The following is a 72089-nucleotide window of genomic DNA, read 5'->3' as shown; positions in this document are numbered from 1 at the left end:
CTTCCCTGTCCATCACCAACTCCCAGAACTTGCTCAAACTCATGTCCATCGAGTTGGTGATGCCATCCAACCATCTCATCCTCTGTTGTCCCCTTCTCCTCTCGCCTTCACTCTTTCCCAGCATCAGGGTCTTTTCAAATGTGTCAGTTCTTTGCATCAGGTGGCCAAAGTATTGGTGTTTCCGTTTCAGCATCAGTCCTTGTAATGAATATTCAGGACTGATCTCCTTTAGAATGGACTGGTTGGATTTCCTTGCAGTCCCAGGGACTTCTCCAAGAGTCTTCTCCAACATCACAGTTGAAAATTGTCAATTCTTCAGCCCTCAGCTTTCTTTGTGGTCTAACTCTCACATTCACACCTGACTACTGGAAAAACCAGAGCTTTGACTAGACGGACCTAGATAACATTTTTATGGGAAACGACTTTACTTTCTTAAAAAGTAAGAAGAGGGTTGTTGTATGTTCACAAATCTGTCTGATGTCTGGCTTAAAAGAAAAGGCAACTGACTTCTCCTGTGCTTCTGCAGTGCAGTGTCGTGACCTGTTTAGGCTGAGGTCCATGAAGTCAGCCTCGCTCAGATATGCAGGTGGGAAAGGGAGGCGTGCTATCACAGCCTTGTAAGTTAATCGTAAACTTTCTTGTTGGATCCGACACCAACACTCCGCAAGCGGGCATTTCTTAAAGGTTAGCGGCTGTGTGTAATCTCAGGGACTATCAGTGAAATCTCATATTCTTTACACTTGTGAGAGAGGCTGCTACCGCTGCTAAGTCGCCCCAGTTGTGTCCGACTCTGTGCAACCCCATGGACTGCAGCCTGCCAGGCTCCTCCATCCATGGGATTTGCCAGGCAAGAGTACTGGAGTGGGTTGCCAGTGCCTTCTCCGGAGAGAGTGAGAGGAGAAGGGAAAGTAAGATCTTAGTATTATGGGAATAGTTTTGCCCTTGGACAGCACCCCACCATTACCACCCCCTACCACTGACACCCCTCCGCCACACACACTGAAAGCACCTGGGAGACTCCCTAAGACTTTCCAAACTGCGGATACAGGGAATCAAACATCCTCTGACATTGAGCTGTGAAAGAAAATCATGGAGCCAGAGAGGCTGATCACAACTCAGAGAGCAACCATGCCTGTGTCCTCACTGTGCAAATGAAAGTCCCACCCGAGAGACACCAGAATTCATTCAGGACATCTGCAGAGCCAAATCCCGAGTCCTCTGCCTTTGCCCTGCTGGGTGAAAAAAGAGGAAGAATGCAGAGAAAAGAAAGAGGAAGACGCTGGTACAGCCGCAGCTCAGTGATCTAAGACAGCCAACTGCGACCCTTCTGTACTATTTCCCATGCTGATTTTCCAATGGTTTTCGCTAGGCCCTCTTCTTCCTCAGATATCCCTTGTTAATGCTGCATCGGATTTGTTCTCTTGCTCCAAACAGTCTCACCATCAGGAGACACGAGAAAGCCAGGTAACCACACTCAAATCAACAGAACTGTACTTCTCCTTTCCAGAGGAGGCGTGGAAGAATTAAAAGCTTGACAATAATAATAGTCAGCATTTATTAAGCACTTATCATGAACTTGTTCATTCAATTTTCTTTCTGCCATCCCCACTTCCCTTCCCTTCTTTGTCTCCATCTCTCCATCTTTCTATCTTTCAGTATTTACAAGCAACTATTACATGCCATGCATGGAACCACAGACATGACAGTTAAGGAAATAGTCTAATGCATCCATCATTCACCTCTCACTCCGTCCACTCCACAGTATAGATACTGTGATAACCCCATTTTCATGATGAAGTAACCAAGGCATAAGAGGCTCGCCAAGGTCACGGAGCTCGAGAAGGAACGTGTGTCTTACTCTGGCGCAGTCTCCTGTCCCCACAGCAGTGCATGAGCCTACAAATGGCTTTGAGCCACTTGCAGTTCATGTATCTGAATTTACACCCTGCCCCCGAAGACTAGCGTGGAAAATTGAGTCATTATTGCCCCACTCCTTTTGACCCTCTCACCTTCTCTCGGCGAGCATCTAACCCACACTTTGCAACCTTAGATTCAGGAGTATGACTTTACTGCTGCCACGTGACAGGAAGTGAAGTTTAAGAGACGCTGTGCACTGCCCCACGCTGGGTCTCCTTGGGACGGTGGTGATGTGCTGAAGACAGTGGGAGGTACCTGAAACCTCTGACCATCTCTAAGAGGTCCTGAGATAGTTGTAAGAAATCAAGGACATTTACTTCCCCTCTCTCTCTTTTTCTCTTTTTTGGACAGGAAAGTAGGATTCATTGGTGGGCGTGAATAAGAGGGGACAGCGCCAAGCCTCTCATGAGTCCAGGACTGGTCATTTGTCCAGGGGGTCACCACTGGGGTTGTATTTGACCTGACTGCCATCAAGGATGAGCCGCTTTTCGCCACCCTGTTTTCAAATTCATCCTCATTCGACCTTGTAAACCCCTATTTCTTGGAGATGTGGATCTTCTGGCGGCCAGGGAACTTGAACGTGGCCATGCAGGGGGCCTCAGTCACACGTTCTTTGTTCTACAGCCTGGTGTGGATGGACATTAGGACTTGGCCAGTGTGGACCCTGGCCTCTGCCCTGGGGCTTTTCAGAGGCACCACGCACACCTGAATGGAGCCTGGACTGGGGACAGCATGCCAGTCATGGATGTCCACTGGGCAGGGCTGTCTCCAGGTCCCTTAGGGCCAGCCGTGCAGGCAACAGGCTACATGCACTGCCAAGGAGCCTGCTCTCTTAGGTTTAAACTGGAGAATAAAACACTGGTCTTCAAGGGGGGCCTTAATTTAAGAAGGTCAGATCCATGTCACTGAAACTTCCTTCTCTACAAGTGTCTACAGGGTTGGGTTTCTCTCTAGGATAACAGTGGTCTGGAGGAGAAGGAGAGGGATCAGGGGGAAAGAAGGTTACTTTTCTGGAGAAAGAGCCTGTCTGGCCTGTCTCCAGATCAGCAGCCCTCTGCTTGGAGCCAAACCCGAAAGGGTCTCATGTAAATGGATCAGTGCTTGACCTTCCACCTCCTCAGAGGTCACAGGGCTTTGTTTCCTGACCCAAGAACCCCTGCTGCAGACCCTCCACCCAACTTCAGTCCCACCCAAATTCCCAGGGGGTTCTTTCCACCCCAGAACACCTCTTTCTGAAACTCCCTTGTTATGTAAACAGCTCTGGACTAGGAGTTAGATGGTCTCAGTGTTAATGGATCCTTTGTTACTTCAGACCACGGAGCCTGGGACAGGCCACTTACAGGCTCCAAGCCTCAGTTTTCCTCATCTACAAAAGGGGTATAAGAAACCGTCTCTGCTTGCTTCATAGAATTTTATGAGGACAAGTGCTGATCTAAAAGTACTTTATTTTTATCCCCTGAACAATGTCACAGTCCAGTTAACGGCCTGGGTTACGTAATCCCCTGTTCTTGCAATTCAACAAGCTGAGGACTGGAGGCCATTTTCAAAATGCCAGTAGCCTCATGCCAGTCATTCCCCATGCTGACATCCCCATCCAATTCAGTTGCGTGGAACACACATCTATTTAAATACACAGGAAATGAGAATTTATCATCAGATAAAAGGTTTTTTTAAAGGTAGGTTTTTAAAATATGTATTTATATATATTTACTTATTCGGCAGCGCCAGGCCTTAGTTCTGGCATGCAGCATCTCTAGTTGAGCCCTGTGACCTTCCATCTGTGGCATGTGGGATCCAGTTCCACAACCAGTGATCACACCCAGGCCCCCTGCCGTGGGAGCTCAGTCTTAGCCACTGGACCACCAAGGAAGTCCTCAAAATAATAAAATAACTCGTAATCTCACAGTCTGAATAGAACCACTACTGTGACAGAAAGGTTGGATCAAAAGAGGTTTGTCCACCCTAGCTTTGCAGCCAGACAGACCTGGATTCTACCCTGAGCAGCTGCGGGAGCCTGGCCTCCTGCTCGCTGCTCTCAGTCCCTAAATCCCCTCCACTGTGAGACAAGACACACGTGCTGGCTTCAGGCTTGGTGATAGGTCTGAGGGGAAAACACACGCGTGGAGCCTGCCCCACAGCCAGCACTCCAGAAATGGTAGCTGGCGTCGCCATTTAAGTGACTATCCACAGACCTCTAAACGTGCATGTGCAACACATATGAACACACACATGGCTCCAGAAATAGGACTCACAGTGCTTTACAACCTGCTCTTGTCTACATGTGCAGGCGTGTACGCCAAGTCACTTATGTCGCGTTCGACTCTTTGCAACCTCATGGACTGCAGCCTGCCAGGCTCCTCTGCCTGTGGGCGTCTCCAGGCAAGAATACTGGAGTGGGTTGCCATGCCCTCCTCCAGGGGATTTTCCCAACCAAGGGATTGAACCCGTGTCTCTTATGTCTCCTGCATTGGCAGGTGGGTTCTTTACCACCAGCGCCACCTGGGAAGCCTCTCTTGTTAAATATTTTTCATATGAAATATTATTTAATATTAATATATTTAGATGTAAGAAAAATACACATCTGCTCATCTTTTATTGGTTACAGAGTAAGGGTTCCTAAGAAAGTTTGCTATTTCACTTAAACTACCCCCTACTGCTGACCACTTAGTTGTTTCCTAAAATATTTTGTTAATTTATTTTTAAATTTTTAAAATGTATTTTTTTCTTTTAAAATTAATTAATTTTTTAATTGAAGGATAATTGCTTTACAAAATTTTGTTGTTTTCTGTCAAACCTCTACATGAATCAGCCATAAATACACATATATCTCCTCCCTTTAGAACCTCCCTCCCATCTTCCGCCCCATCCAACCCCTCTAGGTTGATACAGAGCCCTTGTTTGAGTTTCCTGAGCCATACAACAAATTCCCTAGTTTTTAAAATAGCTATCTATTTTCCATATGGTAATGTAAGTTTCCATGTTACTCTCTGTACATCCCACCCTCTCCTCCCCTCTCCCCATGTCCATAAGTCTATTCTCTATGTCTGTTTGTCCATTGCTGCTCTGTAAAGAAATTATTCAGAACCATTTTTCTAGATTCCATATATATGCATTAGAATACAATACTCCTAAGATCAGGAACAAGACAAGGGTGTCCACTTTCACCACTATTATTCAACATAGTTCTGCAAGTCTTAGTTATAGCAATCAGAGAAGAAAAAGAAATAAAAGGAATCCAGATGGGAAAATAAGAAGTAAAGCTCTCACTGTTTTTAGATGACATGATACTGTACATAGAAAGTCCTAAAGATAGTTTCAGAAAATTGCTAGAGCTAATCAGTGAATTTAGCAAAGTTGCAGGATACAAAATCAATACACAGAAATCACTTGCATTTCTATATACTAACAATGAAAAATCAGAAAGGGAAATTAAGGAATCAATCCCATTCACCATTGCAACAAAAATAATTAAATATCTAGGAGTAAACTTAACTAAGGAGACAAAAGAACTGTACACAGAAAATTATAAGACACTAGTGAAATAAATCAAAGATGATATAAACAGATGGAGAGATAGTCCATGATCCTGGGTAGGAAGAATCAATATTGTGAAAATGACTATACTACCAAATGCAATCTACAGATTCAATGCAATCCCTATCAAATTACCAATGACATTTTTCATAGAACTAGAACAAAAAAATTCACAATTCATATGGAAACACACAAAATCCCAAATAGCCAAAGCAGTCTTGAAGAAGAAGAATGGACCCTGGAAGAGTCAACCTTCCTGACTTCAGATTATACTACAAAGCTACAATCATCAAGACAGTATGGTACTGGCACAAAAAAACAGAAATACAGACCAATGGAACAAGATAGAAAGCCCAGAAGTAAACCCATGCACCTATGGGTACCTTTTTGACAAAGGAGGCAGGAATATACAATGGGGCAAAGACAGCCTCTTCAATAAATGGTGCTGGGAAAACTGGACAGCTACATGTAAAAGAATGAAATTAGAACATGTCCTAACACCATACACAAAGATCAACCCAAAATGGATTAAAGACCTAAATGTAAGACCAGAAACTATAAAACTCTTAGAGGAAAACATAGGCAGAACGCTCAATGACATAAATCAAAGCAAGATCCTCTATGACCCACCACCTAGAGTAACAGAAATAAAAACAAAAGTAAACAGTGTGGACAAGTGGGACCTGATTAAACTTACAGGCTTTTGCATGGCAAAGGAAACTATAAGCAAGGTGAAAAGACAACCCTCAGAATGGGAGAAAATAATAGCAAATGAAACAACTGACCAAGGATTAAATCCCAAAATATACAAGCAGCTCATACAACTCAATACCAGAAAAACAAACAACCCAATCAAAAAGTGGGGAAAAGACCTAAATAGACATTTCTCCAAAGAAGACATACAGATAGCTAACAAACATATGAAACGATGCTCAACATCGCTTATTATTAGAGAAATGCAAATCAAAACTACAGTGAGATTTCACCTCACACCAGTCAGAATGGCCATCATCAAAAAGTCTACAAGCAATAAATGCTGGAGAGGGTGTGAAGAAAAGGGAACACTCTCAGACTGTTGGTGGGAATGTAAACTGATACAGCCACTATGAAAGATGGTACACAGATTCCTTAAAAAACTAGGAATAAAGCCACCATATGACCCAGCAATCCCACTCCTAGGCATATGCCTGAAGAAACCAAAATTGAAATAGACACATGTATCCCATTGCTCACTGCAGCACTGTTTACAATAGCTAGAACACAGAAGCCACCTAGATGTCCACTGACAGATGAATGGATAAAGAAGTTGTGGTACATGTAACAATGGAATATTACTCAGCCATGAAAAGGAACACATTTGAGTCAGTTCTGATGAGGTGGATGAACCTAGAACCTATTATACAGAGTGAGGTGAGTCAGAAAGAGAAAGATAAATAAAATGTATTTGCTTTTGGCTGCACTGGGTCTTCATTGCTGCGTGTGGGCTTTCTCTAGGTGTGCTGAGGGGGGACTACTTTTTGTTGTGGACCTTGGCTTCTCATTGTTGCGGAGAAGAAGCCAATTCTGACTCCATGTTGGAACTGTTTGTTTGACTTGCTTTTCGCTGCTTTTGTTATTATAATTGTACAGAATGGCCTGCCTCAGAGAATCCTGCCCCTCTGCCTGACTGTTAAACTAAAGTATCTTTGTTCAGAACCCTGTGATGTAGATGGCAGGAAGGAAGAGATTAACACATCCTCTGCCTGAGGCTGGGCGTCCTTTGAGATGTTTGCAAGATTCGTGGCCTTTTAACTTTGCTTCCTCACCTCCCCTCATCTCTGATATCAAGAACCTGGCATCCAGACCCCATAAGGTGGTTATTCTGAGGCACTAGCTGCTGTCTTTTCCATCAGCCAGCTCCCCGATTAAAGTCTGCTCCTTGCCTCAACCCCTCGCCTCTCAGAGTCATTGGCCCGCCATGCAGTGAGCAGAGCAGGCTTGGACTCGGTAACAATTGCGGTGGCCTCTCTTGTTGCCCAGCACAGGCTCTAGAGCACTCGGGCTTCAGTAGTTTTGGTGCATAAGCTCAGTTGCCCCTGGACATGTGGGATTTTCCCAGATCAGCGATCAAACCCATGTCCCCTAAATTGGCAAGTGGATTCTTCACCCCTAGACAACCAGGGAAGTCCTGTTTTGCCAGTTTAAACAATGTGACAGTTAATATCTTTGTGTTCTTGTATGCGATTATTCCCTTATCATCTTTCCCAGACATTTTTCTAGGCTAGCTGGATCTGGGGCTTTGATGAGCATTGTCAATTTTCCTCCAGAAAACGGGTGAACTGTTTTCAGGCACCCCATTGGCAATGGGGACTAACTATTCTTTCACTTTTAGAAAAGTGAAGTTCTTGAGGTAGCCTTATCACCCCATACCATTTATGAAGCTGCAAGCCAGTCCTGCAAGTCGTGGTCTGGCCTGGGGGCCTGAGGTGGACAGCCAGACCCACCACACCGATGGGACTCCACCCAGGGTGGAGGCTCCACCCTGCCTGAAGGCTTTTAAGAACCATCTTTATTTGGGGAGCAACGCTGAATCCCCACCGTGATCCCAGTCCTTACTGCTCCTCTGCACATATTATAAGGTAAGGGCAGGACCACCGGTTTGGGCAGTTACACATCCTGGCTTAGCAGAGATTTATTTATCTAATTATCTCAAGTACTTGAGGGGCTGTAAATCAAACTCTGCATTTATGGCAAATGCACACCTTTGTGTTCAAACTACCACACAATTGCACTCATCTCACAAGCTAGCAAAGTAATGATCAAAATACTCCAAGCCAGGCTTCAACAGTATGTGAACCTTGAACTTCCAGATGTTCAAATTGGATTTAGGAAAACACAGAGATCAAACTGCCAACATCCATTGGATCATTGAAAAAGCACAAGAGTTCCAGAAAAACATCTACTTCTGCTTTATGACCATGCCAAAGCCTTTGACTGTGTGGATCACAACAAACTGGAAAATTCTTAAAGAGATGGGAATACCAGACCACCCAACCTGCCTCCTGAGAAATATGTATGCAGATTTCTGTACGCAGGTCAGAAAGCAACAGTGAGAACTGGACATGAAACAACAGACTGGTTCCAAACAGGGAAAGGAGTACATCAAGGGTGTATATTGTCACCCTGTTTATTTAACTTACATGCAGAGTACATCATGCAAAATGACAGGCTGGATGAAGCACAAGCTGGAATCAAGATTGCCGGGAGAAATATCAATAACCTCAGATATGCATATGACACCACCCTTACGGCAGAAATAAAAGAAGAACTAAAGAGCCTCTTGATGAAAGTGAAGGAGAAGAGTGAAAAAGTTGGCTTAAAGCTCAACATTCAGAAAACGAAGATCATGGCATCCAGTTCCATCACTTCATGGAAAATAGATGGGAAAATAATGAAAACAGTGAGAGACTTTATTTTGGGGAGCTCCAAAATCACTGCAGATGGTGACTGCGGGCATGAAATTAAAAGACACTTGCTCCTTGGAAGAAAAGCTATGACCAACTTAGACAGCATATTAAAAAGCAGAGACATTACTTTGCCAACAAAAGTCCGTCTAGTTAAAGCTATGGTTTTTCCAGTAGTCAGGTATGGATGTGAGGGTTGGATTATAAAGAAAGCTGAGCGCCGAAGAATATGCTTTTGACCTGTGGTGTTGGAGAAGACTCTTGAGAGTCCCTTGGACTGCAAGGAGATCCAACCAGTCCATCCTAAAGGAAATCAGTCCTGAATGTTCATTGGAAGGACTGATGCTGAAGCTGACTCTCCAATACTTTGGCCAACTGATGCGAAGAACTGACTCATTTGCAAAGACCCTGATGCTGGGAAAGACTGAAGGCAGGAAGAGAAGGTGACGACAGAGGATGAGATGGTTGGATGGCATCATCAACACAATGGACATGAGTTTCAGTAAACTCCAGGAGTTGGTGATGGACAGGGAGGCCTGGCGTGCTGCAGTCCATGGGGTCACAAAGAGTTGGACATGACTGAGCAATTGAAGTGAGTGAGTGAGTGCACCTTTGTAAACAGCCTCCAGAGTCACGGGAAGTTCCTCCCTATAACAGCCAAGGTAATAATATGCATTTGTAGAGCAGTTTGCAGACAGATCAGCATACACTGTGATGTGTGATCCTCGGGACAATACCAGAGTCTTTATTATTGTGAAAAATGATGATTACTATTTGTTTTACAAATCAGGGAATGGAAACACGGAAAATCAAACTGAGTCACTGTGGTCCCACAGCTAATTAGTGATCAAGGCTGGAATCCACTCATCCAACTAATCCCAGACTCACACCACAGGGCTTCCTCGACTTTGTAAAAGGAAATTGGTCCTGTTGTTGGGCTTACCTGGTCACAGGGGCTCCCTGGACACCATTTTAGCATGAACTATATGCTACCAAAGGGCTTCCCTGGTGACTCAGACAGTAAAGAATCTGCTCACAATGTGGGAGACCTGGGTTCAACTGCTGGGTCAGGAAGATCCCTTGGAGAAGGGAATGGCTACCCACTCCAGTATTCTTGCCTGGAGAATTCCATGGACAGAGAAGCCTGGCAAGCTACTGTCCATGGGGTCACAAAGAGTTAGACATGACTGAGCAACTAACACACACACACACACATGGGTATCCAATGGATGGGGTCCTATGTTAGGGGTGACAGGTGGAGGAAAGAGAGAAGGGGCAGGGAAAGAAAGAGAGACATAGAGAATTTCCCTCAATCCCCCCAGTTCTAGGTTTACCCTGGATCCAACAATGATAACATTTCAAGTGTGGAATGTTATGTCTGGAGGTCATTTTCCAACTGGGAGGGCATTTAGACACCTTAATTCTCCAAATTATGCTTCCCGACACAGCACAGTTTGTCTGATTATTTATACCTGGCATTTCCTACATCTCAGCAGCGTTTGGAGAGGAAGTCAGTCATATTGACAAATGCTGACTGTTCAAAATGTAGCTGAATAATCAGTGCATCTAAAGTTTCACATTAGATGATATAAAGGTTTGAAGGCTGATTTTTATTCCTCCCCTAAAAGGCAAATCTCAGGTAATGGCCACTCACACTGGTTCCCTCCACCCCTCGGGCCAGGGATCTGGCCTCTCTGGAAGAGAGCTGGTGTCCACAGTGAAGCCATCTGCGCTCCTCCAAGGATGCTACCCGGAGCCAGATCAATGTCTCTTTTACGGCCGGCAAACCCACCATCTACAAGTCCAGTGTTTCACACATATCACTGAACTCAAAGTGGTAACATACCTTAAAGGTCATCTTGTGGCAGAATCTCGATGGGGAATGGGGCCACCTCCTCTTGACCATCCAGGAGGACTGTCCCCGGGGTTCAGAAGCTCCTTCACATTTGGGGGCTGCCACCCTGTAACCCCACCTCCTTTGGCTCCACCTCCTCAGGCTGCCTCCCCTCCTGGCCACAAGCCCAGGTCCTTCCCCCAGTCCTGGGCAGCCAGGCAGGCTTGGGAATCCTCTATAAACCTCAGTGTGTCCAGCTGTCTGGTGGGAATGACCACAGAGGCCACTTCCTGGGGCTTCTGTGAGGACTAATGAGACCACGTGTGTACAAGCTCACCAGGCACAATAGTGTGCGCTCAGGAAATGCAGCTATTATTATCTCATTATCTGCGATGGGCGCGCTAAAGCGCAGGCGAGAAGAGCTACCCCACGTCCGAGCCGAGAGGACCCCATGCCCGAAGGGTGGCGGCCAAGAGGAGCTACCCCACGTCCGAGGTCAGGGGCGGTGGCCAAGAGGAGATACCCAGTGTCTGAGGTCAGGGGCCGCAACGAGAGGAGTTACCCCATGTCCGAGGTCAGGGGCGGCAGCCGGGAGGAGCAATCCCACACCCAAGGCCAGGGGCAGTGGCCGGGAGGACCAACCCCATGCCATGGCTGCGCGGGCACAGGAGGGCCTAGAGGAGCTATCCCACGTTGAGGGTCAGGAAGGGCGGCAGTGAGGAGATACCCCTCGTCCAAGGTAAGGAGCATTGGCTGCGCTTTGCTGGAGCAGCCATGAAGAGACACCCCACGTCCAAGGTAAGAGAAACCCAAGTAAGACAGTAGGTGTTGCAAGAGGGCATCAGAGGGCAGACACACTGAAACCATACTCACAGAAAACTAGTCAATCTAATCACACTAGGACCACAGCCTTGTCTAACTCAATGAAACTAAGCCATGCCTGTGGGGCAACCCAAGATGGGAGGGTCACGGTGGAGAGATCTGACACAATGTGGTCCACTGGAGAAGGGAATGGCAAACCACTTCAGTATTCTTGCCTTGAGAACCCCATGAACAGTATGAAAAGGCAAAATGATAGGATACTGAAAGAGAAACTCCCCAGGTCAGTAGGTGCCCAATATGCTACTGGAGATCAGTGGAGAAATAACTCCAGAAAGAATGAAGGGATGGAGCCAAAGCAAAAACAATACCCAGCTGTGGATGTGACTGGTGATAGAAGCAAGGTCTGATGCTGTAAAGAGCAATATTGCATAGGAACCTGGAATGTCAGGTCCATGAATCAAGGCAAATTGAAAGTGGTCAAACAAGAGATGGCAAGAGTGAATGTCGACATTCTAGGAATCAGCGAACTGAAATGGACTGGAATGGGTGAATTTAACTCAGATGACCAATATATCTACTACTGCGGGAGGAATCCCTCAGAAGAAATGGAGTAGCCATCATGGTCAACAAAAGAGTTCGAAATGCAGTACTTGGATGCAATCTCAAAAACGAGAGAATGATCTTTGTTCGTTTCCAACGCAAACCATTCAATATCACAGTAATCCAAGTCTATGCCCCAACCAGTAATGCTGAAGAAGCCAAAGTTGAACGGTTCTATGAAGACCTACAAGACCTTTTAGAACTAACACCCAAAAAAGATGTCCTTTTCATTATAGGGGACTGGAATGCAAAAGTAGGAAGTCAAGAAACATCTGGAGTAACAGGCAAATTTGGCCTTGGAATACGGAATGAAGCAGGGCAAAGACTAATAGAGTTTTGCCAAGAAAATGCACTGGTCATAACAAACACCCTCTTCCAACAACACAAGAGAAGACTCTACACATGGACATCACCAGATGGTCAACACTGAAATCAGATTGATTATATTCTTTGCAGCCAAAGATGGAGAAGCTCTATACAGTCAGCAAAAACAAGACCAGGAGCTGACTGTTGCTCAGACCATGAACTCCTTATTGTCAAATTCAGACTTAAATTGAAGAAAGTAGGGAAAACCACTAGACCATTCAGGTATGACCTAAATCAAATCCCTTATGATTATACAGTGGAAGTGAGAAATAGATTTAAGGGCCTAGATCTGATAGATAGAGTGCCTGATGAGCTATGGAATGAGGTTCGTGACATTGTACAAGAGACAGGGATCAAGACCATCCCCATGGAAAAGATATGCAAAAAAGCAAAATGGCTGTCTGGGGAGGCCTTACAAATAGCTGTGAAAAGAAGAGAAGCGAAAAGCAAAGGAGAAAAGGAAAGATAAACATCTGAATGCAGAGTTGCAAAGAATAGCAAAAAGAGATAAGAAAGTCTTCTTCAGTGATCAATGCAAAGAAATAGAGGAAAACAAAAGAATGGGAAAGACTAGCGATCTCTTCAAGAAAATCAGAGATACCAAAGGAACATCTCATGCAAAGATGGGCTCGATAAAGGACAGAAATGGTATGGACCTAACAGAAGCAGAAGATATTAAGAAGAGATGGCAAGAATACACAGAAGAACTGTACAAAAAAGATCTTCATGACCAAGATAATCATGATGGTGTGATCACTGACCTAGAGCCAGACATCCTGGAATGTGAAGTCAAGAGGGCCTTAGAAAGCATCACTATGAACAAAGCTAGTGGAGGTGATGGAATTCCAGTGGAGCTGTTCCAGGTCCTGAAAGATGATGCTGTGAAAGTGCTGCACTCAATATGCCAGCAAATCTGGAAAACTCATCAGTGGCCACAGGACTGGAAAAGGTCAGTTTTCATTCCAATCCCAAAGAAGGCAATGCCAAAGAATGCTCAAACTACCACACAATTGCACTCATCTCACATGCTAGTCAGGTAATGCTTAAAATTCTCCAAGCCAGGCTTCAGCAATATGTGAACCATGAACTTCCTGATGTTCAAGCTGGTTTTAGAAAAGGCAGAGGAACCAGAGATCAAATTGCCAACATCTGCTGGATCATGGAAAAAGCAAGAGGGTTCCAGAAAAACATCTATTTCTGCTTTATTGACTACGCCAAAGCCTTTGACTGTGTGGATCACAATAAACTGTGGAAAATTCTGAAAGAGATGGGAATACCAGACCACCTGATCTGAGAAATTTGTATGCAGGTCAGGGAGCAACAGTTAGAACTGGACATGGAACAGCAGACTGGTTCCAAATAGGAAAAGGAGTTCGCCAAGGCTGTATATTGTCACCCTGTTTATTTAACTTATATGCAGAGTACATCATGAAAAACGCTGGAGTGGAAGAAACACAAGCTGGAATCAAGATTGCCGGGAGAAATATCAATAACCTCAGATATGCAGATGATACCACCCTTATGGCAGAAAGTGAAGAGGAACTAAGAAGCCTCTTGATGAAGGTGAAAGTGGAGAGTGAAAAAGTTGGCTTAAAGCTCAACATTCAGAAAACGAAGATCATGGCATCTGGTCCCATCACTTCATGGGAAATAGATGGGGAAACAGTGGAAACAGTGTCAGACTTTATTTTTCTGGGCTCCAAAATCACTGCAGATGGTGACTGCAGCCATGAAATTAAAAGACACTTGCTCCTTGGAAGGAAAGTTATGACCAACCTAGATAGTATATTCAAAAGCAGAAACTTTGTCAACAAAGTTTCATCTAGTCAAGGCTATGGTTTTTCCTGTGGTCATGTATGGATGTGAGAGTTGGACTGTGAAGAAGGCTGAGTGCTGAAGAATTGATGCTTTTGAACTGTGGTGTTGGAGGAGACTCTTGAGAGTCCCTTGGACTGCAAGGAGATCCAATCAGTCCATTCTGAAGGAGAGCAGCCCTGGGATTTCTTTGGAAGGACTGATGCTAAAGCTGAAACTCCAGTACTTTGGCCACCTCATGCGAAGGGTTGACTCATTGGAAAAGACTCTGATGCTGGGAGGGATTGGGGGCAAGAGAAGAAGGGGACGACAGAGGATGAGATGGCTGGATGGCATCACTGACTCGATGGGAGTGAGTCTGAGTGAACTCTGGGAGTTGGTGATGGACAGGGAGGCCTGGCGTGCTGCGATTCATGGGGTCGCGAAGAGTCGGCCATGACTGAGCAACTGAACTGAACTGAACTGAAGGGGTCAGCTAGTGCCCACTGAGGACGGGACCCCATGCACGTCACCAAAGCCCTCTCCCGGGGCTGTTAAAGGTTCACCAAGCAACCCACTTGGCTATGGCTGCTCAACTAGTTTCAAGTTCCCTAACCATCTCATCCGACCCAAACTGTCTTCAGTTTTCTTCATTTTGTCCACAAAGACTTCTGAGTGACTCTGCCAGTATCACACATATATAAAATTTTAAAAAAAATTGGAAATACAATATTTCATAATAAGAATTTTAGAAGTTCTAGTGTTTTCCTTCCTCTCTGAAGTGTGTGGTTCTGCTGTCAAGACCACTGTCTCTAGATGATCCTCCTGTTGCTGAATCCTGGTCACACTCATTTATGAAAGAACCACATTGCTTATAATAGAAGCACTGTGTGGCAATTATGGGCTTCCCTGGTGGCTTGGTGGTTAAAAAAAACCCAGCTGCCAATGCAGGAAACATGTGTTTGATCCCTGGGTCGGGAAGATCCCCTGGAGAATGCAACGGCAACTCACTCCAGTATTCTTGCCTGGGAAAAAGGAGAGGAGCCTGATGGGCTACAGTCCGTGGGATCACAGAGTCGGGCAGGACTGAAGTGTTTGAAAAACAGCAAACGTGGCACTTAGTCTATTTTGTTATAGATACTTGTGCATCTGTTGGTCTCCTTTATTAAAAGGAAAGATCTTTGGGGGCAGATATTCCAATACACCCATCATTAGATGTCATTCAAACATGAGATTTTTAAGCGTTCTAGATGCTCAGAAATTTCCTGTCAAGTGGACCATGAATTGTATGTACGCATGAAAAAATGAACGAATGAACAATGTCTCCCAATAAACCACTGTCGAGTGTTATGAACGAAAGGAGTTCAGCTGGGCTGATGCATTCCTGCTGAACCCAAGCTAGCTGCCAGAGACCATGATTTTTCCCCTGAATGGCCATTAAACATCTGCTTAACGTGAAAGTCACTCAGTCATGTCCAACTCTTTGCAATTCCATGGACTGTAGCCCGCCAGGCTCCTCTGTCCATGGGATTCTTCAGGCAAGAACACTGGAGTGGGTTGCCATTCCCTTCTCCAGGGGATCTTCCTGACCCAGGGATTGACTCTGGGTCTCCTGCATTGCCAAGGTGGATTCTTTACCATCTGAGCCACCAAATTTTTTTTTTCCAGAATGTGGCACTATGAAATCTGATTTCTTGAAAAGAAAAGTGAGACATCTACCTGTCTCCAGGTTTCCTCTCTGAATTTCACCAACATTCCCCAGAGTGCCTCTGTGCCCACGTGTCTAGTGCACTCAGCACCCAGGGAGCACGTGTGTCTGGACGAGGAGACCTGGGCTCTTTTCTCATGCGTATGCTCACTCAGCGGCTCACACACCTTGGAAACAAGCTGGACCAGGGCAGTTGAGTAGACTTTTCAAAGCCTCCAAACATTTTACATTGCACACTCCTATTAATACAAATATTTCTGAGCCTGTACCTTCAATATCTGGCTATTTATCTATAAATCATATACATGTACTGCTATGCCAATGCATTATGTGCACATAAAAAAACACAGCGAGGTAGAAACTGTTATAGGATGGAGATCTTCTTCCTGCATCTTCCTGCACACTGAGGAGGGTACATGGACCCCAGTTTGGAGACCCCAAGACTGTCAGGATCATGAGCCAATACTCCCGAGGGCCAGAGCGGTTCACTGCCCTCCACAGCCACCTGGCTTGTATCCTTAACCCTCTAGCTCAGTTCAGTTCAGTTGCTGAGTCGTGTCCAACTCTTTGCAACCCCACGAACTGCAGCACACCAGGCCTCCCTGTCTATCACCAACTCCTGGAGTTTACCCAAACTCATGTCCATTGAGTTGGTGATGCCATCTAACCATCTCATCCCCTTTTCCTCCTGCCTTCAATCTTTCCCAGTATCAGGGTCTTTTCCAATGAGTCAGTTGGTACCCTCCTAAGTGTCTCCCAAATGGGAGCCACTCATCACAAGGCAGAAAGCTCCAACACGTGGCTGGATCTGCACCCCCTTCTGGGGACCACAGCACAAGAAGGTGGGCAACCGAGGCCACTTTGGGAATGAGCCCCAAAGTGACTGTGACTGGGAACCCCTGGTGAAAGTGAAAGCTTTAGTCTCTCAGTCATGTCCAACTCTTTGTGACCCCATGGAGGATACAGCGCATCAGGCTCCTCTGCCCATGGGATTCTCCAGGCAAGAACACTGGAGTGGGTTGCCATTTCCTTCTCCGGGGGATCTTCCCAACCCATGAACCCAACATGGATCTCCTACACTGCAGGCAGATTCTTTACCATCTGAGCTACCAGGGAAGCCCACAAGGACTTCCAGCGTGGGGGTGGGGTGGAAACAGGGGGCACCTTATTCTGGGCAAGCTGCTGAGAACCACCAAGCTCCATCACTTATATATAAAGTAGGAAGGCTAATACCTACATCTCAGGCTGTTATGAGAGTTAAATGAGCTAACAGGTGCCTCGTGGGCACAAAACAGGTGGCCACCCAACAATGTCTGTACCCTCTCACTTATGATGCATGATCTTTTTATTTAGAAGCTGGTGTCTGGAAGAAATGAAGCTGCTCAGATCACAACAGGAGCCCTCATCTTACTGCATGGATGTATTTTTCTTCTAGCCGGTGGTAGAATATATAATTACTTAGAAACGCTGGAAGGCACAATCTATGGAGAGAGAAGTGGTTGGTGTAGATAAGAAAGGGAGTGAGAAAAAAAGCGCCCAACTTTGGGGAGAAACAGACATTTACTCAGCTCTCCCGCCCTCCAGCTTTTCTCCTGTGAAGCCATCTTTATATGAGATATCTTTCAAAAGTAGTTTTATTTATATTTAAAATGTATCTTACCACATTGAAGACATACTCAAGGGGACAAAGAAAAATACAATACAACAGCTGTGTATCCAATGCTCTTCTCAAGAAATAAAACATTGGAAACACTTAAATCCATCTTCTGCAACTTCCTCCGAACCCAATAATGTTAATTTGGTGTTTGTAATTCCACACACATTTGCACACCTTTATAACATATGGATATATCCCTAAGCAGCGCCTAGTATCATTTGAAGTATTTTTAAACTTAAAAACATGTCTTCTCATTTCGTTACCATAATCACATTGCCTTGTTAACTGGTCCACACAACAGATAGTTATAAGGTGCCTACAACACTCTCTGTGCCATGATGGATTGTGATACACAGGGAAATCCCGTCCCGACAAAGATGTCAGCACAAGCAACATGAAAAATGGTTCTTTGCAAAGTCATTTTCAGACTTTGCAAATTCCAACTGCTTCTATTTCACTATCTCAAGAGAGAACCCACCACTCTGTTATTAGACAGAGTAAAGCTGGACTCTGCGATTTGAGAACTGGGGCATAAAAACTTGCCACAAATGCCTAAACCGGCTTTTCCTCAGAAGGCAGGCAGGGTGTGCATGATGGGGATGGAGGAGGAGTTCTGCCTGGAAGTCCCGCCTCCACAAGGCTTCAGCTCTAGACATCAGAGTTCAGAACAGAGCAGGATTCTCCTGAACTGGATCCCTGGGAGTTCATTTATGGAGGCATCTGAGTATCGCTGATGCTGAAAACACTCCTGACCCTCCGGGTTCTGTCCACCAGGGGCTTCGTGTGTAGAGGGCTGGCTACAAACCCGCTGTAGGGCCTGGGACCCATGTTCCTTTCACAGGCTCCAGCCCTGCATCTACTCAAGGGTGAGGACCTCAAGGCCCCACTTTCTTGCTTTCCACGGGTCACCCGTGGGCAGGCCGAGAAAGTGAAGTCATTTTCACCAGTTCCCAGCAGAGGACCCAGGGTGCGCGCTGCAGCCAGTCTGGTTACCTGTTCCCAGGGCTTCTAGGGTTCACGACCTCCTTGTTCTTGGGACGAGGTACACAGCAATCCTCCTGTGAACCTTAAGTGATCGATACACCATTCATCTTTTATTAAGATTGTTGGTAAGTTGTGGGACTCCTCCAGCCTCTGTGGCCCCAAGCACTGGCCTTGGGGTTGTACTTTTAGTTAATCCCACTCATGCTGGGATGCTCGCTGACCGAGCCCCTGCATTCTGGGTGGGAGAATCGCCTCCAGCGCCTGCGGGATGCAAGTCAGTGGTGTTTACCAGGGAAAACCCAGTGTTTCTCAGGCCTCTGGATGGGTAAGTCCGATCAGGTGAGCAGTGACGTTAGTGAGGATTCTGTCCTAGGCAACACGTGCCCCAGGTTGCCCTTCCACACCCTGAAATGGCCATGCAGCACCCCAGGGCCCCCCACCCCCGGTGTAGCTCCAAAGCTCAGGGCCACCTGTGTGGCCGCTGTCTCTGAGAAGTTGCCCTGCTGACAAAGTGAAGGTTCCAGAGTCCCAGGCAGGCGCCAGGCACCAGGGAGACACCACATTTCCAGGTGGGGGTTTGGGACAGAGTGAAGGCATTGCACCCGGATCCTGCCTGCAAGTGATGGTCCACAGGCAACCATGACCCCTCAACCCCAGTCCAGAGGCCCAGCAACTCGGAAGTCTCACCACTTGCTGAAGGAGGGGCTGGGTCTCAGAGTGGGTGGCTCCCAAATCTCCCTCCATGGCACTCTGGTTACTTTGAATTCAAGTTACTAAGGGGGGCATGGGTTCAACCCCTGGTTGGGAAACTAAGATCTCTCCTGCCTTGAGGCTCAGCCAAAAAGTACGTAAATAAAAATAAATTTAAGTAAGCATTTAAAAAAAAAGGAAAAGAAAAGACATACAAGAGGGACACTTGGACCCTCCTCTCTGTCTCCCAAAAAGCAGGACATAAATCTCCTCCTCAAAAGGCGACCTCCCGCATCTGGAGGCAGAAAACGGGGAGTAACAGCACCAGTGCTGGGGAATCGGGGCCAGGAAACCTGTATGAACAAGCCCTGTTACTTGTCTAGTTGACGACCCCGAGCCCAAGTTCTGCATAGACTCTTCATTAACCGAGTGCCCAAACCCAGTTTCTTTGTCTAAAAAGTATAAAAGCTGCCGGCCTGGGCCACTTCTTAGGTCCCAGTTTCTGTGTGACCTCCATGGGCACGAGCTCAGATTTGTGTCTTTTTTCTCCTGTTAATCCATCCTGTGTTAATTTCATGATCAGTCCAGCCACAAGAGCTCGAGATGAGTCCTGGGGATTAGCCTTCCCTGACACGGGGCGTCCAGGCCGAGGGATGGAGCGCATCATCTCAGGGCCCCTCAGCACCCCTGACAGCGCACTGTGAGATGCTTTATCCTTCCTTTCTTGCCTGTGCAATTGCTGTATTTTTCTAGAAAAGGCTTTTCTGGCCATGCTCATTCCCTTAGTGTTCATGACCCATGAGGGCCGGGTCTCCTGTTCTCTTGGGTCTGAATTATTCACTGTAACGGCCTCTGCGCTGGTCCCTTCCCTCCAGGCCCCCTCCACTCCCGACTGGTGGACAGGATGCAATGCAGCCCGCAGCGCACCACCTGCCCCACACCACCCACGGGTCCTCACCCCTCACCACTGCGGCCCGCCACATGCACATCTGCCCAGCGCTGGTCTGTGCGATCCCAGGCACGCCTCCCTAGGCACCAGGGTACTGGGCACAGGTCCATGAGTACATGGGCTTCCCAGGTGGTGCTTGTGGTAAAGAATCTGCCTGCCAATGCACGAGACGCAAGAGATGTGGGTTCAATCCCTGGGTGGGGAAGATCCCTTGAGGGAGTCACGGCAACCCACACCAGTATTCTTGCCTGGAGAATCCCTTGGACAGAGGAGCCTGGTGGGCTACAGTCCATAGGGTTGCAAAAGAACTGGACATGGGAAGACTCTTGAGAGTCCCTTGGACAGTAAGGAGGTCCAACCAGTCCATCCTAAAGGAAATCAGCCCTGAATATTCATTGGAAGGACCGACACTGAAGCTGAAACTCCAGTACTTTGGCCACCTGAAGGGAAGAACTGACTCATTGGAAAAGACCCTGATGCTGGGAAAGATTGAAAGTGGGAGGAGAAGGGGACGACAGAGGATGAGATGGTTGGATGGCATCACCGACTCAATGGGCGTGGTTTTGAGTAAGCTCTGGGAGTTGGTGATGGACAGGGAGGCCTGGTGTGCTGCAATCCACAGGGTCGCAAAGAGTCAGACACGATCGAGCGACTGAACTGAACTGAGTGCACACACACACACACACACACGAGTGTATCTTTCTTTCCATAAGGAACAATGGGGACTTATATAGTAATCCAGTGGCTAAGACTCTGTACTCCCAATGCAGGAGACCTGGGTTCAATCCCTGGTCAGGGAATTAGATCCTACATGCTGCTAATCAAAGATCCTGTGTGCCACAACTAAGATCCAGCACAGCCAAATAAACGAATATTAAAGAATAAAAATAAGGAACCGTGTGTTATTTTTTCCTCACTGTAAGACTAAATCATTTCATTATAAACAAAAAAATACCAAGAAGTAAAAAGGAGAAACTAAAAACCATCCATCATCCCTCCATCATTTGACAAGCAGTGTTTATATTTTAATACACTTACTTGCAGTTTTTTCTTGCATATGAATAAAACATATTTTTTAAAAATTGGATTTAGACCATGTATAATAGCTTGTACACTGTGATTTTTTTCCAGCCTCGCTCCAACAATAAACACACCACTCTTATTCTTCCCTCTGTAGCTCAGGCACACTGTTCACAAATTCTCATCCCTTTCCTCCATCCATTTAAATCTCCCCCTACCTTTAATTCCCGGTCCTGCCAAGCCTGGCCTGATAATCCCAGTTGGTATTAATTTGGTTCCTGTCAATATGTTCTGCCTTTGTGATACAGATGGCACAATTCAGAGCTTCATCTCATGTCTTATCTTTTCTAATTGAATTGGTCTTATGTCCCTGGAATTAATGTGAGCCCCTAAAGGTCAGCAACTGTGCCTCGTGTATGACAAGTAAGTACTGCTGCTTTTCAGACAGTTTCTTATTTTGTGAATTCTGTTATGCCCCCTGTTCTCTGATGTTTGTGGAAATTCTCAGAGAAGTTGCCAGAAGCCAGGAATAAACACCAATCTCACGAAAAGCATGGGGCTCACACCTCGTGTTCAGCCCCTCCCTTGGCGGGTGGAGGAGACGCAGCCTGGTCCTCTAAGAACTACACTGGACCTTCCTGAGTCGGATTTTACCAAGGGTGGACCATTCCACAGTCTGGCCAGTTCATCAAACAAAGAAATAATGAAATGCAAACTCTCCTTCTGACCCTCTCTTCAAAACTTAAATATGAGTAAAAAGGTCTTCCAAAGAAAATTTAGGTTAGATGGGATTGCAAATTAACAAGAGTTATTTGCTGACATTGAAGCAGCTTTTTTTTTCATTCATTCACTCAACATCTGTTGCTTTCTGTCACGCACTGTTCTAGACACTGAGGATACACTAAAGACTCGTTGAAGCAGCATTTTTTTTCTGACACTATTTTGCAAAGGCTGTTCCCTCCACTCCCACATACAGACCCCCACTCCCCACTCCCCAGTTGGAACAAGAAAGAGCCAGTGCCCCACTCTCTCCAACTCACTTGTTAGTAATATGGACCAAGATCATTCACGAGTTCAACACAGTCCCAGGGTCACAGAATCTAAACAGGACATTCTGCCCTAGATCATGGGGTGGGACGGGGCGGGGCGGGGGGGTGGGGGTAATTCCAGACATCTACTTGGAGTTATCAATTCTTCATCACCTGGTGTTTGATGTGGCCTTCCCCGGTAGCTTAGATGATAAAGAATCTGCCTGCAATGCAGGAGACCCAGGTTCAATCCTTGGGCGGGAAGATACCCTGGAGAAAGGAACAGCAACCCACTCCAGTATTCTTGCTTGGAGAATCCCATGGACAGAGGAGCCTGGTGAGCAACTGTCCATGGGGTTGCAAAGAGTCAGACACACTTTGGTGAGCGACCAATACTCGCTTTCACTCTGATGTTTGATGCTCAGTTTCACAGTGAAGGCTGTGTGCCAGGGGACAATGAAACAGGAAGTCTGGGTGCCCCCTCTTCCCTCCAGACCCCCACCACTCCTCCCTGTGCTCCCCACCCCTGCCCAGCCCCTGCCTAGTTAGCTGTGTGATTTGGGAAAATCACTTTACCTCTCTGAGCTCCATTTCCTTTTCCATACAGGCGTGCCAGCCTCCCTCCCACTCCTGGGTCCAGGGTTCTATGGAAGAACCTTCTGCACCTTCCCCATCTCATGTTCCAGATTTCAAAGGGCCGTGGAGTCGTCTGACGTGGGCAGAGGTGCAGGCTCCATCGGAGGCCACCAGCCTCTAAGTCCTGCCCGACACCCCTTCCCTGAAACAGCAGTCCAGGTGCACCCCTGATGTCACTTCCTCTAGGAAGCCCCTCTTTCCTTATAATTATCACCCCGTCACCAGATGGAGCATCTCCTGTGTGCCCCAAGGGCGATTTGTTTGTTCCTCTGTTTGAGTCTTATACCCACTCTCTGTCCTTGAAATAGCACTGAAATGTCCTTGAATGCATCTGTTAACTGAATTATTCCCTCTTACAGGGCTGGGCAGAGGGCACTTGTAACCCAAGCATGCCCTGTTCCTCATACGTGCCCCGCCGTCCAGGACACTCTGGGAAAGTGAAAGTCGCTCAGTCCTCTCTGGCTCTTTGCAACCCCATGGCCTATACAGTCCATGGACTTCTCCAGACCAGAATACTGGAGTGGGTAGCCTTTCCTTTAACCAGGTGATCTTCCGAACCCAGAAATCGAACCCAGGTCTCCTGCGTTACAGGCGGATTTTTTTTTACCAGCTGAGCCACCAGGGAAACCCAAGAATACTGGAGTGGGTAGCCTGTCCCTTCTCCAGAGGTTCTTCCCGACCCAGGAATCGAACTGGGGTCTCATGCATTGCAGACGCATTCTTTATGAGGGGACACTATGGTGGGCCAGTGATTTTTTTCATTTCTCTTTAAATGTTCCATGCAAGGCTGCAGACTTTGGGGGAAAGCATTTGGCAAAAGCGCTGGGGAGGGAGAAGGTGTCCGCGAGCTGTCCCTCCTCCTGGAGAACCCTGAAAATGAGCGAAAAGGAGCGGGTCCCCAGCACTCCGCCCCGGCAGAGACCCAGAGCCCCGTCCCCGCTTCGGCCCAGCGGTGCCCCCTCGCAGGCGCCCCCTGGCGGCCGCTGGGCCTCGGAGGGCGGACTCACTGCTTAAATATTAACACATACATGTATAATCTTGGAGAAGGGAATGGCAACCCACTCCAGCATTCTTGCCTGCAGAATCCCAGGGACAGAGGAGCCTGTGGGCTACAGTCCACGGGTTCGCAAGAGTCGGACACGACTTAGTCACTAAACCAACCATATGTAGAATCTAGAAAAAAAGGTACAGATGAACCTAGGTCTAAGGCAGGAATAGAGATGCAGACGTAGAGAAGGGACATGTGGACACGGTGCAGGAAGGGGAGGGTGGGATGGATTGGGAGTCCAGGATTGACAATATATCAGCGCCGCAGGTAAAACAGCCAGCCTGTGGGAACCTGCTGTGTAGCCTAGGGAGCTCAACTCAGGGCTCTGTGATGACCTAGGGGAGGGTGGGGGTGGGAGGGTGGCCCAGGAGGAAGGGTATACATGGATGCATATGGCCGATTCACTTCACTGTACAGCAGAAACTGACCCAACATTATAAAGCAATTATATTCCAATTAAAAAAAAAAAAAGATCAAATGCAAGAAATGCTATTCTGACCCGACTTTACAATGGTTAGACATGGGCTTTGGGGGGCGGGGGGAGGGTGTCGCTCACTGCACAGCCTGCCACCACGTGCTCAAGTTCCCTCCGCTCTCCTCCGCCCACTCCGCGGACCACTGTTGACACAGCAGGGATGCCGGGGAAGCACCTTTCCAGATCTATTAGCTGGTTTTTAGACGCTTCCTCCACAAGGCTGCAAGGCAAAACCTCAATTGCAGCGTTTTCTAGAAAAAAAGCTCTGAGGTTTCTTCCTGTGGCTTCAAGACCTTAGATGATGTTTCCGAGGGTTGCAGGTACGTCACTCAATCTTCACAGTGATTTTATGAGGGGGGAGACCATCATTACCCCCACTTGCAGGTACAGAAGTTGAGGCTCAGAGAGACGAAGTGCTCAAGGCTACATAAGCAGCGAATGGAGCTGGATTTGAACCCAGGCACTCAGACTCCAGAGTCCCAGTCCTCACTTTTAGCTCTGCTTTCTCCTGGTCTCACCCTCTCGCTAAAAGCTGGAATTTATAGTTCCTTAGCAAAGCGTACATCATCTTCCAAAATTCAGATTATCTTTCTGATTCTCCAAGTACATGAGGAGACCTTATTGCTTATAAGCCTGCCTGCCCCCTAATTGACCTTTTATAAAGAAAAACCTGACCTGCCAAATCTTTTCATTTCTCAGGTTCCCTCACCTTTGCCCACATATCCCACAGATAATATAAATGAAAACATCTAGCATGTTTTGCCTGGCACACAGGGAGTACTCAATATTTGTTGAATCTGATTTTTCGCCTGCCTGAATGCAACTGGAAAAAGCCCTCTCGGCCTCGCCTGACTTCTCAGCTTGAGGAACACGGTGGGTCCCTGTGTAGAAGCCAGCAGGTCAAGCTGGAATGGCCAATCTCTGCCCCAGTGCTCAGCTGCCAGGGCACCTCTCCTTTTCTTCAAAATACACACATTTCTTCAAAGCACACAGCCTACCAGATAAGCAAGCAGTTGCTCTCTGGGGTCATCTGTTCCTGATGAGAATTATTAAAATAGGAGACTATTTTTAAGCTAAATCATCAATCAAAAGTAGTCTCCATCCTGGCATGGCTGCTTTCCACAGATAATAAAAATCCCATCAACTGCTCCAAAGAAAAAATGACCTACATACCAATGACAGCGTGAATAATAATTAATTCTCCATGGAGCTGTTCAAAAGCTGGGACTGTGGTCAAGGCAAGATTCCCAGAGAGTATCAGGTCCTGCCATCTTGATTCTGAACTTGGAGCAGATACAGGAAGTGCGGGCTGGGGCTTGGACTTTCAGGGGCGGGACACAAGTCCCAGATGGGGCACTGGAGGGATGTAGTCAGGCCCAAACGAGATGAAGCAAAGAGTCGCCAGCAGTTTGAGGGGCTCTCAGAAGAATCATTGAGTAGATGAATCACAGAAGAAAGCCTTTGTAGGTGACTCCATCCAGCCAACCACTCAGGGCCAGGAATGTGTCTGTGGTTCTCTCATTAAAGCCAGTTCAGCACATCGATGTGGCTGTGTTTAAGCCACTTGACTTTCTCCACCCAATGGATTAATCCTTATGGTCATGTTCCCCTTATCAGTGGATGGAGAAGCTCCACGGTCATTGCCACCGCATCCCCTAAAGGACACATCAAGGCTACATGAGCAGCGAATGGAGCTGGATTTGAACCCAGGCACTCGGACTCCAGAGTCCCAGTCCTCACTTTAAGCTCTGCTTTCTCCTGGTCTCACCCTCTCGCTAGGAGCTGGAATTTATAGTGCCCTAGCGAAGCGTACATCGTCTTCCAAAATTCAGATTCTCTTTCTGATTCTCCAAGTGCACGAGGAGGCCTTATTGTTTATAAGCCTGCCATCCCCTTAACTGACCTTTCACAAAGAAAAACCTGACCTGCCAAATCTTTTCGTTTTTCTAAGTGAGGTTCCCTTACCTTTGCCTACATATTCCGCAGATAATACAAGGATGGAGTTGCAGAAGGAGCTGACGAAGGGGGACGTGAGAAGCAGCAGAAGGGTGACCTGGGAGAGGCCTGTGACGCAATCACTAGTCACTGGACCTCCTGGCCTCCATCTCCCCGTTGGTAAAGGTGCCAAACATGGATATGGTGCCATCAACTGAAAAGAGTGGGAGGCTTGGGTATCCACCGGTTTCCCCATAACCCTCAGGCCTGGAGAGCTTCTTATAACATCAAACATAGACTCGGCATGTGCTGGCAGGCCCACCAGTGGGTATGTATCCAAGATAAGTGAGACCTTACGTTCACACATGACACCTATACGTGAGTGTTTGTGGCGGCTTTGTTTATAATCGCCCCAAACTGGACCCGACCCAGATGTCCCTGGTGGGCGAGTCAGTGGACCCTGTTACATCTGTGCAGTGGATCACTGCTCAGGAAAATACCACGGATACAGCCAGCGACACGGATGGCTCTCAGATGCAGCTGGCATGATCTGGGTACAGGCATTCAGGAAGAGGCATGAACCAAGGGTGGGGAACAGAACTGTGGGGCTGGGCGGTGAGGCTGTGACTAGTGAGGAGCTGCCTGAGAGAATCTGGGGGCCTGATGGAAGCGTTCAGTCTCCACTGTGATGGACGTGGCTCCATGCATTCATCATAACCCACAGGACTGAACAAAAGAGGTGGATTTCACTGTTACTGCTTTTTTTTTTTTTTTTTTAAGTTAAAAACTGCTTTAAAACTCAAGCCCAGATCCTCCAAGACTGAAAAAGGGAGGCAGACTCCCCATTGGGAGGAAAGAAGAGGTTGTCAAGTGAACTCGGTTTCCCAGGGGGCCACCTCCCACACCCGCCCGCTGGGCCTCCATAGACACTGCTGCCCCCCAAGGACAACACCCTTCCCCCCATGCTCTCAGCGCCCCCCCCCCACCCACCGCCAAAGGCTCGGGGGTCCAGTAAGGGGGAAGGAAACCCAGAGGTTAAGGCCCAGCTGAGGGGCTCCCTGCCTAGCTCTGCTCAGCATCAATGGGATGGGGCTGCTTCTCCCACCACCACGTGGGCAAAGACCTGGAGCCCCAAAAAAGTAAAGCCAAGAGGAACGGCTTTGGTACCCGGGGCCCAGCTTCCCAGACCCTCTTCTCCTGAAGGAGGACTCATCTCCGGACTGACTGACACTGGGAACGCCCACCCCCTTCAAGGGAGCCGCCTCTACCAGGGTTGCCAGAGAAAAGACAGGAAGCTCCATAAATCGGAATTGCAGATAAGTAAGGAGTAACGTGTTGGTGTAAGTGTGTTTGCTGTGTGTCCCGTGCAATATGTGCACGCATTTTTTTAACTGCTGGATTCCCTAAGTGAACTCTCCTCCTATCCTCTCCTATCCTCCCCCACGTTCCCCACCACGGTGTGGCCCCGCCTACCACGCGTCGGAAGGTGGCTTGTTACACCTTCCTGCGTCCAAACCACGCACATACATCGCTTGCCTCCTGGCGCCTCCCCTGGGGACTACCTAGCTGGGTCTGTTAGGAAAACCTCTCTACAAACCTGGCCCCAAAGCAGACTGGGGCGCTGGGGAAGGGGCAGAAAAGGCCAGCAAAGGAGATACTCTTTTCAACCTCTACTCCCCACTGGAAGCTGGACTCCAGGGCCATGTGTGGGCAGGTAAGCGGGTGGGAAAGAGAAACTCAGCCCGAGACTCTGCGCACAAGCAGGCTGGGGAGAAGGCAGCCCCTCCGGGATGCATCAGACCCCCTGAAAAAGACATCAGGGCTCATCCTCGAGACCTCCGCCCAACTCAGATCGACTCTGTCACCAGCCTGGGTCCTCCCCAGTCACCTCTAGGGGACTCTCAGTGGTCTCTACATTTTCCAAGGCCCCGTGTTGTGACAGGTGTCTGGGGGAGGTGTCACCCACGGGTCCCCACCATGTAGGGAAGGGTGTGTCACTTCCCTTCTTGGGCTTTTTTTATTTTGCCATTCAGTTCAGTTCAGTTCAGTCGCTCAGTCGTGTCCTACTCTTTGCGACCCCATGAATCTAAATCGGTGCAGAATTTGAATTAAAAGCCCCAGCAGACTCGAAGCAGCTGCTCTCCGTCTGCAGGGGTAGATGGAACAAGGTTAAACTGAAGTGCCTGGGACTTGGGTTCGATTAGATCTCGGGAAGTTCCGATGGCCACGGAGGGAATGGTCCCCGCTTACGCTCGGGTCCTCTCCTGTTCCTGGCTGCCGCAAACTCGGGTGAGAGCTGCCCGGTGTGGGGACCGGGCGTGTCTCAGCCTCATCCCACCCTACCTACGGATCACCTGTTGCTATGACGACCGCGCATCTCCCGGCTTCTGTGTTCCCCCTGCTGTGCGAGCGCTGCGCTTACACAGCCACGTCCAGACGGCGCTGGCACTCAGGGAGGTCGCGTTCTGGGGGCAACCAGCACCCAACAGAGCTGGGAGCACGCGGGGGGCTGCAGGAGGGTCAGCGGGGTTTCCTGGAGGCCACATCTGAGCAGAGATGGGCCCAGAGGAGGTGGGGAGTCGGGGGGCTCGCGGAGGTGGCACTCCAGGCGGGGGACCCAGCTCGTCCAAAGGCCTGGAGGTTAAAAAAAAAAAAAATGTGGAGGGTGTACAGGGAACAGTGTGGCAGGAGACGGGAGTGGACAGACTGGCTGGCCTGGTCACTGACCCTGGTAACCGGGGTCTAACTGGATGCTGAGAGCACGAGGGAGAGAGGACCAAGTCCAGGTGCATCTTAGGAAGAGCGCTTGGTGGCAGAGGGGTGGGCTGGTCCAGGGTTAGGATGCCAAGGTCTTGAGCAGGAGACAGGTTTGAAAAGCACATAGGAGGTGATTCAGCAGACCTGGGGATGAACTAAAGATGGGCCGTGAGGCGGGGGAGGGGAGGTGAACCCCAGCTTCAGATTTGGGACACCAGTGAACTAGCCAGGATGACAGAAAGGAAGTGGATCTGACGTCAGGGGGCAGTACTGGGGTTTCATTCTTTCAAAGTCCAGGTGCACTCCCAAGCACCTACCCGGCCACTCAGACCCGTCCCTAGCCCAACAACAGAGTCCACTCTGCAGTCTCCGCCTGGCCCAGCCCTGCCCCCGCCACTGCAGCATTGGTGCATGGAGTGGCTTGACCTGGACCTGCAGAGAGGTGATCAGGGTCCCAAGTGGACTTTTTGTGGTCACCGCGGGGATGTCCTGGAGGCATCAAAGAGGTCACCCAAAGTAAAGGAATGTGGCCCAGTCTTGGAGGAAACAATGTGGTGGATGGAGCCCCAGGTAAGCAGTCTGGAGCCCCAGGTGAGCAGTCCGGAGCACCGGCCCCTGCTGTGGAGCGCAGCAGTCTTGTCTCCATCTCCTCCAGTGATGAGGATGCAAAGGCCAGGACCCTATTGGGTCTGAGGCGCTTGCTGAGGGCGAAATTAGATAAAGGTGGCTCAGTGCTGCCGCCTACTGCTCGCCTCATGCCATTGCACACACTCGGCATCACTGAACACCTGGGTCCTCCCAGGGCAGGGCTCTGACTAGGATGGTCACTGAGCCCCAAGGCCGGGCTAATTTCCAACAACTGAACCTCTGATCTGAAGACAGCGAGAAGGTGGGCGTAGCTAGAAGGCAGGAGGTGTCTTGGAGACCAAGGCCACTACCAGTGAGCCTTTTCACATTCATTAGCAAGAGTGATGGCTGATTGCTGCTGGGAGGACATTCAGTCTGGGGCTGGACAAACACCTGGTCCAGGGGTGGGGGGCGGGGGAGGCTTCAGGAGGCAAGAGGAGGAACATGGACTAGATAGGGGTCTGCAAACCATGGCCCCCAGGCCAAAGGCAGCCACTGGCTGATTTTTGTACAGCTCACAAGCTAAGGATGTTTTTTTACATTTTTAAATGGTTGGGAAAAAAAAGATCAGGAATAACAGCTGTGACAAAAACTGCACGGTCTGCAAAATCTAAGCTATTTATCTGCTATCTGGCCTTTCACAGAAGTTTCTTGACTCCTGGCCTCGGGACACCTGAGGTCTCTGCCATCTGAGATGTTGAGTTGGGGGCCAGGCTACTCTGGGACATTGTCACCCAGAGGTCCTGGCTCCTCTGAGCAGACAGACCTCCCACGACCCCCTGGGACCCTCACACACAGCATCCAGGGTGGTCAATGTCCTGGGAGCCCCCACCAGGGAAAGGGGAGAGGACCTGCTGTGGGAGGGTGGAAGGACTGGAAGAGGAGCGAATCGGGTCCACGTGCCACCCCCCAGGGCACTCTGCACCCTGCCCAGCTGCTCCAGTGGAGGGAGTCATGCTCCCCCATGGACCCCGGTGGGGATGACGCGGCCCTCTGAGGCAGCAGTTCTGGAAGGCCCAGATGTGCCAAAAAGTTCCCCTGCACCCAGCGCAACTCACAAGACTTGTCAAAATGACCTCCTTTCATGCTGCAAATCCCTTCTTGATGAGGAAAACCTGCTGACGGTTCAGTTCCTTTGTTAACAATCCCAAGTTTTTTTAAGAAGGGGGAAAAAAAAAAACCAACCTCAGTTCTTGCTCTTGTGGAAGGAAGAGGAAGTCGTTCATAACATAAATGAGTGAGGCAGGGTTTTCGTCCTCCATTGATTTCTGCAGTCTCCCGTCTGCAATGTTAGGGGCCGTGTGATGAGAGCAAGAACGCCTGATGACCAGCCCTGCGCTGTGAGCATAGCTCACGTGCCGGACGCCGTGCCAGGCCCTTTACTGACAACACTGTCACAGCGGCGCAGGCGGGCTCCTGTCTCCCTATCCCCCCGGGGCTGGTTTTAGGGGGCTGAGCATCATGTTGTCCTAGGCCAAGCTCTGTTTCTCAGTGCTCCGGCTTTGAATGCTGGCAACTCAGCCTGGACTAAGGACCAGGAGGGCTTAGAGCTCTAGGACTCTCTGGAAAGGAGGGCAAGGGGTACCCAGGGCAGCACACGGGCCTGGGGGTCTGGACGTGGATGGAGGCCATTGTCCTGGCTCTCTGCAGCCTGCTGCCACGGGACACCTCCTCAGAGTCCACTCACATGGATTAAACAAGGTTATACCCTCAACACATCCGCCTGCAGAACAGCCTGGGCCAGTGTTCATTTCCTGTACATTTCCTTGACCTGGGAGCTGGAGATTACATTATCAGCCTCTTTCCCTCCAGGTGGTTCTGAGACTGAGATGGGCTGAAGGATGCAACAGGGCTGTAAGTGATAAGCCTGACAGTCATGTACTCACTCAGCAACCCCTGATCACACCCTTACTCCATGCCACTTCCGGGACTAAGGTGTAGGATGAAGGTGACAAGCCAGAAACAGCCCTTGCCCCCGGGGAGAGATTTAAGTCTACTTTTCATAATGAGGATGCTGTGCTTTTAATTACTGGGGCACATGCTCTCTGTGGTCAAGCGTTGGGAAGCAAAAGCACAGACCCGTGGGCTTCCAAGCCCATTGCCAACGGTCTTGTGACCTGTGGATGGATACATGAGCCTCTGTTTTTCTATCTGTAAAATGGCATAACATTTGTGAAAACTGAGTGAAATCATATGTATGAAAGCATGGAGCGTGGCCTGTGGACAGGGCAGAACTTTAAAACCGTTACCTTACTCAGATGACACCCCAATAAACAATGTGGGGTGGCAGAAACATATTCACCTTAAGGACTGAAGCTATGGGGAAAGAGCAGCTAACCTGAGCCCCCAGCGGAGGGGTGACTGGACATCAGAGGCCATCTCTCGCACACATACATGCTTCCCACAACTGGTGATCTCTCCTGAGCCCCTGAACAGTGCATTCCACAAAGGCTGTCCCCACAGATGTGTTGATGGCACTAACCACTCCCCTTTACTGAGCACTTACGATATGCCACACCCATCATCTCGTTTGGCCCTGCCAACAATGCTACAGGGAACGGCTACTGTTATCCCTGTGTTACAGCTGGGGAAAGTGAGGTGCAGAAAGGTCGGTGAACTACCTGAGATCACGCAGCTGGCACTGAGAGTGGTATCAGTCTGGGTTCTTGGCCTTCTACGGAACTCCAGATTACTGTTACAGCAAATATTGATCAGAGGCCAGACAAGGAATACAGACAAGGCTTTATTGGGGCTCAATGCTGCAGCGGAGGGCAGGGTGGGGGACAAGAACAAGTAACTGTTTCTCTTGCCTGCTCGCCAAGGAGGGCGAGCTTGTGCCTTACATGTGGTAAGGGTAGGGGGTGTGTGGAGATCAAGCCAGAGGATGGCTTAGGTGGTCTGCCCACCCCCTCGGTGGTGTTGCATGTAGGGGGCGTGCAGACCCTGCTTTTGCTCCCAACACACTGTTTTGTTCCCAGACCTTCAGAAGGAGTAGTTGGGTTCTTGGCCTTTTTGTATCTTTTGTCCATAATTTGCACCAACTGCCCATGCACGCAGTTATTTTTAGTCCCTTATAATTTCTTTGTACTTCGTTGCTGGAGGAGATGGTCCCAGGTCCCAGCCTGTCTCAAGAGCAGCCAGGATTTGAACCCTCATGCATCTGACCGCAGAGCCCATGGGTTACCCACAGGGCTGTAGGACTGGAATCACCTGGGAGGGCCAGGGGGCTGGCAATGAGCCCAGGTGCCAGTGAAACACACTATCTGACATTTGTAAAGACTTTACTACATGCCACACACTCCTGTGCTGTGTCTTAAAGGGATCTTGCAAGTATAAAAACAGCCGTACCACCTGGGCGCTGCGGAAGAGAACTCACCGGTCTCCTCTGTGTCACTGCTTTCCAGTTACCGCTGGTACTGACGTCAGCACAGCCGTGCCTGCTCGGTGCTGATAGGTCCAGGTGCTCTGCATCTGCGCCAGCTAACCAAGGCGGGTCTCAGGCACTCTCCCACCAACCGAAGCGGAGATGCAGAGTCACTGGCAGGGGGGTGGCTGCGGGGGCAGAGCTGGAAGCAGACCCAGACGGTGGGGCTCCTCTCACCCCCCCTTCCCACTCCCCGCCCCCGAGCCTCGCAGGGCGCACAACAGGCTTGGCTAACCCCCTTCCCAGCCCTGGATGCGGCTTCCATTTCCAGCTCGCACAGATGGGTGGGGTGAGAATTCCTTTGATTGAAATTGTGCCCAGGAAAATTGGTCTATTTAGCTCCAAATCCTCACCCACGGCAGGAACTTCCCAATGTAAGATTTGGACAGCTTCAGCGGGGACCTCGCCTTCCCAGGGATGGAAAACAGCCAATCGGCCAAATGACATCCTAGGAAACCAGTGGGTACCACGGCTCCCCAGACTGTCAACATCATCAAAAACAAGGACAGTCAGACACCATCACAGCCAAGAGGAGCCTGACCCTCGATGACGAGATGGAGCATGGCATCAGTGACATATCCTGGAACAGAAAGAGGACGTGAGGAGAGGACTAGGGAAGCCTGAACAAAGTGGGCTTCCGGTGAAACAAACTGTGTCAACTTTGGGTCACTAACTGTAATAAGTGTACCACACTAAGGTGCTAACAACAGGAGAACCTGGTGCAGTGAGTGTGGGAACCCTCTGTACTGTATGTGCAATTTTCTGAAAATCTAAAATTGCTCTAAAAATATAAGACATGCATACTCATTAGTGGTACCACTTAAACTTATAGCTGTCTACTTTTTCACATTTCCATTTGTCTTATTCAACTTGGGCTGCTATCACAAAATACCTTAGACAGGGTGGTTTAAACACAGGCACTACTTTTCTCACAGTTCGCTGGGAGTCCAAGATCAACATGCTGGCTGACTCGGTTCCTGGTGAGGACCCTCTTCCTGGCTGGCAGATGGCTCTTTTCTTGCCGTGTCCTCACATAGCTGAGGCTCTGCCATCTCTTCCTCCTCTTATAAGGGCATTCATCCCATCATGAGGGGTGCACCCTCACAACTTCATCTGACCCTATCCATCTCCCAAAGCCTCCACCCCCAACATCATCACATTAGAGGTTATAACTTCACTGGATTAATTTGGGGAGAACGCAAACATTCAGTCCATAACACAACTGACTTTAACAGCAGTATGTGTTCATGCTAAGTCACTTCAGTTGGGTTTGACTCTCTGACACCACGGACTGTAGGCTGCCAGGCTCCTCTGTCCATGAGATTCTCCAGGCAAGAATACTGGAGTGGGTTGTCATGCTGTCCTCCAGGGGATCTTCCTGACGCAGGGACTGAACCTGCATCTCCAGTGGTTCCTGCATTGCAGGTGGATTCTTTACCACTGAGCCACGGTGGAAGCCTCAGTAGCAGTATATGCATGCCAAAAAGGAAAAAGTGGCCCCTTGAAAATGAAAGTGACCCTTCCTATTGCTTCACACTTGTCAGGATGGCTGTTATCAAAAAGGGTAACAAGGGTGGGTGAGGGGGTGGAGAAATTGGAGCCCGTGTGCAGTGTTGGTGGGCGTGTAAAATGGTGAGACTGCTTTCAGAACTAGTGTGGAGGTTCCTAAAAAAATGCAAAATAAGACCACCTTATAATCCAGCAACCCCCCTTCAGGTTGTATACCTGAAAGAACTGACACTGGGCTCTCAAAGAGATATTAGTAACCCCATGTCTATTGCAGCATTATTCAAAGTATCAATAGTATGGAAACCACTCCATATCCCTCGACAGATGAATGGATAAAGCAAATGTGGTTAATACACATATAATAAATATCACTCAGCCTTAAAGGAAAGGAAATTCTGCCACTTTTGACAACATGGATGGACCCGGAAGACATTATGCTGAATGAAGTCACTCAGTCACAGAACAAACACTGCCTGACCCCACTTATACGAGGCACCCAGAGTAGTGAAACTCACAGGTGCGGATGATGGGTCTGTGGTTGTCAGGGGCTGCAGGCGGGGAAATGCAGCGGGATGTTTGGTGGATACGGAGAACGACTCAAGATGAGTTAAGTTCCAGAGAGCTGCTGTACAGCTCTGTGCCCACAGTTAACGACTCAGCATTGTGCCCTTCAAAGTTTGCTAAGAGGGCAGATCTCATGCTAAAGTTCTTAAACAGGAAAAAAATACCCAAACTATCAGAACAAAATAAAGGGATGCAAGGAAACTTTTGGAAGTGATGGATATGCTTATCACTATGAGTGTGGTGATGGCATAATAGGTGTACACATGTGTCCAAAGTCATCAGATTATACACATTAAACACACAGCTTTTTAATATATCAATTATGCCTCGATAAAGCTGAATGGAAAGCAGGAAGGGAGGGAGGGAGAAAAGTGATGCTTCCCACCACTCACCTGGCCCCCTCCTCCCCGGAGCATGCTCAGGCAGCTGCCGTGGGGCGGACAGAGCAGCTCACACCCCTTAGCCACCAGCTCTTGTTTCCTGGGAGCATCACTTCCAGAAGAAACAGACTGTGATCCTAGAGCTGCGGTGATGGCCATGCTTCGAGCTGGGTGGAAGCTAGAGGGCGCTGTGCCTATGGCTAGCCCGGCCTTGGAGCCAGAGGAGCCCCCTCCGGGTGGCGAGGGGGCCAGAGCTCCGGGGGCAGCCAGGCAGAAAGAGCAGACGCACAGGGTGGCCTCTTGGATGCACTGTGGCTTTCGGGTAAAGGCACGGAGGCGGGCCGTGGCTTGGCTGTGTCCCAGCTCCGGGGACCCTGAGCAAAGCACGTGTCTCCTTTAAGACTCAGTCTCCTCATCTGTAAAATGCAGACAGTAGGAGCAGCTGCCCCTCGGGACTGCGGTGGAGACTAACCAAGAGCGTGTTAATATCAAGACAGGAGACAGCCACCCGAAGACACGCATGGAGAAGCTGTTAAAGATGCTTTCTTGGGGGATGGGGTTGGATGAGACGGGGCGGGGTTGGGGGGGAACCATTGCCTTCAGTGAACCACCTGCATCCATCATTTGGATAAAGTTACTTGGAAGGCGTGAGATTGTGCAGGCAAAGCTCGGCCCTGGGTCAGCACAGAGCCCACACTTGGCAGCTATGCCGACCAGGTGGCTGGGGTTGCAACAGTTGCTCTGTCCTGTGGGGCAGTCAAGCCCCAGGCCTTCCTGGAAAGGCCGAAGGGACGATGTGATAGGCATCTGGGGAATCTCAAGGAGGGAGACCTGGGGATGCGGACTTCACCAAACCCCAGAACACGCCGCAAGGGACCTCTCTCGAGATTTGAAGGCGGTGATTTGGGAACGAATTTCCAGCAGCTTATATGTGTATGGAGCTCGTTAGCCCCAGACATGGTGCAGTCTGGCAATCAGAGAGAGGGAGGTCGAGAGGGCTTCCAGAAGTCTCCCATCCTGACACCACACATTTGTGACTGAGGGAGCCAGCAGGTGTGGCCGTGTCCCTGGCCTTCTGAAGCTGATGTCTCAGGAGCCAGCTGCACCTGGCCCCTGTCCACCCTCCACCTGCTCGACCCTGGTACCCTCTCGGGAATGCCCACAGGCAAACCACTGGTGTGACCTGGTCTCATAAGGATGGCTGGACACAGGTGCAATGTGGAAGCTGCAGGAATCCAGGTAGGCCTGGGGGAAGAAGGCAGATGGGCAGGCACCTGGCAGCCCACAATGAGCAGACACAGACAACAGTTTCCCCCACCTCCATCGCCCCCACACCCTACACACACAGGCACACACCCCACCACACACAGACACACTCCAGACACAGCACGGCCCTCTGCACACAGAGACACACACAGACATCCCATCACACATATTCCACACCCCCCACCCCTCACAGTGCTGCCCTGCAGGGGCAAGCACAGGATACAGGGCATCTGTGTGTGCTAAGTCGCTTCAGTCCTGTCTGACTCTTTGCAACGCTATGGACTGTAGCCTGCCAGGCTCCTCTGTCCATGGGATTCTCCAGGCAAGAATACTGGAGTCAGTTTACCATGCCCTTCTCCAGGGGACCTTCCCCACCCAGGGATCAAACCTGCATCTCCTCTGTCTCCTGCATCGGCAGAGGGGTTCTTTACCACTAGCGCCACCTGGGAAGCCCACAGGATACAGAATCAGGCTCCACTGGTCCTAGGCACATCACTTAACCTCCCCACCACTCGAGATACAGACCTACCAACAAAGTGACTCGACAAAGAACAAACAAGGGGGAGAAAAAAGTCTGAAAGAGCTGTGTAATTTATAAGTCATGTTGCTCTCATTAAGTAGTCAAGTGAGGCAGTCCCAGTGGGGGTGGGTAGGGTGAGCAGGGCTAGGGAGGGCAGGTCAGAAGCAGGAGCCCGGAAGGCACCCTTGGATCAGCTTTCTGGAGCCCCCTGAACCTCCCTGGGCCAGAAACGAGCCCTGGCACCAGCCACTGGATTGCAGGGAAGAAAAAGGCAAATCCTTTTTCTTACTAAACTAATCCACCTGTTCATTTTTATTCTGAAAGAGACACTTCACCCCCTGAAACAGCAGGGCAGCCGATCTCATCACACGAAGATGGGGATGTCTGAGCCAGTGGGCTGGCAACTTCTTCACTCAGTTCTCATCCTTCGGTGGCCTCCTGGCTAGGGTTTTGCTGCTGGGGCTGCTCCCTAGAAGGCACAAGAGACCCCAGATGGGAAGGTGTGGGCCTTGGGGAGCAGGGGTTGAGACTTGGGGGGTTGGTGGTGAACCGGTGAGTCACTCCTGTCTTGCAGCGCCTCCCCTACCTCCGTGGGGGGCGGGGGGTGGGGATGATTAACTGTAGGAAATGGCTCGCCAAGAGGAACATAAACCGTGCCTTCCCACGAAATAATCCGCCCAGAGTCAAGGCAAAAGGAAATTGCCTCTCTGTTCCTCCTTCCCATCTGTTTTTCTCCCTCCCCTCCTACAACTGTCTTAAATATACCAACACGATTTTAAGCTTCCACAGGCAAAAAAGTATATGTCACTGCATATATTACAGAGATGTGCAGAATGTTTATACACTGGGCTCACCAACAAGTCTTGCTTTCTTCCATCGCTTCTCCCTACCTCATCCCCAAACTCAGCTCCACTATCTGGTCTGCAAAGGGAGAGGCTTCCAGTTTCAGGGTTCACTGTCCACAGCCCTCTAGACTGCCTGTCTGCGGGACATGGACTGATGAACCAGACTGGAAGCTCCAAGAGGGCAGGGACGCTGTCAGCACCCGGACCGTCTCCCTGGGTCCGGAACTGGACAAACAGGCCCCCCCTGGCTGTGGCAGAGAAGAGAAAACAGGCCCAGGGCATGGCTGTGTTGTGGCCAAGTTCACACAGCCGGCTACTGACACTTCCACAGCGCCCATCGCACCGGCAAGCTTGCCCTCTGGATTGGCTCACCTTCATGCCCTAGAAGCCCCCCTTTGCAGCTGTATTCACCCACAGAACAGGAGCGCCAGAGGAGCCAGGCCCAGAGCTAGGGCAGGGCTCTGCCCAGGCCCACTTGGGCCGAGGCACCTGTGGGCGCGTGTCACCTGCCCCCAGCTGAGCCGGCTCCAGAGCTGGCAGCTCTGAAGGCTCGCGGGGCCTGGCATTCGTCCCAGGAACAGGGGCCAAGGGCAAATCGCTTCTTAATTACTGCTTACAGTGCAGGTTTTCTGCTTTGGCCTGGGCAACGGCCAATCCCCAACAACACATCCAGTCCCTTATCAGCCTGCAGTGAATTGATCCTGGGAGCTGAGCCTTGCCTGATCCACAGACTCTCCTGTAACTCGAGAAGCGGCAGCAGCCATCTGCAGATGGAGGCTCCTCTCTGCAGCTGGCGGAGGCCTGGAAGCCCTCTTTCTGAGCCCTTCTCCCACCCACCATCCCTGGCCCTCCTGGAGTCTGAGACCAGGCCCTCCTCTCAGGAGCCTCACTGCCCAGCCTGGCCAGTACCGCATGGGCCTCTTCACAGCCCAGAGCAATTTCACAATCATCTCTTATTGGATTTTCCAATATGGATTAAGGAAACGATACATTGGGTTGATTATCACATCAGCACTGACAGCAAACAACCCCCAAATCTCAGTGGTTCAACACAAACTCGTTCGCTTTTTGCTCGTGTTACCGTCTAATGTGAGTCGGGTGGCTTTCTGAGTAGATGTCCTCTGAGACACGTTTATCTAACATTCACCTGGGGAGATAAAACATGAGGAGGATGGCGCAGGTGGATCTGTGGTGAGGACAGGTAGACAGCACTTCTGCACACAGTTCATCAGCCAGAGCCGGCCGTGTGACTGCCAGCAGCAAGGCAGGCTGGGAAATGAAGTCTTCCTGTGGGACAGGAAGAGGAAGTGGACAGGTGAGCATCCAATCGCTCGGCAACGGAAGGAATGATGACTCTGGCTCTTCTCGAGGGAGTTCTCTGTGCCACGCCTTGTGACGGCAGCTACTTACACATCATCTCATTCAGTCCCCACGACAGCTCATTGAAGACTGTGTGTGTGTGTGTGTGTGTGTGTTAGTTGCTCAGTCATGTCCAACTCTTTGCAACCCCAAGGACCGCAGACCACCAGACTCCTCTGTGTGTGGAATTCTCCAGGCAAGAATACTGGAGTAGGTTGCCTTTTCCTTCTCCAGGGGATCTTCCCAACCCAGGGATCGAACCTGGGACTCCCACATTGTAGGCAGATTCCTTATCATCTGGGCCACCAGGGGAGCTTACTCATTTCATTTACACGTGAGGAGACTCAAGGAACACACGGTGCTCCAACTCCAAATCGCCTGCTCCGACGCATGAGTATATTCTCCCCCAAACAAAACCGATGGAGAAGGCAATGGCAACCCACTCCAGTAGTCTTGCCTGGAGAATCCCAGGGACAGAGGAGCCTGGTGGGCTGCCATCTAGGGGGTTGCACAGAGTCGGACATGACTCAGGTGACTTAGCAGCAAACAAAACCAAAACATCATAGAGAAGACTAGAATTCTTTTTGGCCACCCTGCCTTCCATCCCAGATTTCCCCCAAATTCACGGTTGTTATCAGTTTGATGTGCAACTCTGTGGGTCTTTGCGTACATGCATTTATGTGCATGAATGTATTCACGGTGATTATTCAGTTGATTTGTCATTTTCTTTAAAAAATAGACCTATACTACACACAGTTCCTTGGACCACAAAGAGATCAAACTAGTCCATCCTAAAGGAAATCAACCCCGAATGTTCATTGGAAAGACTGATGCTGAAGCTGAAACTCCAATACTTTGGGCACCCAATGCGAACAGCTGACTAATTGGAAAAGATCCTGATGCTGGGAAAGATTGAAGGTAAAAGAAGAAGGGATTGGCAGAGGACGAGATGGTTAGATAATATCACCGACTCAATGGACATGAATTTGAGCAAACTCCAGGAGATAGCGGAGGACAGAGGGGCCTGATGTGCTGCAGTCCACAGGGTCGCAGAGTCAGACATGACTTAGCAACTGAACAACATCAGATACTACACACATTATTTTGTAACAAAATCTAATACACACCTCCTGAGAAGTATCCAGAGTTTTATCACCAGATCTCTCAACCTCCCAGATTTCCATCAGGAAGCAATTCTCTTGGCATAAGGTACAATCTCCATAAGGTCTTGGCTAAAATGCAAATACCTCCCAAGAGACGAGTAGACATGAAACACCAATAGCCACTCACCCCTTAGCTTGACATCATTTGTCTCTGTAGAGCCACACGCAGAAGGACAGAACCAATGTCTTCTCTTACCCTTGGCCCAGAGCCTGGCTTGGAGGCACTCACATCTGTGCCCGAGACTCTGTCCTATGTCAACTGTCTCTCATCAAACCACCCAGGGTATTGGGGGCCGGGAAAAATGGGTCCCTGGGGGGTGAAGAAAAAACTCACCCTTTCGAAAGTGGGATTAGATGAGACCAACTTGTAAACAACCCGAGTCTGTACAGCTGAATATACTGTGCCCTCAAGTCATCTCGTAATCCTCCCAACAATCCCTGCCATGTGGAGGGTTTGGTTACTCCCATTTTACAGCTGGAACCCCCAACTCCAAGCAGGGAGGTGGATTGCCCAAGACTGGCCACTAAGTCATTCCCCCACCTGCACAAAACCCAGCCTCCAAGCCTGGGGGCAGCAGCCTGCCCTGAAGCTTTATTTAATGGGCTTCTTCTCTCCAGTGCCGGACAGGAACCCAGAGATTTGAACCACACCTAAAAGTGATTTAAAACTCACTAAACTCTATGCACTTTGAATCAAACTTGACATTATTGCATTGACCTCTGAACCATATTTGAGGGACTTTCTCTGTCTCTCACATACCCTTGAAGACTGAACAGAAACTCATCTATCAGAAGAGGTTGATGATGGTTCTGCCTGAAGGGATCTCTTCTCCTCTGACCTTGGAGCATTTAACATCTGCGCCATTAACGGCCGATTAATCCACTTCACCTGTGTCAGCTCCTCTTCGGTGTTGGGCTGCTATTTTAATAATACTTGTCAAAATTTATCAGGAGATTCTGTTGTGTCTCCCCCAAATAGCAGATAATCTCTTTGAAGGCAAAGGCAAACGCCTGACCTTGACTGTGAGCCGTGAGCCCCCAGAACACGCAGCCTGATGCCTTGCGCATGGAAGGTCCTCAACCCACACTAGGGGGGTTTACATCATCTCAGCATTTTCATACTTTCATATTTAATGTATCATTTTCACCGAACAGGATGATGCCTCTTCTAAGTGATCTCTTCACTTCCTTTCATTAGCACATAATTTTCTCTCATCTCTTTTTTATCAACCATGTTTAAATTCAAGGAAATGTATCTCACCACCCCATAATCACCACCACCACCATCATGATCGTGACTACCACCACCAGCATCATTACAATCACCATCGTTGTCATCACCATTATTATGATCACCGTAAGTACCATCACCATCATCTTCATCATCATCGTCTACTGAGGGCCGCTGCTATTGGTCAGGCAGTTGCCATAAGCAACCAGCGTCCAACCATGACCCCGATGGTCCCTGGGCCCACTAGAGCCACGCCTCCCCCATCACTACGCGTCCTTTCCCTGGGTCCTCCCTGCAGCCCTGTGTTTGCTCATGGGTATGAGGCCCTCCCCACCCTGCATGCAGGGCCCTAAGCGCAGCCTTCAGTCCTCTATACTGCCCTCTAAGGGAAGTACATTTCCCTCATTTTGCAGAGGAAGAAACTGAGGTTTGGTGCGGCTCAGTAACTGACTTCAGGTCTCACGGCAACTTCTCCAGCACGTGTTACAGTGCCCTGTAATGGGGAGGGCGGTTAGTGAAAACTCTTCTTCTGGGTATATTTAACATTTCTCATAATAAAAATTTAAAATAAAGTGATCTCCTCAAGCAAGAAAAAAGGAACATTGTTAAAACAGGTGTCAGGCTGAACTTCTTCACTCGTGTATTCCAAGTACCCAGTATACATGAGGTGCTCAATAAATGGTTACTGAATGGAAAACAAATGAGTGAAAAACGTGTGCAACACGCCAGGAAAGCAAGCGGCTGAGCTGGAGCCAAAGCCCACTCGCACATCCCCACGCCACCTCAAGGAGGTCCTTCCAGAAGAGTCCAGTGGTCTCTGGAAGGGAGGTCCCCTCTACAGGAATCTGACCTGTGTCCCCTCACTCCAAAGGCGCTCCAGCACTCAAGCTGGCCGGCATGCCCACCTTCTGAGAGGAAGACGTTTTCCTTTTTGATTCTAGTGCTTCGGGATCAATAGCGGGGCTGCAGAGTTCACAGACAGAAATCGATTGAATCTGGATCGATGTTCACAGCACGGCACGGTCATCAGCTTGCTCAGCGGCTCCTCCTGCTGTCTCCCTCTCCTACTCTCTCAAAGGCTTCGTCAGGCCCAAGAATGCCAGGGCTGTTACAGACTCGACTGGAAGGCCAGGGTCTGACCTGCCACCAACTGGACCCAAATCTCCTACAGCCAGACTCAGGGGACCCGGAGGAACAGAGAGGGTTCTCACGAGGCTAACCCAATGTGGAGGGCCCAGAACTGGTCCCAGAGCAGTGTGGGCTCTCAGTCACGTTCATCCCCTCCGTCCCTCCTGCCTGTGGTCCTCTTTCCTCAGCCTCTCTGCCTCTGGGGATGGCTCCTTTGCCTCCAAGTATGGAAAGCTTCTGCCAAATGCAGATAACGTGTGCTAGCTCAGCTCAGACAGCTCAGAAAAATAAATCAAGACTGGGCGCTCTCGGCACGGTGATCCTTGGTCTTTGGGACCTTCTCAGTCAGATATCAGCACCCTATTCTGTGGTTTTAGGATGAAGGCTGGTGGACCAGGCTCTCCGTAGGTGGTTGAGCCCTGGACACCTTCCTAGGGGGAGAAATTCAAGTGGAGGGAAGGAGAGCAACGTTAGGGATGCTGAGCCTCGCAGAGGAGGCCGCAGGGCCCAAGGACACCTTGGAACAGCATCCAGGGTGGGAGAGAGGAGGCAGGAGGTGAATGGAGAGTCAGGGCTGTTCTGAGTCATTAGCCGTGGGACAGAGAGCAGGTCAGTTAAGAGCCAGGGTCCCCCTGAAGGTTCTGCCCTGGGCAGGGAACATGGGGGCAGCAGGTTGGTATAAAAACTAGATGGTAAGGGACTTCCCTGGTGGTTCAGTGGTTAAGATTCCGCACTTCCAATGCAGGAGGCCTGGGTTCCATCCCTGGCTGGGGACCTAGATCCCACATGCTGCAAGTAAGACTGGCATAGTCAGATAAGTAAATAAAAATAAATATTGAAAGGGGCTTCCCTTGTGGCTTAATCGGTAAAGAATCTGCCTGCAATGCAGGAGACCCGGGCTCAATCCCTGGGCTGGGAAGATCCCCTAGAGGAGGAAGTGGCAACCCACTCCAGTATTCTTGCCTGGAGAATCCCATGGACAGAGGAGTCTGGCAGGCTTCAGTCCATGGGGTAGTAAGAGTTGGATACGACCTAGCAACCAAGTCACCACCAAATATTAAAAAAAAAAAACCTAGATAGTGACAGTGACATTCTGGTTACATTGTGAGAAACTCTGCTGATTGATCACGGCCCTCCCCACACAGATCTCAGAGAGAAAGACCATCCTTAGGAGACGGTAAGAACAGCTAAAGTAGGGACAAGAAAGAGAGAAGTGCCGAAAACACAGGATGTCCCCCTTGGGTGAAAGGACTCTGCACCAAAACACCCCATTGCTGTTGTTTAGTTGCTCAGTCATGTCTGACTCTTTGCGACCCCATGGACTGTAGCCCACCAGGGTCCTCCGGCCATGGGATTTTCCAGGCAAGAATACTGGAGTGGGTTGCCATTTCCTTCTCCAGAGAATCTTCCCAATCCAGGAATCAAACTCATGTCTCCTGCACTGCAGGCAGATTCTTTACCACTGAGCCACCTGGGAAACCCAAAAATACCCCTGGGCCCTCCCTAAACACAGCCACCGCTTACAGAGCATCTGTTGTTTGTGTGGTGCAGTCCTGGCTCGCCCCCCAGCACTTTCTAAGGGAAACAGCTTCATCATGAACTTGAGAAGCTGCAGGCGCTGAGGTCAGATGGGTTTTCTAGGGCACACCTGGCCGATGACAGAGCCAGGAGCCAAACCCAGGTTGGCCTGGCCCCCTGCCTGGTGCCCTCACCACCTGGGACGTGGGCTTGTTGGCTCCTGAAGACCTGCCATGTAGAAGGCTGCTCGGAGGACCCCTGCATCTGGCCGGACTCCCTGAAAGGGTCTCCCAGCCTGGACCCTGAGGAGTGTGATGAGACTGATTATTCTTCCTTCCCTTCTCTTTATCCACAGGTGGTCCCTGCTCTGAGCAGACAAAGGATACAAAATTCCAGACCTAGAAAGAAAATTTTAAATTGCAAAACGAGAGAGGGAGTGAGAAAGAGAAAGTATTCATTTAACCAAAAGGCTTCTTGTTTTTATGGGATTCCCCTAGCTCATTCAAAAATAAGACTCAATTTACAAAATTCATTTGATGCTCAACTTTTCAGGAACGGGACCATCATCAATTTACAAGAGAACAAAACTGCTCTCTTTCCTGGCTTTCCTCCTGATACCAACATGCCAAAGAGAACCAGGGTTTGCTGAAAAATGATTTACTCTATGAAAATGTTCTGGCAACTTTGCTTACAATGTCTTCTGAGTGCAGTGTTCAAATAAACTTTTGGAATTTCCGCATGGTGAAAACCAGCAAACTTAAAAATGCTCTGATGAGATCAATGAACTATATTTTAGATTTCTTCTTCTTCTGGGGTCTGAACACTTCATGTTTTTCTTCCTCTGGGTAATTTTTCACCTTGAAATTTTAGTATTGATTGTGCTGTAGGTGAGGTTGGTGTACTGCTTTTACAAATCACATTTTTTTAAATTTTTATATCTTAAAGAGAGTGAAAGGATGAGACTAGAATAAACTGCTTCTTGTCTCCTCTCAGTTCAATCCCCTCACACCCCTACCACCTTATAAGAGACACTTAAAGAGAGCAGGTGTTCCCAAAACACAAGGTCATCGCTCCTTGGGTTAACACTGCATCAGTTAACAAAGGGGTACCATGCTCAACCTCGGAATAAGATACATACCATTGCCTCAAAAAGGACAGACGTACCTTTGTTAGGCTGACATCCTTACTAACCTAACATAGGATTTTTTCACTAATTAACCTTGGGTTAAATGTTTGGCTATTTAATATGGCTGCCAATCTTGCTGAGTAGTTAAATAGCAAAACCACGTCTCTCTGCAGCAGGCTGCTGCTCCCTACTGGGTGGTCTGAGGTCCTGTGGGTGATACAGGGCCAGAGTAATCTCAAGAGAGAGAGAACTTCGTAGAAAAGCTCACATGAAACAGAGGGAGGGGAAGCAGAAAGAGGGGACTTGGTGTACGTGGCTGCTTGATCTTTTTTTAAATAGAAGTATAGGTGATTTACAATACTGTGCTATTTTCAGCAGAGTGATTCACATATATGCATACATATAGAGAGAGATGGATACATATTCATATGAATATATTCATCAATGCTATTGGCCTGTAATTTTCTTTTTTGGTAGTGTTTTTGTCTGGCTTTGGTATCAGTGTGACGGCGGCTTCACTGAATGTCGTTGAGAGCGTTCCCTCCTCTTCAGTCTTTTGGAAGCATTTGAGAAAGATTGGTATAAGTTCTTTGCACGTTTGGTAGGATTCACCTGTGAAGCAGATATATATAAGGTTCTCTGGGATTGACATATGCACAGTACTATATATAAAATAGGTAACTAACAAAGACCTACTGTATATCACAGGGAACTCTTCTCAGTATTTCGTAATAACCTATAAGGGAAAAGAATCTGAGAAAGAAACTGACCTAACTTCAAATCAAGATTAAAACTTGAATCTTCCAGCATCCACGTACCTCAGCTTGGCCTTGATTCCCCTGAGTCAACCAGGTGGCCAAGAACACCTCCAGCAGAAGCATCTACGTCACGCAACTGTCTTGAAATCCAGCAAGAACAAACATCCTATTTGACAGGTACCTTTATATACACTGGAGCTTCCTTGGTGGCTCAGATGGTAAAGAATCTGCCTGCAATGCAGGAGACCCAGGTTCAATCCCTGGGAAGATCTCCTAGAGAAGGGAACGGTCACCTACTTCAGCATTCTTACCTGGAGAACTCCATGGACAGAGGAGACTGGAGGGCTACAGTCCATGGGATCGCAGTCAGACATGACTGAGTGACTGACACTAACAGCTTATATACTGGATCCTCACAATGATGCTGAGAAGATGGGGGACACATTAAGGACCTTGGAGTCACTTGCTCCCAGGCCAGCAGCATCAGCACCACCTGTGAGCATCTTAAAAACACACAACTCTAGGTCCAGACCCACAACTCAGACTCTGCCTTTTAACAAGATTCCTGGGGATCTGTCTGTACGCTGACATCAAGAAGCTCTGCTCTAGTATTTAGAGCTTAGAGACTATGTTTTATTTATCTTCGCATTCCCAACGGCAGTGTCGGTTAATAGCTCATACTCAAGAAATGTTAGTTGAAGAGATAATAAATGATAGATGGATAGACAGCCAAACAGATAGGCAGATGCCTGGACAATTATGTAAATAAACAAGATACACTCTCTGATGGGACCCAGAAAACGTGAAGTGATCAAAGTCACAGAGGTATGGGCCCCGCAGAATGCAGGTCATCTCTAGATCCATCCTCTTCCCATCATTTATCGCGAGGTGAAGAAAGTGGGCTGCAAGCCCTGAGATGAGCACTCCGTTTGGACCGTGCATGGGCCAACCACACTGCAGAGAAGGCATCCTCCTCCTGTCAACATTTCAGATCACTGGGTCATGTTTAGAGAGTATTTTTCACAGCCCAACTCAATGAAAGAAGCCATTAGATGTGCGGAAAAACCCACAGAGCCACTGTTTTCTGGCCACATTGGAAATCAAATTATTCTGAGTGAGAGAAGTCAAGAGGAAGCGCTCTGCCTTACCCGAGATAACTGACTCTATTTTTATAAATGTGAACGCCATGACGACACTGAATCATCCAGAACTGGACGTTACGTTGCAGCATGTCCTGCAGCCTAGACACATCTCTGCCCTCCATTCCCCTGGCATCAGCAAGTTCACCGGAATGCATTAACCTGGGAGGGCAGAGCCTCCCTCGGAACCTGCCCCCGCCAAGTGGAAAATCCTATAGGTCCTGGCTCCCTACCATCCACCGTCTGTCACATCCCATCCATCACCCAGCCCAGGATGGGCCTGGGAGCTGCGGGCTCCACAGATGCAGAGCCAGGACATCTCAATCCAGAGGTTCAAAGGGGCCTGGGGAGACCCTCTGGCACTGACTCCCTCCCGAACACACGTGAAACTCTGCCAACGACCCAGGACAACGTCGCCTCCATCAGAAGTCTACAGATGAACTCTCCTTTGGGAATCTGTTTCCTGTCCCTCTAAACTGGAAGCCCTTGACCTTTTTCTGAGTCGTGAAACCTGTGAGAAGCTGATAAAGGCCCCTTTCCCTCTTCCAGGGAAAATGCACATGAATACAGTTCTTGCTTTTAATTTTAAGGGAACTTCTTAAGAGCTATTTGCAGAATCTCTAGGGTCCAGAAATTCTAGGTTAACAAACCCTGATAGAAATGCAAGCTTGAAGACTTTTGCTCTGGTTTTCTAACATGCCTGAACCTTATCAAATGTTGACACCAGTAAGAGTTGACTTAAACCTTTGGCCTAAAGGTTACTTAAGAAATTAGAGAGAAAAGGATTTGTGCAGAGTGGGAACTATGCAGAGTCTGATCAGAGAAAACTGGCTTTGAGTCCCAATTCTTCATTTAATAGCTCTGGGTATTGGCAAAGCCCCTTTACCTCTCTGAGTCTCATTTTCTCATTTGAAAAGCAGGAATAATAACAGTACCTCGTAGTTTTCAGACAACGCATTCAAAAAGTGACTACTGTGTATTACGCTTTGGTGCTTAACACATATTATTTCACAGTCTCTCCCTCTCCTTTCCTTTTCCTTCATGAGAATTGACAGATTCCCCAAGAAAGCTTCTCCCCCTCACACACCTTGAACCCCCTCTTTGACTCATCCCTTTATACTAAGACATTGATTGAGGAATTCTGCTAAAAATCCACCTGGGCTGAGAGGGTAACACCGACATCACCTGTCAAGAAACAATTTTTTAACACTTCTTTCCATGTGAGTCACTGGGGGAGGTACCATGCGGGTGGTCCTCGGGGTGTAAGTTGAAATGAGCACAGTCCCCTAAAAAAGACAATACGACTCAAGGGTCATGGCTACCAAGAGCCAGGTGAGCCATTCAGACAGTAAGTGCAGACCCAGGGGGGCACCTGAGGGTCTCTGGTGATCAGAGCTTGGGCTCAGAGGGGCAGGCAGACTATGGTTTGAATGCTGTCCCCCTGACTTACCACCTATAAAACACAGGGCAAGGTCACCTTAGTCTCCTGGTCTGAAAAAACAAACAGCAGAGAAGGGCAATAATGAAACCTACTTCACAGGGCTGTACGTGGATTAAAGGACTTGCTTACACAAACGCCGAGTCTGGGATGCCCCTGAGGGCACTGAACAGATCAAGGCTCTTCTCAACACCTGTGTGGGGTGATGGTGACAGAGGAGGCTGCTGGGGGGAGGGAAGACAACGGGCAGTGAAGAGCAGAGAGGATTCAGAGCGGGAAGGGAGGTGGGAGTGAGAACAGGGGTCACCCAGGAACATTGTTGTCATCATCAGAGATGGAGCCTAGCGGAGAAGGATGCTGAACAGGGGCCTGGAACCTGACATCAGAATCGGGGTTACCACTGGGTGGTCCCACGGGGAGGGGATATCTGAGACCCCACGGGGCTCCACAAGAGCCTAGGGCCGGGGAGCAGGAATAGGCACGAGGGGACAGCGGGTGGCTGGCTCTGCGGGCTGGGGGCAGGAGGACAGTATGGGCCGTCAGCACCTAGAAGGCTGTTCCCGGGGCCTGGCCCTCCGGCAAGAGCTGAGTTTCTTAAATCCAGATTGCTTTAGTGGCTACTGTTTTTGACAGTTACAGACTATGTGCTCAATAAATAACGTATTGATGGATTTCTTCCTTGGCTACTGTTGCCAGGAATGAAACTACCCATGCAGCAGCTCGCGCACAGGGTTATGAATGGCTGGCTTCCGACCTCTAAGGAACCGGAGTCCGACAGGTCCAGGTGGGGGTTGGCGGGGCTGCGGTCACACAGGGCAGCTCGACCCTGGCCCCAGTCACCTGGCAGAATTAATGTGCCCACCGCCCACATTCCCTGGAAAATTGCCGCTGTCGTGCCAGACCTCTGCCTCCAAGAGGTCCCTTGCAGTGAAGAAGGGAACATGAGGAGGCAGATATGGTCAGAGAGATGGTAGGGTCTGCAGCAAGGACACCGCCCTCCTGATAGCTACATCAGTGAACAAGACAGAGGCAGACAGAACCTGCTCAGACGCTGATGACAAGATGCAGGCGGGGGCCAAGGGGGCAGGGCGGGCCTGCGGTTCTCACGGACTCTTTAAAATTCTGCACAGTCTCCAAAGCCCAGAGGAGCCAGGTCATTAAAATCTTGTTTCTGCAGGCCAAGAATAGCTCAAGATTTATGCCCCACGTTGGAGAGTCCTGCTTGGCCTGCTTGCTGCCTCTGGGTAAGAGGAGCAATCTTGCTTCGATCAGCTCCAAGGCTGGGGCTCAGGGCCAGGCTTCCTAAGGTCTAAAGGGGCCAGAGCCCCCCACCCCCACTCCACCCTTGGTGAAGGAGACAGGGCAGTCAATGAACAGTCGAGGCCAAACCTAACACCCAGAGTGAAAACGTGGCCGGGACCAGACCGTAAGCCCCCCGCCACCACCCCAAGAAGGCATTCAGGAGACACCCGGAGGGTAAGCGCCACGCTCAGGGCTGTGAGCTGCAGTGGGTGCGCTAGCTGTGTGACCTGGGTGGCTCACTTAACCTCCCTGAACCTCAGCTTCCTCATCTGTAAGGTGGGAACAAAGAAAGTCCCCTTCCAAGGACTGTGGTGAGGGTCAGTACAGGCGATGCTCACAGGATGGTGCCTGAAACCAAGTAAGCAAAACAACAGGAACTGTTGTTCCACGTAGGCATCTCTCTCAAGTTCAGGGAAAACACAGAAGCGAAGGAGTATCCAGGTAACTAAGAACATTCTCCAGGAAGTGGCTCTCCTAGGGCGCCCTGGGGGCCGAATGAGGAACAGACGGGGTGAGGCGGGTCCTTGGAGCACCACCCCATGTGCCCAGAGCAAGGCCCGAGGTCAAGTCAACATTTCCATAACCAGGCTGCCACCAAAAGTGATACGAACAGGTCACACGTGCTCAACCGCTGCTTCCAGGACACCCCCTGTCATTTGAACAACCTCAGAAATGCTCCATCCTAGAAACACTGGGATGAGGGGCTGAAATACTAGCCAGGAACCCGGAACCACAGCTTCATGGGAAAATCAACAGGGGCCAAGGTCTCCAAGTGCAGCTGAGAAGGAAGGCTATCTGATGAGATGCTCTTGGAAGAGACAGATTGGTAGATACCAACCTCACGTGGAATTCAGTCTCAACAAGCAGAGCAATGACATGCACTGGATAAAGCAAAGCTCTCCTTCCAATGAGGTGGGGGCTGCCGGGCACGTCTTATGAGGTGCGGGCTTTGACAGTCTGCAGGGAACCCCAGGGAACAACACTTCCCAGAGTATCCGTGGAAACCATCCTGGAGGGTGTTCCATTTTTAAAAGGTTCCATGCTCAGAGGGTTTGGGAACTCTGCAGAAAGGAAGCCCCATCATCCATTTGCAATGCAGAAGAAATGGACCAAGAGGCCCTGCAGTTTGTCTGAAGCTAGAAGTGTTCGATTTTGCAGTAGAACCCATGGAACACACTTTATGGGGGTGCCACGGTGGAGCTCTGCTACGGAAGAAAAGCCACCTGGGGGTCTGTACTCTGCTGCTAAGCCAGGGGTCACTTCCCATCCCCAGGACCCCACACTCATGACCCGCCAGCCCCCCAGCGAGCCCACCAGCAACAGCCAGGCCTAATGACCCCAGGGCAGAAATGAACACACGAGGAACCCTGGGGTTGAGGTAGGGGCTTGCAGCCACTCTCTGGATTTCTGCCTCTCTTGCTAAGTCTTCAGAGAGACTCGTATCCTACTTTACTAACATGCCTTCTTGGAAAAAATCATTACACTCTCATTGGCTAAAAGTAATTTTGAAACCGTGTACAACTTGGTGGCCGTCCTCCTAGGCACATGGAGTTTGCAAATATTTACTTACTGACCAAAAGGACATCATGCAAGATGTACTGCTTGGTAATTTGCTTTTTTTTCCCCATGAATTCACATTAATGGATGCATGCTATTGTGCCTATTCATACACAATAAACAAAAAGACATTTTTGCTTTTAATGATGTTCATGGAATCTAAGCTTTGGGCATGAAGGCCCAGGCTGGACTAGCTGAAGAATTTTTCCGATAGCACCCTTGTCAGTGAGATGTTACTAACCCCATTTTGTGGATGAAACAGCTGAGGCCCATAACGGTGCCTGAGGAAGGTCAGACAAGCTGTGCGAGGTGGACTGGGGCCCAGAGCCGCGGCTTCCTCCTTCCTGGAGCAGCGAACACTCCTCCTTTCAGGCTGTTCCTGAGAGTCTTGGGACTGAAAAAGCGCCAGAGGTCAGTTCAGGTTTGTTCTGATTACATAACACCAGGTGCAAAGAATGAGTCGGCTCTGTGCTGTCTTTCTTTAGCCATTTCACCCAAAAGCTGACTGGAATAGTGTTTCTCCCACTGGATTATATACGAAAAAGCCAATACAAAGGTCTCCTTATTTGCAGCCCCGGGATGACTGTCTGAGGCCACAGGGGCTGCAGACAGCCTGTCCTGCAGAGAAAGGCGCTGGCGGGTGTGCCCAATGGTGAAGGATCCATCTAAGCCCCAGGCCCTCCCCACCCGGGGCTCCTCCTTCCATGGGAAAGGGCCTTGCGTCAGAGCGCAGGATTTACTGTCTGGTGACGATGCTGGGCTGCATCATAAACAATAGCAAACCGCAACCACTGGTTCATCATCGATAAAATCAACAGAAGAATTTAAGGAAAAGTAAGCCCTTCGGGAGATTCGCATGGAGAGAGTGAAGCAGAAGGGGAGATCACTCGGGGCCCTCCAACACCCTGCCTGTGGGGGTCACTGAACCCATGGATGTGGAGTGCGTGCTGAGCAGTCCAGGACCACAGGGGACCCATCTCCCTGCCTCTCTCTTGCAGGCACCCCGGTCCAAGCTGTGTGCACATGAAGCTGAATGCCTAGCTTTGTATAAAGTGTTCCCTACTCAACCTTCCCCCTGGAGAAGGGCATAGCAACCCACTCCAGTACTCTTGCCCACCCATGGGGTCACAAAGAGTCAGACACAACTGAGCGTGCCTCCAGCAACATCAGCTAAACCTTCCACGGCCCAAACAACCCCGCTACGCCTCCAAGAAAGGTGTCTCTGCTGGAATGCGGACCAGTTTGATCCCAAGCAAATGAGAGGGGCATCCAGGTAACTCTCCTTCAGGGAGTCTTGTGCCCCCAGGGACCCAGGACGTCGTCCCCATTCCTGCCACCCAGTTGGAGCCCGGTTGTGAGCTCTGAGTGCAGGCCTGGCTGCAGACTCCATCAGGCTCTGTCCCTCGGATCCTCCGGCCTCCAGAGACCCCATGAGCTTCGGATCCATGGGTGCAAACAGCCTGCTGCCCCAGTGTGGATCTGTGAGCGCAGATGCCCAAGTTTTCAGCCGGGACAAACTCCCTATTTTAGTCTTGGCAAAAACAAACAAACAAACCCAGAACTTATAAGGCTGCCGACTTCTGCACTGCTGGGGGCGAGCAGACTTCACTCCCACAGACTCACACATTACAAACTTGGCCACAGGCTTCCCCGGGGGCTCAGTAGTAAAGAATCCGCCTGCCAGTGCAGGAGACACGGGTTCGATCCCTGATCCAAGAGGATCCTACATGCCTCGGAACAACTAAGCCCAGGAGCCACAACTATTGAAACTGTGCTCTGGAGCCCGGGAGCCACAGCACCTGAGCCCGTGTGCCCCAGAGCCAGGGCTCTGCAACAGGAGAAGCCACCGCCATGAGAAGCAGCACGTCTAGAGAGTAACGCTTGAGCACTGCAACTAGAGAAAAGCCCGTGAGGCAATGAAGACCCAGCACAGATGAAAATAAATGAAATTTAAAGTAAAAATCATTAAAAGAAAGAGACTTGGCCATGTGCCCCATGGGATTCCTGGATTGATAGGAACCATGTTGCCTGTTATGAAGGAGCCCCGAGGTGAGCTGCTCTCGGGGGCTGTGCTAACTCCGCAGCTGGCCCTGGCCCTGGCGTCCCAGCAAGTCTGAGGAGGGTCTTTAAGCCACCGTCTAAAGATGCCAGCTCTTGGGAGCAGCAGGGCCTCCTCTGGGCTGAGCTGGGCCTCCCCCCATCTGTATTCCTAAGGAGGGCCCAGTCTGCACCCAGCACTCAGCCCATCTCCCTGAGCATGTAACCAAGGGGACATGTATCCCCTGGCTGTGCCCACCATGGTGTTTGACTTCAACTGGATTCACCGGACACTTGCTGGATGAGTAAGCAAACAGCTTCCTTCCTTCCTGATCCACCTGGACCAGTGCTTTGCCTTCTCCCAAGGCTGCATCTGACAAAACGTGGTCCACTGGAGAAGGGAATGGCAAACCACTTCAGTATCCTTGCCTTGAGAACCCCATGAACAGTATGAAAAGGCAAAAAGATAGGTCACTGAAAGATGAACTCCCCAGGTTGGTAGGCGCCCAATATGCTACTGGAGATCAGTGGAGAAATAACTCCAGAAAGAATGAAGAGACAGAGCCAAAGCAAAAACAATACCCAGTTGTGGATGTGACTGGTGATGGAAGTAAAGTCAGATAATATAAAGAGCAATATTGCATAGGAACCTGGAATGGTCCATGAATCAAAGCAAATTGGAAGTGGTCAAACAGGAGATGGCAAGAGTGAACATTGACATTTTAGGAATCAGTCAACTAAAATGGACTGGAATGGGTGAATTTAACACAGATGACCATTATATCTACTACTGCGGGCAGGAATCCCTTAGAAGAAAAGGAGTAGCCATCAGAGTCAACAAAAGAGTCTGAAATGCAGTACTTGGATGCAATCTCAAAACGACAGAATGATCTCTGCTCATTTCCAAGGCAAACCATTCAATATCACAGTAAACCAAGTCTATGCCCTGACCAGTAAGGCTGAAGAAGCTGAAGCTCAACAATTCTATGAAGACCTACAAGACCTTCTAGAACTTACACCCAAAAAAGATGTCCTTTTCATCATAGAGGACTGGAATGCAAAAGTAGGAAGTCAAGAAATACCTGGAATAACAGGCAAATTTGGCCTTGGAGTACAGAATGAAGCAGGGCAAAGGCTAATAGAGTTTTGTCAAGAGAACCCACTGGTCATAGCAAACACCCTCTTCCAACAACACAAGAGAAGACTCTACACATGGACATAACCAGATGATCAATACTGAAGTCAGATTGATTATATTTTTTGCAGCCAAAGATAGGAAAAGCTCTATACAGTCAGCAAAAACAAGACCGGGAGCTGACTGTGGCTCAGATCATGAACTCTTTATTACCAAATTCAGACTTAAATTGAAAAAAGTAGGGAAAACCACTAGACTATTTAGGTATGAACTAAATCAAATCCCTTATGATTATACAGTAGAAGTGAGAAATAGATTCAAGGGATTAGATCTGATAGAGTGCCTGAAGAACTATGGACAGAGGTTTGTGACATTGTATAGGAGGCAGGGATCAAGACCATCCCCAAGAAAAACCAATGCAAAAAGGCAAAATGGTTGTCTGAGGAGGCCTTACAAATAGCTGTGAAAAGAAGAGAAGTGAAAAGCAAAGGAGAAAAGGAAAGATATAAGGATCTGAATGCAGAGTTCCAAAGAATAGCAAGGAGAGATAAGAAAGCCTTCCTCAGCAATCAATGCAAAGAAATAGAGGAAAATAATAGAATGGGAAAGATTAGAGATCTCTTCAAGAAAATTAGAGATACCAAGGGAATATTTCATGCTAAGATGGGCACAATAAAGGACAGAAATGGCATGGACCTAACAGAAGCAAAAGATATTAAGAAGAGGTAGCAAGAATACACAGAAGAACTATACAAAAAAGATCTTCATGACCCAGATAACCATGATGGAGTGATCACTCATCTAGAGCCAGACATCCTAGAATGCAAAGTCAATTGGGCCTTTGGAAGCATCACTATAAACAAAGCTAGTGGAGGTGTTGAAATTCCAGTTGAGCTATTTCAAATCCTAAAAGATGATGCTGTGAAAGTGCTGCACTCAATATGCCAGCAAATTTGGAAAACTCAGCAGTGGCCACAGGACTGGAAAAGGTCAGTTTTCATTCCAATCCCAAAAAAGGCAATGCCAAAGAATGTTCAAACTACCACACAATTGCACTTATCTCACATGCTAGCATAGTAATGCTCAAAATTTTCCAAGTCAGGCTTCAACAGTATATGAACCTAGAACTTCCAGATGTTCAAGCTGGATTTAGAAAAGGCAGAGGAACCAGAGATCAAATTGCCAAAATCCATTGGATCATCAAAAAAGCAAGAGAGTTCCAGAAAAATATCTACTTCTGCTTTATTGACTATGCTAAAGCCTTTGACTGTGTGGATCAAACTGTGGAAAATTTTTAAAGAGATGGGAATACCAGACCACCTGACCTGCTTCCTGAGAAATCTGTATGCAGGTCAGGAAGCAACAGTGAGAACTGGACATGGAACAACAGGCTGGTTCCAAATAGGGAAAGGAGTACATCAAGGCTGTATATTGTCACCCTGCTTATTTAACTTATATGCAGAGTACATCATGAGAAACGCTGGGCTGGAAGAAGCATAAGCTGGAATCAAGATTGCCGGGAGAAATATCAATAACCTAAGATATGCAGATGATACCACCCTTATGGCAGAAAGTGAAGAGGAACTAAAAAGCCTCTTGATGAAAGTGAAAGAGGAGAGTGAAAAAGTTGGCTTAACTCAACAATCGGAAGATGAAGATCATGGCATCTGGTCCCATCACTTCATGGCAAACAGATGGGGAAACAATGGAAAGAGTGACAGACTTTATTTTTTGGGCTCCAAAATCACTGCAGATGGTGATTGCAGCCATGAAATTAAAAGATACTTGCTCCTTGGAAGAAAAGTTATGACCAACCTAGACAGCATATTAAACAAAGGTCTTTCTAGTTAAGGCTATGGTTTTTCCAGTAGTCATGTATGGATGTGAGAGTTGGACTATAAAGAAAGCTGAGCACCGAAGAATTGCTGCTTTTGAATTGTGGTGTTGGAGAAGATTCTTGAGAGTCCCTTGGACTGCAAGAAGATCCAACCAGTCCATCTTAAAGGAAATCAGTCCTGAATTTTCATTGGAAGGACTGATGCTGAAGCTGAAACTCCAGTCATTTGGCCACCTAATGAGAACTGACGCATCTGAAAAGACCCTGATGCTGGGAAAGATTGAGGGCAGGAGGAGAAGGGGACAACAGAGGATGAGATGGTTGGATGGCATCACCGACTCAATGGACATGAGTTTGAGTAAACTCCAGGAGTTGGTGATGGACAGGAAGGCCTGGCGTGCTGCAGTCCATGGGGTCACAAAGAGTTGGACACAACTGAGTGACCTGAACTGAACTGAAGCCTGCATCTCTGCCTTCTCCCAAGGCTTCAGTCTTTTCTCTAATTTTTTTTTTTTTAGAAAGGAAATGACCTCTGCCCTCTTTTCTATTATTTATTTTTGGCCGTGCTGGATCTTCGCTGCTGTGCAGACTTTTCTCTAGTTGAGCAGGGGCTAGTCTTCATTGAGGAGTGCGGGCTTCCCGTTGCATTGGCTTCCTTTGTCGCAGAGCACAGGCTTCAATAGTAGCAGCCCGTGGGCCCGGTAGGTGTGGCTCCCAGACTCTAGAGCGCATGCTCAGTAGCTATGGCGCGGGCCTTAGTTGCTCCGCAGCACGTGGGATCTTCCCAGATCAGGGATTGAACCTGTGTCTCTTGCATTGACAGGTGGATTCTTTACCACTGAGCTACTAGGGAAGCCCCCAAACCCTCCTCCTCAATGCCAAATCTATGCCCACCACTGGCTACTAGAGCAGATGCCCGGGGTGGAGGGCCTTAGGCTGGAACCCTGCCTCCTCAGCTCCCGTCCTCCCAACGTAGGGGCTGGGGAACTGCTCCTCTCCACCTGCCTTCCTCGCTTCCCTTGGCTCCCAGCAGCTCCCAGCTGAACCCCATATCGCCTCCCATAGCCCTCGGGCTCCTCCCCAGCACCACTGCTCCCCTATCTCTGCAGCGTCCCTCAGAGCCGTGGACCACAGCGATCCTGGAAGGTCTCCCTAAATTGCCAGTGTGACACGGCCATTCCACGGGCCTCCAGCACCCGGGGGTACAAGTCACTTTACACCTGGCCACCACCAGCCCCTCTGCCCATGCTCCCCTCTCCCCACGCTGGCTTCCTCTGAACTTGGAGGGACTCTGCGGACACCCCTTCCGTGGAGAAGCTGCCCTCCCCCTTGTCTTACATTTCCTTTTCAGATACACAAGACCACCCAGTGGTAATCTGTATGCCTTTGATCTTTCCCCAAATTGAACCTTCCTTTTTCTTTTTAATGGGGTAAAATATACATAACATAAAATCTCCCATTTTAAGCGTTTTTAAGGGTACAGCTCAGTGGCATTAAGTACATCTACAATTGTTGCCCGCCCATCAGCCCAGCTGTCCCCAGAACTCGCCTCATCCCACAGCACTGAAGTTCCATGTCCATGAGACAACGGCTCCCCACCCGCCTCCCCCAGCCCCTGCGGACCACCTCCTACTTTCTGTCCCAGTGAATTTGACTCCTCTAGGGACTTCATCTGAATGGAAGCAGACAGTATTTGTCTCTTTGTGACTGGCTATTTTCACTCGGCATACTATCCTCAAGGTTCGTCCATGCTGTGGCGTGTGTCAGAATCTCCTTCCTTTTTAAGGCTAAAAATAATTTTTCATTGTATGTATGAACTACATTCTGCTTCTCCTTTCATCCATCACTGGACACTTGAGTGGCTTCCATGTTTTGACTATTGCGAATAGTCTGCTGTGAACGTGAGTGGACAAATATCTATTTGAGTCTCTGCTCTCGGTTCTCCTGGGGCTGTGGCTCAGCTGGTAAAGAATCCGCCTGCAATGCGGGAGACCTGGGTTCGATCCTTTGGTGGGAAGATCCCCTGGAGGAGGGAAAGGCTGCCCACCGCAGTATCCTGGCCTAGAGAATTCCATGGACTGTATAGTCCATGGGGTCACAAAGAGTCAGACACGACTAAGCCACTTTCACAGACACCCTGGAGAAGGAAATGCCAGCCCACTCCAGTATTCTTGCCTGGAAAATTCTATGGACAGAGGAGCTTGGAGGGCTACAGTCCATGGGGTTGCAAAGAGTTGGACATGACTGAGTGACTGACAGACATAGATACCTAGGTGCGGAGTAGCTGGACCCAGAGTCATTCTGTTTAACTTTTTAGGAAGCACCAGACTGTCTTCCATCCAAATGTCATTTTCTTTTCCATCCTTCTCACTCATCAACTCTGAACATGGAGAGGACAGACCTGGACACCCGGAGAAGCAGTCAAGCTGTGAGTGTGGCAGAGAAGAAGCTGAATCTGACTCCATGTTGGAACTGCTTCTTTGACTTACTTTTCATTGTTTCTGTTACTATAATCATACAGAAGGGCCTGCCTCTGAGAATCCTGCCCCTCTGCCTGCCTGTTTAACTAAAGTGCCTTTATTCAGAACCCTGTCCACCTGCAGATGGCAGGAAGGAAGAAATTAACACATACCCCTGCCCGAGGCCTGCCATTCTAGGAGACGTTTGCAAGATTCATGGCCTTTTTACTTTTGCTTCCTCACCTCCCCCCATCTCTGATCTATACAAGAACCTGGCACCCAGATCCCAATAAGACAGTTATTTGCAGGCGCTAGCTGCCATCTTCTTGGTCAGCTAGCTCCTCGATTAAAGTCTCTTCCTTGCCTCAGCCCCTCTTCTCTCGGATTCATTGACCCGCTGTGTGGCGAGCAGGGTGAGCTTGGTTGGACTCAGTAACACAAGTTGCTAGGAGTTCCTTAAGAGGCCTCAGAAGGAGATTTCTCAGCACAAGAGTCTCGGGGAGAAGGGTGGTGGCCGGGTGAGGCCCACAGCTCTGAGGATGGGCTCGTTCCAGCGCGGAAGGGGCGGACGAAGGGAAGAAGTGCGAAGGTCTGTAGAGGGAGGAGCTGTCTTCTCGGAAATAAGCCACCTGAGAACCAAGTGAAGATGTTCGTGCCCTGGTGCCTGTGGCGTCTAGCTGATAGCATAGCCCTGAGAAAAATCCCTGTAAGGCAGGCCTAAGGAGCAACGCTTCTGAAAGAGGGGATCTGGATCAGGCATGCGCCCCTCCGCCCCAGGTGCTCTGCAGGCTGGCTGCAGCCAATGGCAGCCCCTCCGTGTCTCCACCTGGAGCAGCTTCCCACCAGGCTCTTACTGATGCCCTAGCATCTCATTCGAGCACCAACCTTCCCAGGAGAGCCTTTCTGGCCACCTGCCCCCCACCCAGACTGGTCAGGCCCCCTCACTCAGCATGTCTCCACCACCAGGCTGCTGGCTTTCTGTTCATCACCCCATGAAGTTGTGTTCCTCAAAATGACATCTCTGTCTCCCCCAAACCTAGCATGGTTGACGCTCTTCACGTATTTTTGGAGGGGTGAAGGATATTTCCCAGGTAAGTTTCTGTGGCCAAGGGCATTGGTATGTACTGAGATAGGGCCTCTCTTGACTTTGGAACTCCTGACTTGGGGGCTGGAGAATTCTTTGCTGGTGGGGGGCGGGCAGTCTCTGTGCATTGTGGGATATTCAGCAGCACCCTTGGCCTCAACTCACTGAATGCCAGCACCCTTCTGCCCACTCCCAACAACTGAAATGCTTCTAGACTTTGCCGAATTTTCCCTGGGGATTGGGGTGGTGGTGGAGTTGCAGACCACGTCCAGTGAGAACCACCGCACCAAGATCCAAGCAGGGCCCCTCAGGGACGTTCTAAAACTGCACAGCCTGGATGTGGACTCCAGACAATGCATGAAATCTCATCAGAAATACCACATTTATTATCGTCTCCTGAATAATTTATAACTTTATATATCTTGTGAATAATTAAGAAACGGGCCTGGGAACCTCTTCCAACAGATCGTCTGATAGGAATCTTAAATCATTTGCTATAAGATATTGACCCTGGTCTGATTCATTATTTACAAACCTCACTAAAGCCTGGGCTGTGGAAATGCTGCGTCAAAGTAGTTCCCATCCAGATCTTATTTAAAAAGAGCTTAGAAAATTTAGAGGGAGGGGGAGGGGAGCAAAGTCCCTGGGATAAAAATTTATAAAGGCCCAAACTTTCCGATGGAAGAAAGTTCACCCAAAGCTTGTTTAACAGAAGAGGGTGAGGTTCAGGGGAGGAGGAACGCCCAGAATTGTAGCCCCAGGTGAAGTGTATCCTAATTAGAAAGGGATGCGTGAAACATTTGCTAAATCATTTCATATTCTTAAGCTCCATATATACTGGCTTCCTTTGGGGAAAATTCCTTCCTGTGCTCAGAGGGGGAAAAGTCACAGCCATTGAGCAGGGAAGGATGAGAAAATGAGGCCCTCCTTGTCTCAAAGTCCGTGTGGCTGGACAAGGCTGGTCCCCAGTGGCTCTCATCTCCCAGGACCAGCAGGTCCCCCATCTTGCCCCTTGCCATTGTGAAGGTCCCAGGTGGGGACGTGAAGCCTGTGATTCTGGAATGTTCCCGAGCAAAAGAACATCCCACACTGGGGATCTGGCTGGAAATCCTGATTCAGGGACCACATCCATGGAGATCTTCCTTCTGTCATTCTGAGGCAGGACCCAGATGGTATTTTATATATATATACTTTTTATGATGGGCTCTATGCAGGGACACAGGTAAGACAAGGACCCCGCTGAGAAATGCCACCCTAAAGAGGAAAAGGGCCAAGGACTTGCAGAGGCTGCACCCATGGGGGCCTGGAGACGCATTCTAGCACCTGGATGCTCTAGCTCTGGTCAGCTGACACAAGATTTTGATCAGGTGACACCATACACAGTAAAAAGGGCTTCCCAGGTGGCTCAGTGGTCAAGAATCCACCTGACAATACAGGAGACTTGGGTTCAATCCCTAGGCCTCGAGAAGATTTCCTGGAGGAGGAAATGGCAACCCATTCTAGTATTCTTGCCTGGAGAATCCCATGGACAGAGGACTCTGGAGGGCTATGGTCCAAGGGGTTGCAAAGAGTTGGACATAACTTAGAGACTAAAACAACATCGTAAAACTGGATGTTAGTCAAAGGGAACTAGGAATTTGTGTATTTTCAGTTTTGTCACAAATCCAAATGTCCAGTCATTTAGCAATAATGTTGGTCTTTCAAATTTTAGCGTCTAGAGACTTAAGAAGAAAGGAAGGATCCAACATACAGAATCTTAAGATCTACCCCAGAAAATCCAGTTTGGTAGATTGAGGAGGGCAGGACTCTGGGATTTCAGCAAGCACTGGGATTCACGTAGTGGCAAGCACACTACTGCCAGAGGTCTCTCGTGAACCCCTAGCTCCACGGGTCATGGAACAGCAGGGCTATCAGACACCCATGAAACATGCAGTCTTGGGCAAGAGCATTCCTAAGAGGCCCAATTCTTGGGACAATGAGCAGACACCAGTTCTAGAGAGAGGCAGCACAATCAGCTCTGAGCTGTGCAGAGTTGAGCTGGGAGAGGCAGGGGAAGGGGTTGGCCTGGCACCCACCAGCAGCAGCCCATGCTCACACCCACAGAGCACCTGGTCCTGCTGGAGATGCTCTGACTGGGGCACCTGGGTCCTGCATGCCAGGACCACAGCTGGGGAAAGGGGGTCGCAGCCTCCTCTTGACGAAAGCTCCATCCAGAGTCAAGACAAGCTGCACCCCCTCTGTGATCAAGGGGCCTATCTGTCCCTCTTTGTTCACTGTCCTCCAAACTCACGGCCAGCAGCCACCATTCTCAAGAAGGGTCCTCTTCACAGCCTCCATCTCCAGAGCACGCCCCCTGCCCCGTCTCCTCCTGGACCACACACCTGCTGAGGCCAGCCCCTCCCACCAGGAAGGCCCATTCCCCATCCCCAGGGTTTCAGTGCAGACTATGACTTGTGGACTGTAACATAGCTCTGTAACATAGCTCTTGTATTAGTCTCCAATTTCTTTTTTTTTTTAATGTTTATTGGAATACAGTTGATTTACAATGTTGTGTTACTTTCTTTTGTACAGCCGAGTGAATCAGTTACACATATACATAAATCCACTCTTTTTTAGATTCTTTTCTCATATAATGCCATTACAGAGTATTGAGTAGAGTCCCCTGTGCTCTGTAGTAGATCCTTATTAGGTATCTATTATTTTAAACAAGAAAAATTTTTTTAAATTTATTTGGTGCACTGTCTTAGTTGAGAAATGCCAGATCTTCAATCTTGGTTGGGGCATGCAGGATCTAATTACCTGACCAGGGATCAAACCCAGGCCCCCTGCACTGGACGTGAGAAGTCTTAGCCACTGGCCTGCCAGGGAAGTCCCTACTTATCTACTTTATATATAGCCGTGTGTATGTGTCAGTCCCAATTCTGATTCATTTCTGAGTCCTAATCTTCTCTCCCCAATGGGACTGGAAGCCACTGGAAGATAGGGCTCTGGATATGCCCACTTAACTTCCCACAACTCTAGGCAGGGGCTGAACCCAGAGTGGGGGCTTCAACAAATCCCCCCCTTGAGTATTGATTAGACTCTCCCCCACCTCCGCTTTCCCACTGACCATTAGATTCAAGCGTCGCTCCACGGCACTCCTAAGGCAGCACTCAGTACAAATGGAAAGGGAGAACTTTGCTGCAGACCAACTGGGTCCTAATTCCAGGCCAACCACTGCCCATGCAATGCAATCTCCAGCCAGTTGCCTAACTTCTCTGAGCCTGGATTTTCTCATCTTAAAAATGTAGGTGGGAACTCAACAACAATAACAAAAACAAACCATCTGATTCAAAAATGGACAAAGGACTTGAGTAGACATTTCTCCAGAGAAGATATACAAATATGGCCAATGAGCACATAGGAAAATGCTCAGCATCACTAATCACTAGAGAAATGCCAATCAAAACTATAGTGAGGTACCATCTCACACCTATTAGGGGGGCTACTATCCAAGATGCAGAGAACGAGTATTGAGGAGGCTGTGGAGAAACTGGAACTCCCAAACGGATGTTTGTAGACCATGTTCATGGAGGCATTATTCACAACAGACAAAACATGGAAGCAACCCAAATGTCCATGAGCAGACGGTCGTGTGTGTGGTGTGTGTGTAATGCAATGCTATTCAGCCTTAAACAGGAGGGAAAATCCTTTAGTATGTTACAGCATACGTTAACCTTGAGGACTTGATGCTAAATGAAATAACCCAGCCACAAAACACAAACACTGTATAAGTTCACTTACGCAAGGTCTTTAGAGGAGTCAAATCCATAGAGACAGTGAGCAGGGTGGTGATTGCAAGGGCTGCAGGGAGAGGGAAGGGGGTGTTGTTTAATGGGTACAGAATGTCAGATCTGTGAGATGGAGAGAGCTTGCGGATGGATGCTGGTGGTGGTGGTCATGGCTGCACAAGTATGAAGGTACTTAATGCCACTGAACTTAAACATGGTTAAGATTGTAAATTTCATGTTTTATGTATTTTATAAATAAAAGGAAAAATGGGGATGCTCATAACCAGCATAGATGTTCTCTTAAAAATCAAATGAGATGTGAAAGTACGTGGCACACCCTAAACGTTTCCTCCCTCCCTCTTCCTCCTGGTCACGGGAAGGCATGAACTTGACCCAACAACAGGAGCAGAATGTAACGGCAAGAGGGGTCCAGGCAGCCGACATTCTGCCTCGGGGGCTCCCCTTGTGGAGCTTATTCCTCATCAGTAAGTGAGGGGAGAATCTCACCAGCTCCAAGAGCCCAGAGCCCCTCTCCAATGACAGTCAAGGGTTTCCGGTGTCCACAGCTTGTGACCCCGGGCACACAAGTTCAGCATATGCCCACCTGAGTGTTATGGGCTGAATTATGTCATCCCCCCAGGACCTCAGAATGTGACCTTACTTGGAAGTAGGCTCTTTTCACAGGCAATTGAGTTAACATGAGGTCAGTGTGACTGGTAGCCTATAAAAAGGGAGAGTGTGGACACAGAGAGACACACACAGGGAGGATGCCACGTGACACGAAGGCAGAGACAGGGTGATGTGTCTACAAGCCAAGGAACACAGAAGACTTGGAGCAAACCACCCGCAGCCAAGAAGAGCGGGCTGGCACCTTTCCCCATCACAGCCTCAGAAGGAACTGGCCCTGCTGACACCTTGATCTCGGCCTTCCAGCCTCCGGAAATGCTAAAGAGTAAATCTCTGTGGTTCAAGCTGCCCAGTTTGTAGTCCACTGTTACAGCTGCTGACCTAGCAATCAAATACACCAAGTCCTGATAGACAGTGTGGATTTGGAGGCTGGGAAGTTGCACAGAGCCCTGGAAGCTGCCTGGGAACAGAGGGCAGGGGCTGTGCTTGCCAGGGATGCATGCATCTTGCAAAGCCCCTCCCGAGGACCATGGCTGGGGAGGAGGGCCCCCTGGGGTGGGGAAGGGCAGCCCGAGAGAGGCACCTACGGTCCCAAGGACAGGGCCTCAGCAGCCCCCGGTGGTTTATTATTTATAAGGTTCTGTCATCATTCTGCTCTAACTCACTTCAGAGAGTTTTTAATATTTCAGAAACAGATGAGCCTCGCATTGCCCAAGCTGATTCGTGCTCTTAGTCATACAAATCACTTCCTCCCAAGGAATGAGGCAAGATGACTTCAAGTTAAACATCTCAGAGGTTGTGCAGAGGGAAGGAGCTGGTCCCCCTGGAGGCTCCAGCACCCCCAAACGGAGCTGGGACATGGCAATTGGGAGACTTGGCCACTCCGAGCCCAGGTTGCCTCTGTCCATCCCCCACTGCCCTGCCTGGCACCATCAATTGCCATCTGCTGGGCCCTGGGCCAGGCCCTCTGTGCCTGCTACCCCACAGACCCCTCCAATACTGCTACCCACCGCCCTCCCCCCACCGCCATCTCAGAGAAAAAGAAACTCGGGTCCAGAGAAGTTCAGTTAACACGCCAGAAGCTCCCCTGATGGTGATCTGAAGCCAAGATTCTAGACCAGCTCTAAAGCCCAAACACCCAGCTCCTCCTCCCCACTGAGCCATCCTGCTGAAGGTCATCCCGGGCGAAGCTGGCAGTGACAGCAAAGATCCGGGGTCAGACCCCAAGAGCTGTGGGGACACAGCCAGCCGTGGGCGTCTGATTAGCACAGCTGGGGCGCCTGCCAAGCGGGTGCGGGCCCTCGCTTCATAATCCTCAATCTAGACTATAAAAGGAATTTAAGATTTTTTTTTTAATGGTGACGCCTGCAGCAAGGCTTCATGAAGCCTTGGAAAGAAGGGAAGTTTGCCCAGGTCTTTCCCTGGCATGATCTTTAAGAGATCTGCTGGGGTCTCCTTTCCCCACTGCCCTGGCCCCAAATCTCAGAGCCTGTCCCACCCACTGTCCGAGGGCCCAGGTCCCTGGGGACAGAGGCAGAGGTCTAACACAGAACCACCAGCAACGTGGACATGTAAGAGGGAGGGGAGGGGCCCAGATTTCTGGAAATCCTGGGGTGGGGGGAGGGCAGCTGCTCCCTGGGGTGGGCAAGGCAGGGGACGTGTACCCGGGGCCTTTGAGGGGGTGCCCTGGGCTGTCAAGGGGAGGCCTGCCTTGGACTGAAGCTTCTACGTTCACTAAATGGCCCACTGCTACTCACCAAGGTCCCGCAGAAATCTGGAAATGCCTCTGTTTCAGATCATGCTTTGTCTCACATCCATCACAATTCATTTGGACTAAATTAAATTTAATTTCAAAGGCTGCCCTGGGCCTAGGAGAAGGACAGGGAGTTGGGGTAAGAACTGTGTCGCCAATGAGCAGTTTCCTGAGGTCAACCTGCTCAGCTTCATGCCCACCCCCGACCCCAGTCACGTGCCCTCGGGCCCTTGGACGGCCAGTGGTGTTGGACGAATACCCGGCTCTCAGAGTGCCCTGGAGAGAGTGGGCACCCAAGGGACCATGAGTCCCCTCCGCCCCTCTCTTCATGTCTGGGCACAGTGTCCTAATGAGGAGGTAACAAGTGCCTGCATCATCCCCAGTGATAACCGAGGAGACCCTGGCGAGCCTCCCTGAGGGCCGCCCCACTCTCCGGATCTGCAAGGACAAAGTTTAGCACCGAGGGCTTGGCTTCTGCCTCCAGCCTCATCTCCCTCTGTGTTCCCTTCAGGGTCGTGACTTACTACATTTCTCCGGGATGGCGGGCCCTCCGGGGGCCATTCCTCCAGGCCCTTTCACCACGGATGTCCAACTCTGAGAAGAAAGAGCGCTGTCCCAGCTGTGGGACTCTCAGGACGCGCAGGTGGGAGACTGCGGTGGTCCAGGGGAAGGCATTGTGCCGGCCCCAGGGAGGCCCTTGGGACAATCTCCTCCAGGGCATTTATGGAGCCCGGGGTGGCAGCTGGGAGAGCAGGGAACCAGGCTAGAAGGTACCAGAAGGACCACACCCCCGTCCTCCCGCCCTCTTCTTCCCCTTTCTTCAAACCCCAGGCCCTCAGGCCTTCCTCCAGGCTCTGGGGTCCGGAAGCTGGGTCTCTGCAGCCCCCTTGGCACATGGTGTCAGCCGCACCAGGCTCCTGCTCACAGGGACTGGCAGCACAAGCGGGGGCACAGGGATCTGGGTGAGGAGGAGAGAGGGGTGATGCACAGACGGGTCCGTGTGGAAGGAGATGAAAGCCTCAGCCCTGGGCACCTAGAAGTCATCTAGAGCGTGGTCACTGGCCTCCCCACCCCACATATCAGCGGCAGGGCGCAGTGTTTACACTGAACAGCTACCAAGGTGCGAAGGGAAGAGCTCCAAGTGCCCTGGCCGAGTGGAGCCTAGACGCCACCCCCAGGCCCCCCAACCCCCAATTCCCGGCTCTTTCTAACAGGCCGCCCAGCATCAGGGCCAACTCAGCACCCTGGTTGGACACGTGCACACACAGGAGGTGGACGCTCACAACGTCCGGCTCACCCTGCCGGACCAGACACCCTGCTGCGCCAGTTAATGGCGGCCCAAAGCGCGTCGGGTGTGTGGCCACGGGCAGCAAAGCGCAGGCTGTCCCGGGCGTGATGGGTCCCCAGGGCACCCTCTCTTCCACAGGGACCACAGCTTCTGTGTGTTCTCTTTGCTGTGTTTTCAGATGATCTAAAGTAGCCAAGGGCTGGGGGAGGAGGGGCAGACAGGCAGGAGAAGTGAAGCCCAAGGACACCTCCTTCCTCCGCCTTCATCACTGGGTTACCTCCAAGGCTCCCCCTCCGGCCCAGAGCACGCCTGGTGGGGCCTGGGACGGCACCCTCCCACCAGGACAGAAGCCTTCGCATCCCATCGACTTCCCCTGGCCTTGCTGCCCCAACACAGAGGCCAGTCTCCTTTTCTGCAGGCTGTGAGCCGCCCTCCCGCACTGGCTATTCTGTCCTGAGTCCGTGTCCCTTCCCTACCCATCTCTCAGCCCCACGCGGGAACAGGGCTGACCTTGGGCATACACCTGAATGGGGGGGGTGCATTTAACATTTCCCTTAACCTTTAAGCCACACTGAGGAGTTAAGGAGGAACTGCAGGCCTGTTTTACAGGGAAGAAAACTGAGGCTCATAAAGAAGCACATGGTGTGGCTTAGACTGAGCGCAAGTCTGTCCAGCCCCAGAAGCCAGGCGCTTTTCTTTACACCAACCACTGAAAGGTTTGACTTCCAACCTGAACACTGAAGAACTCAGAAAGAAAACCTTCCAAACCCTTCACCTGATCCTCACTGGACTGATTGATTTTATTAAGAAACCAAGAGTTGCTGGGTAATCTTCCCATTTCTGTACCACTTCTAGGTTTTCTGAGCAGTTCTAAGTACATTATCACATGTTAATGGGATGATCCATCAGGGGCTTCCCTGGTGGCTCAGTTGGTAAAGAATCCACCTGCAATGCAGGAGACCCTAGTTTGATTCCTGGGTCAGGAAGATCTGCTGGAGAAGGGATAGGCTACCCACTCTAGGATTCTTGGGCTTCCCTTGTGGCTCAGCTGGTTAAGAATCTGCCTGCAATGCAGGAGACCTGGGTTTGATTCCTGGGTTGGGAAGATCCCCTGGAGAAGGGAACGGCTACCCACTCCAGCATTCTGGCCTGGAGAATTCCATGGACTGTCTAGTCCAAGAGGTCACAAGAAGTCAGACATGACTGAGTGATTTTCACTTCAATTTACTTCATTAGGGTTCAGGCAGGTGTAGTGGAACTTCTTCTTGTCAATAAAGGCCACTTGATCAATATAAAACTAATGTAAAATGTAAAACTGAATGTGATTTAGTAGAAAGACTCATTTTAAAATTTGTAAATTTAAGCAATTTCGGCATCCACTATTTTAGAAAAGCAATGATATTGTACGGAACTTCCACACTGACTTAGGAGGACCCTGGGAAAGGAACCACCAGGCACAGCACAGGCTGGAAAAGCGAGAGCCCAGCTGCACAAGTGCACACACGCTCCTGACACGAACCCCAGGCTGGGGCAGGGGGCAGGGTCCTTGGGGAGGCGGGAGACCTTGGTCCTGGCGGCACATGTGGACTGTGGAGCCCACAGAATCCCTCCTCTCCAAGCAGTGGGACCTTGGGCAGGTTTCTGAATTGCTCTCGGGTCTCAGTCTCCCCATCTATGAGACTAATGGTGCCTAATTTACAGGAGGGTAGATTCATCATTTCATTCAACAAATACCTATTAAGTACCTACTACTTCTAGACTCTTTCTAGACTATGGAAGTAGAGTAGTGAATGAGCCAGACAAGGTCCCTGGTCTCAGAGAATTGTTTTTTTTTTTTTAACTTTTTATTTCATAGTAGGGCTTCCCTGGTAGCTCAGTCGGTAAAGAATCTGTTTGCAGTGTAGGAGACCTGGGTTTGATCCCTGGGTCAGGAAGATTCCCTGGAGAAGGAAATGGCAACCCCCTCCAGTATTCTTGCCTGGAGAATCGCATGGACAGAGGAGCCTGGTGGACTACAGTCCAGGGGGTCACAAAGAGTCAGATACGACTGAGCAACTAAACCACCACCACAATCGATGAACAACGCTGTGATAGGGTCGGGTGGGCAGTGAAGGGACTCAGCCATATGTATACATGGCAGAGAATGTATCTTTTTAACACAGGTAGAGGGAGACAGATAAAGCACCAGGGATAGGATGATTCCAGATAATGAAGAAAATCAAACAGAATGACGTGCTGGTGGGCGGATGGATGGCTGGTGGGGAGCTGAGTGGGGGCTTCGGAGCAGTCTTTTCTGGGGAGGTGACATTTGTGCTGAGACAGGCACGGAGGACCCAGGGAGCTCCAGGGGACAGTGACATGGACATGTGCCAAGGCCCTGAGTGGGGCGGGGCGGGGAGGGGATCTGGGGAATGGATCACAGGGCAGCATGTGAGGGGGAGGCTCAGGCTTGGTGGTCACGCCTGGCACCCAGCTGGGGGTCAGTGACCCAGGCCATTGTCACTCGTGGCAGAACACAGCCCACTAGAAGTCCAGGCACCGACATTCTGGTAGGGAGCAGGCTCAAGAGCAGTGGCTTCGCCCACTCTGAGACCCGTGACATCATCCCAAACACCAGCTGCAGCAGCAGCAAGAACTAATAGAGAGCTTCGTCTACACCAGACCGGGAGAGCCAGGGTGGCTCCCGTGCTCAACCCACGGGGAGACAGCAACACCAGGAGAGCCAGGGTGGCTCCCGTGCCCAACCCACGGGGAGACAGCAACACCGGGAGAGCCAGGGTGGCTCCCGTGCTCAACCCACGGGGAGACAGCAACACCGGGAGAGCCAGGGTGGCTCCCGTGCTCAACCCACGGGGAGACAGCAACACCGGGAGAGCCAGGGTGGCTCCCGTGCTCAACCCACGGGGAGACAGCAACACCGGGAGAGCCAGGGTGGCTCCCGTGCTCAACCCACGGGGAGACAGCAACACCGGGAGAGCCAGGGTGGCTCCCGTGCTCAACCCACGGGGAGACAGCAACACCGGGAGAGCCAGGGTGGCTCCCGTGCTCAACCCACGGGGAGACAGCAACACCAGGAGAGCCAGGGTGGCTCCCGTGCTCAACCCACGGGGGAGACAGCAACACCGGGAGAGCCAGGGTGGCTCCCGTGCTCAACCCACGGGGGAGACAGCAACACCGGGAGAGCCAGGGTGGCTCCCGTGCTCAACCCACGGGGAGACAGCAACACCAGGAGAGCCAGGGTGGCTCCCGTGCTCAACCCACGGGGAGACAGCAACACCGGGAGAGCCAGGGTGGCTCCCGTGCTCAACCCACGGGGGAGACAGCAACACCAGGAGAGCCAGGGTGGCTCCCGTGCTCAACCCACGGGGAGACAGCAACACCGGGAGAGCCAGGGTGGCTCCCGTGCTCAACCCACGGGGAGACAGCAACACCAGGAGAGCCAGGGTGGCTCCCGTGCTCAACCCACGGGGGAGACAGCAACACCGGGAGAGCCAGGGTGGCTCCCGTGCTCAACCCACGGGGGAGACAGCAACACCGGGAGAGCCAGGGTGGCTCCCGTGCTCAACCCACGGGGAGACAGCAACACCAGGAGAGCCAGGGTGGCTCCCGTGCTCAACCCACGGGGAGACAGCAACACCAGGAGAGCCAGGGTGGCTCCCGTGCTCAACCCACGGGGAGACAGCAACACCAAGAGAGCCAGGGTGGCTCCCGTGCTCAACCCACGGGGAGACAGCAACACCAGGAGAGCCAGGGTGGCTCCCGTGCTCAACCCACGGGGAGACAGCAACACCGGGAGAGCCAGGGTGGCTCCCGTGCTCAACCCACGGGGGAGACAGCACCCAGAGATTGACTGCGCGCCCAGCCTGGGGCCGAATCCCCAGGCAGTGCTCAGAGCACACGTCTGTACATTTTCAACCTCGCCTCAGACGGGAGAGTCGTCCCCTACTCGCACAGGGACACACACCTGCCCTGTGGTCCAGGGCGAAGGCGGAATGGGGAGGAGCCAGGGGATGACCAGCTGGCCTTCTTGCCAGACATCATCCAGGAA

The sequence above is a fragment of the Bubalus kerabau genome, chromosome 2 (genome assembly GCF_029407905.1).
Source record: "Bubalus kerabau isolate K-KA32 ecotype Philippines breed swamp buffalo chromosome 2, PCC_UOA_SB_1v2, whole genome shotgun sequence".
Classification (NCBI taxonomy): Eukaryota; Metazoa; Chordata; class Mammalia; order Artiodactyla; family Bovidae; genus Bubalus; species Bubalus kerabau.
This window is presented reverse-complemented; position numbering follows the sequence as displayed.